A 72089-nucleotide genomic window follows, 5' to 3' on the forward strand; every position below is an offset into this window, starting at 1 on the left:
TCCCAAAAGACAAGAAACTCCCCACGTACCTGGGGTCTTGGTGCTCGGGCCAGTGGTTGGGCCTGAGACTCTGAGGAGGGAGAGTCGAGTTCAGGATACTGGACCACCAGAGACCTCCCGGCCCTACATAATATCAATCAGTGAGAGCTCTCCCAGAGATCTCCGTCTCAACACTAAGACCCAGATCCATGCAACGACCAGCAAGCTCCAGTGCTGGACACCCCATGCCAAACAACTAGCAAAAAAGGAACACAAACTTCACCCATTAACAGAGAGGCTGCCTAAAATCATAAGTTCACAGACACCCCAAAACACACCACCGGACACAGTCCGGCCCACCTGAAAGACAAGATCCAGCCATATCCACCAGAACACAGGTACCAGTCCCCTCCACCAGGAAGCCTACACAACCCACTGAACCAACCTTACCCACTGGGGGAAGACACCAAAAACAACAGGAACTATGAACATGCAGCCAGCAAAAAGGAGACCCCAAAAACAGTAAGTTAAGAAAATGAGAAGACAGAGAAATACACAGCAGATTAAGGAGCAATGTAAAAACCCACCAGACCAAACAAATGAAGAGGAAATAAGCAGTCTACCTGAAAAACAATTCAGAGTAATGAGAGTAAAGATAACCCAGAATCTTGGAAATGGAATGGAGGAAATACAAGAAACGTTTAATAAGGACCTAGAAGAACTAAAGAGCAAACAAACAGTGATGAACAACACAATAAATGACATTAAAATTCTCTAGAAGGAATCAATAGCAGAATAACTGAGGCAGAAGAACGGATAAGTGACCTGAAAGATAAAAGAGTGGAAATAAATACTGCAGAGAAGAATAAAGAAAAAAGAGTGAAAAGAATTGAGGACAGTCTCAGAGACCTCTGGGGCAATATTAAACACACCAACATTCGAATTATAGGGGTCCCAGAAGAAGAAGAGAAAAAGAAAGGGACTGAGAAACTATTTCAGAGATTATAGTTGAGAACTTCCTTAATATGGGAAAGGAAATAGTCAATCAAGTCCAGGAAGTGCAAAAGAGTCCCATACAGGATAAACCCAAGGAGAAACACACTAAGACACATATTGATCAAACTATCAAAAATTAAATACAAAGAAAAAATATTGAAAGCAGCAAGGAAAAAGCAACAAATAACATACAAGGGAATCCCCATAAGGTTAACAGCTGATCATTCATCAGAAGCTCTGCAAGACAGAAGACAGTGGCAGGACATATTTAAAGTGATGAAAGGGAAAAACTTACAACCAAGATTACTCTACCCAGCAAGGATCTCATTCAGATTCAACAGAGAAATTAAAACGTTTAAAAACAAGCAAAAGCTAAGAGAATTCAGCACCACCAAACCAGCTTTACAACAAATGCTAAAGGAACTTCTCTAAGCAGGAAACACAAAAGAAGGAAAAGACCTACAATAACAAACCCAAAACAATTAAGAAAATGGTAATAGGAACATACATATCAATAATTACCTTAAATGCTAATGGATTAAATGCCCCAGGCAAAAGACACAGACTGGCTGAATGGATACAAAAAAAGACCCCTGTATATGCTGTCTACAAGAGACCATTTCAGACCTAGGGACACATACAGACTGAAAGTGAGAGGATGGGAAAAGGTATACCATGCAAAGGGAAATCAAAAGAAAGTTGGAGTAGCAATTCTCATATTAGACAAAATAGACTTTAAAATAAAGACTATTACAAGAGACAAAGAAGGACACTACATAATGATCAAGGGATCAATCCAAGAAGAAGATATAACAATAGTAAATATATATGCACTCAACATAGGAGCACCTCAATACATAAGACAAATTCTAACAGCTATAAAAGGGGAAATCAACAGTAATACAATCATACTAGAGGACATTAACACCCCACTTTCACCAATGAACAGATCAACCAAAATGAAAATAAATAAGGAAACACAAGCTTCAAATGACACATTAAACAAGATGGACTTAATTGATATTTACAAGATATTCCATCAAAAAACAACAGAGTACACTTTCTTCTCAAGTGCTCATGGAACATTCTCCAGGATACATCATATCTTGGGTCACAAATCAAGCCTTGGTAAACTTAAGAAAATTGAAATCATATCAAGTATCTTTTCCAACCACAATGCTATGAGACTAGATATCAATTACAGGAAAAAAAACTGTAAGAAATACAAACACATGGAGGCTAAACAATACGCTACTAAATAACCAAGAGATTACTGAAGAAATCAAAGAGGAAATCAAAAATTACCTAGAAACAAATGACAATGAAAACACGATGACACAAAACCTATGGGATGCAGCAAAAGCAGTTCTAAGAGGGAAGTTTATAGCAATACAATCCTACCTCAAGAAAAAAGAAACATCACAAATAAACAACCTAACCTTACACCTAAAGCAATTAGAGAAAGAAGAACAAAGAAACCCCAAAGTTAGCAGAAGGAAAGAAATCATAAAAATCAAATCAGAAATAAATGAAAAAGAAATGAGGGAAATGATAGCAAAGATCAATAAAACTAAAAGCTGGTTCTTTTAGAATATGAACAAAATTGATAAACCATTAGCCAGACTCATCAAGAAAAAAAGGGAGAAGACTCATATCAATAGAATTAGAAATGAAAAAGGAGAAGTAACCACGGACACTGCAGAAATACAAAGGATCATGAGAGATTACTACAAGCAACTATATGCCAATAAAATGGACAACCTGGAAGAAATGGACAACTTCTTAAAAAGGCACAACCTTCTGACACTGAACCAGGAAGAAATAGAAAATATAAACAGACCAGTCACAAGCAGTGAAATTGAGACTGTGATTAAAAATCTTCCAACAAACAAAAGCCCAGGACCGGATGGTTTCACAGGCGAATTCTATCAAACATTTAGAGAAGAGCTAACACCTATCATTCTCAAACTCTTCCAAAATATAGCAGAGGGAGGAACACGCCCAAACTCATTCCACGAGACCATCATCACCCTGATACCAAAACCAATGATGTCACAAAGAAAGAAAACTACAGGCCAATATCACTGATGAACATAGATGCAAAAATCCTTAACAAAATACTAGCAAACAGAATCCAACAGCACATTAAAAGTATCGTACACCATGATCAAATGGAGTTTATCCCAGGAATGCAAGGATTCTTCAATATATGCAAATCAATCAATGTGATACACCATATTAAGAAACTGAAGGATAAAAACCATATGATCGTCTCATTAGATGCAGAAAAAGCTTTTGATAAAATTCAACACCCATTTATGGTAAAAACTCTCCAGAATGTAGGCATAGAGTGTACGTACCTCAACATAATAAAGGCTATGTATGACAAACCCACAGCCAACATCGTCCTCAATGGTGAAAACCTGAAACCATTTGCACTAAGATCAGGAACAAGACAAGGTTGCCCACTCCCTCTATTATTCAACATAGTTTTGGAAGTTTTAGCCACAGCAATCAGAGAAGAAAAAGAAGTGAAAGGAATCCAAATCAGAAAAGAAAAAGCAAAACTGTCACTATTTGCACATGACATGATAGTATACATAGAGAATAGTAAAGACTCTCCCAGAAAACTACTAGAGCTAATCAGTGAATTTGGTAAAGTAGCAGGATACAAAATTAATGCACAGAAATCTCTTGCATTCCTACACACTAACGACAAAAAATCTAAGAGAAATTAAGGAAACACTCCCATTTACCACTGCAACAAAATGAATAAAATACCTAGGAATAACCTACCTAAGGAGACAAAAGACCTGTATGCAGACAACTATAAGACACTGATGAAAGACATTAAAGATGACACAAACAGATGGAGAGATAAACCATGTTCTTGGATTGGAAGAATCAACATTGTGAAAATGACTCTACTACCCAAAGCCATCTACAGATTCAGTGCAATCCCTATCAAACTACAAATGGCATTTTTCACAGAACTAGAAGAAAAAATTTCACAATTTTTTTTTTTTTAAGAAAGGGAGACTTACTTGTTATCAAATGTGTAATAGGACATTTTTCCATCCTGCAAGCACTTGGGATGTGCATGTTACTTCGAGAGTAGGAGGAGTTTGTGCTCCCTGCCAGGAGCAAATCAGTCTTTCTGTTTTTTGTTTGTTTGTCTGTTTTTATTTATTTATGGCTGTGTTGGGTCTTCATTTCTGTGCGAAGGCTTTCTCTAGTTGTGGCAAGCGGGGGCCACTCTTCATCGCGGTGCGCAGGCCTCTCACTATCGTGGCCTCTTTTGTTGTGGAGCACAGGCTCCAGACGCGCAGGCTCAGTAGTTGTGGCTCACGGGCCTAGTTGCTCCGTGGCATGTGGGATCTTCCCAGCCCAGGGCTCGAACTCATGTCCCCTGCATTGGCAGGCAGATTCTCAACCACTGCACCACCAGGGAAGCCCAAAATTTCACAATTTGTATGGTAACACAAAAGACCCCGAATCGCCGAAGCAACCTTGAGAAAGAAAATCAGAGCTGGAGGAATCAGGCCCCTGACTTCAGACTATACTACAGAGCTACAGTAATCAAGACAGTATGGTACTGGCCCCAAAACAGAAATATAGATCAATGGAACAGGATAGAAAGCTCAGAGATAAGCCCACTCACCTATGGTCAGCTAATGTATGACAAAGGAGGCAAGGATATACAATGGAGAAAAGACAGCCTCTTCAATAAGTGGTGCTGGGAAAACTGGACAGCTACATGTAAAAGAATGAAATTAGAACACTTCCTAACACCATACACAAAAATAAACTCAAAATGGATTAAAGACCTAAATATAAGACCAGACACTATAAAACTCTTAGAGGAAAACATAGGCAGAACACTCTTTGACATAAATCACAGCAAGGTCCTTTTTGACTCACCTCCTAGAGAAATGGAAATAAAAACAAAAACAAACAAATGGGACCTAATGAAACTTAAAAGCTTTTGCAGAGCAAAGGAAACCATAAACAAGACCAAAAGACAACCCTCAGAATGGGAGAAAATATTTGCAAATGAAGCAACTGACAAAGGATTAATCTCCAAAATATACAAGCAGTTTATGCAGCTCAATATCAAAAACAAAAAACAAAAAAAAAACCTAATATAAAAATGGGCAGAAGACCTAAATAGACATTTCTCCAAAGAGGATATACAGATTGCCGAAAAAACACATGAAAGGATGCTCAACATCACTAATCATTAGAGTATTGCAAATCAAAACTGCAATGAGGTAACCCCTCACACCAGTCAGAATGGCCATCATCAAATATCTACAAACAGTAAATGTTGGAGAGGGTGTGGAGAAAAGGGTACCCTCTTGCACTGTTGGTGGGAATGTAAAGTGATACAGCCACTATGGAGAACAGTATGGAGGTTCCTTAAAAAACTAAAAATAGACCCAGCGAAATGATAGCATTTTGGAAAATGCTTTATGTGAAGAGACTTTTCGTGAGGGAGAGTCATTTATGGATCTGAAAGCATCAGCTGGACGATGATTGATGGTTGAAATGCTCCCCAGAGATGGAGGCGCTGGCAGATTGCATTGTTGTGCTCTCCACATAACCTGCTGGCACAGGTGTGTGAGCTCACTGGAGGCGAGCAATTGTGGCACCATCCCACCACAGTGCTGAAGCTGAAGAGCTCCAGCGAATGCAGCACTCCCCCAGTCCCTGGCTGGGGCTGGCAAGTATAAGCAGTCTTATCCCTCTCTCAGCCTAAAGCCAACTCACCACTCCCATTCTCCTTGACTGGGGTTGGAGAGCAAGAGCAGTCTCAGCAGTCTCCCACTCCAGACCTAAAGCTGATGCACGTGCACAGACAAGGCACTCTCCTGCTGCATTGCTGAAGCCCAGAGGCACACACAGTCAAGTCATTTTCCTGCTGCCTTCCTGAAACAAGAGAACAAGCCTCATTCCTACCCTCTCCAGCTGCCTACCTAAAGACAGTGGGGGTATGCAGCCCACACAGAGGGCATCCCTTGATTGTCTGTCACTGGTGGCCAGGGGGCTATCATTCCAGAGCTCCACAGGACTGTTACAAATGAAAGTCAGTTCTTGGCAGGCCAACCCCAGCCCAACCAGGGTATTGCACAAACAGCAGACTGAAATACAGCCCCTGTCTTCTAGTGAAAAAGGCCTATTTACCTATCCGGGAGCTGCACCTTCGGGGACAGGCTTCAGGTTTCCCACACATCTAGAGGCTAAAGGGGCAAGCAAGGAGACACCATCCTTGCACACCCCCTTGGCCTCACTTCAGCTCAACAAAACTCCCCAGAAATGGCTTTTACACTCATTCATAGCCCCAGTGTTTTGCAACTATCACCCAGGGGACACCTCCAGATCTCCTGGTCTGGAGGCCAACAGGGATACAATTGAGGCCCCACAGGGCTATATATATCTGTGTACTTTAAAAGCTGCTGCCTGAATATCTGGCATCCAATCAGCCTGAAACTAAGTGCTAAATGAGATTCCTCCTCTTGGAACACTGTTCTTGGCACATCCTCAACAACAGGGGCATATCAAGAATAAATCAGGCAGGCTTCAGAGTGACATCAGCATTATAGTGGCATGAGAGTCTCCCTTTGTTTCTCTCCTTCAATCTACAACCAGTAAAACATCTATAACTCAACAAAGGTGCCTCAGTCCAACACACCAGGGCACTGAAGAATTCCACTCATCTGTTCATCTAAAGGCAGGTGGACTGGAACACAAAGAGGAGACAGAACCAGGGGAACAGAGGAGGTGGTGCCAGCAATCCTGGACCCTCAGCCATGGTGGTTGAGCCCACAGCCCCAGAGAACCCTGTAGCATCAGGGGAGGTAGTGCACATGACTCTGGCTTCCTGGCTGTAGCAGAGCCTGTGGCCACAGGGGACCAGACAGCAGCAGGGTCTGCAATCTTGTCCCTCCAGCCACAGAGGTACTCATAACTCCGGCCAGCACCACCCCCACCACTGCCTGCCATAGTGGCACCTACGAACCTGACAACCCTGGTTGCAGAAGAGACACTGTGACCTGGCTCCTCCCCCGCTCCCTACTCTTGCAGCAGTAGAGCCGGGAGACCCCAGATGTGGTCCCACCATTCTGATGCCCCAAGCAGTGATGACAGCAACACCAGCAACAGAAAGGCACCAACCCCAGAGGCACAAGCAGTGACATCAAGGGCATAAGGCAACACCTCTAATAGAGGAGGTGGAGGGTGGAAAGTGCCCATTCTCAAATAACCAGAGGCTGCTCAAGTAAGAGAATCCAAAACTTGTGCTATAGTGCCACCTACTGGAAAACAAAAGAAAAATCTCTAATTACGAATCTGTTCAATTGTTAGAATGAAATTTAAAAAAAAAAAGAAAAGAAAAAAAAGCTTTCCCTAAAGAAGAAAGGTGTTTGCTACTTCAAATGCACTGGCAGACGAACAACCCATCAAGTACCATGAAAAACCATGGTAACGTGGTATCACAAAAAGAAAATGACAGTTCTCCAGAAACCAAACTGAAAGTCACAGAATATTGTAATCTAAATGATAGAGAATTCAAAATAGCTGTTATGAAGAAGCTCAATAAACTACAAGAAAATTCAGAAATGCAGTTCAAAGAACTCAGGAATAAAAATAATGAACTGAAGGAATACTTTATCAAAGAGATTGAAACTCTAAAAAAGAACCAAAGAGAAATTCTGGAGCTGAAGATCTCAACAAATGAGATGAAGAAGGCATTAGAAAGCACTGGAAATAGAGCAGACCAAATGGAAGAGAGAATTAGTGAGCTCAAAGATAGAAATCTAAACATGATACATGTAGAAGAGGAAAGAGGAATAAGATATCTTAAAAATGAGGAAATTCTATGAGAGCTATCTGACTCTTTTAGGAAGGACAACATTAGGGTAATTGGTATCATAGAAGGAGAAGAGAGGGAGAAGGGAGCAGAGAGCTTATTTAAAGAAATAATAGCTGAAATATTTACAATAGCCAGGACACGGAAGCAACCTAAATGTCCTTCAACAGAGGAATGGATAAGAAGGTGTGGTACATATATACAATGGAATATTACTCAGCCATAAAAAGGAACGAAATTGGGTCATTTGTAGAGACGTGGATGGACCTAGGGATTGTCATACAGAGTGAAGTTAGTCAGAAAGAGAAAAACAAATGTCATATATTAACGTATATATGTGGAATCTAGAAAAATGGTATAGATGATCTTGCAAAGCAGAAATAGAGACACAGATGTAGAGAACAAACGTATAGATACCAAGGGAGAAAGGGAGGTGGGATAAACTGGGAGATTGGCATTGACATATATTCACTATTGATACTATGTATAACATAGATAACTAATGAGAACCTACTGTATAGCACAGGGAACTCTACTCAATGCTCTGTGGTGACCTAAATGGGAAGGAATTCAGAAAAGAGGGGATATATGTATATGTATAGCTTATTCACTTTGCTGTAGAGTAGAAACTAACACAATATTGTAAAGCAACTATACTCCAATAAAAAATTTTAAAAAAGAAATAATAGCTGAGAACTTCCCAAGCCTGGGGAAGAAACTGAATATACAAGTCCATGAAGCTAAGAAAACACCTAGTTACATCAATGCAAAAAGGCCTTCTGCAAGACACATATTAAAACATTGTCAAATGTCAATGACATACAGAGTGAAGTAAGTCAGAAAGAGAAAAATAAATACAGTATGCTAACACATATATATGGAATCTAAAAAAAAAAAATGGTCTTGAAGAACCTAGGGGCAAGACGGGAATAAAGACTCAGACCGACTAGAGAATGGACTTGAGGATACAGGGAGGGGGAAGGGTAAGCTGGGAAAAAGTGAGAGAGTGGCATGGACATATATACACTGCCAAATGTAAAGTAGATAGTTAGTGGGAAGCAGCCACATAGCACAGGGAGATCAGCTCGGTGCTTTGTGACCACCTAGAGGGGTGGGATAGGGAGGGTGGGAGGGAGGGAGATACAAGAGGGAAGAGATATGGGGATATATGTATATGTATAACTGATTCACTTTGTTATAAAGCAGAAACTAACACACCATTGTAAAGCAATTATACTCCAATAAAGATGTTAAAAAAAAAGCCAATGACAAAGAAAGAATTTTAAAGGCAGCCAGGGAGAAAAATAATGGTAACCTACAAAGGAACCCCTACTAGGCTATTAACAGATTTCTCAGCAGAAATTCTATCCAGCAAAGTTATCATTCAGATATGAAAGACAAATAAAGGATTTTACAGACAAACAAAAGCTGAGGGAGTTCATCAAAACTAGACCTACTTCACAGTAAATCTTGAAAGGAGCTCTTTTACCTGAATCAAAAGGCAAAATTACACAAAACTTTGAGTAAGATTACAAATAGACAGAAATAGATAGAAAGAATCAGAAAATTGCAATTCTATATCAGAATACGTTCTTAAACAATTATAGCATAAAGGTTAAAGAGAAAAAAAGCAGTAAAAATAACTATAGCTACTTCAATTTGGTAAGAAACTCACAATCAAAGAGGAAAGGACCGAACTCGTATAGGAAATTAAGATAAGTCCTTTTCCTATCAACAGGAAAAGGACTATTTTATTTATGAGACATTTTATACAAACCTCATGGGAACCACATAACATAAATCTAAAGCAGAGACAAAAAACATAAAAAAAGAGTAAACTGAGAAAAACATCATAGAAAACCACCAAACTAAAATGGCAGAAAGAAACGCAAGTAAAAAGGAATAATGAAGATATAGAGCAAACAGAAAACAAAAGATAAAATGGCAGAACTAAGTCCTCATTTATCACCCTAAATGTAAATGGATTGAATTCACCAATTAAAAAACACAGAGTGGCTGGATGGATTAAAAAAACAGGACCTAACTATATGCTACCTCCAGGAAACTCATCTCAGCTCTAAAGACAAAACACTGGCTCAAAGTGAAGGATTAGAAAATGATACTCCAAGAAAATGGCAGCGAAAATAAAGTCGGTATAGCCATACTCATATCAGACGAAATAGATTTCAAACCAAAAAGGTAACAAGAGACAAAGATGGACATTATATAATGATAAAGGGGACAATTCATCGAGAAGACATTACAGTTATTAATACATATGCATCTAACATAGGAGCACAAACATACATAAAGCAATTAATAACAGACCTAAAGAGGGAAATCGAAAGCAACACAATAATAGTAGGAGATTTTAACACCCCAATTACATCAAAGGATAGATCATCTAGATAGAAAGTCAACAAGGAAACAGCAGCTTTCAATGTAACATTAAACTAGATGGACTTTGATAGGTTTATACAAAACATTCCATCCAAATGCAGCAGAATACACATTCTTCTCGAGTGCACATGGAATGTTCTCAAGGATAGACCATCTGTTGGGACACAAAACAAGTCTCGAATTTAAGAAGATTGACATTATATCAAGTATCTCTTCTGATCACAATAGTATGAAACTAGAAATTAACTACAAGAAGAAAGGTAGAAAAAAATCACAAATATGTGGAAACTAAACAACATGCTCCTGAACAACGATTGGGTCAATGGAGAAATCAAGAGAGAAATTTAAAAATACCTGAAGACAAATAAAAATGAAGTATAACATACCAAAATCTATGGGTTGCAGCAAAAGTGATACTAAGAGGGAAGTTTATAGAAATCCAGGTCTACCTCAAGAAATAAGAAAAATCTCAAGTAAACAACCTAGCCTTACACCTAACAGAACTAGTAAAAGAAGAAAAAATGAGGCCCAAAATCAGGAAAAGGAAAGAAATTATAATAAAGAACAGAGAAGAAGTAAGTGAAATAGAGAGCTAAAAGCAACAGAAAAGATCAATGAAAGTAAGAGCTGCTTCTTTGAAAGGATAAACAAAATTGTCAAACTTTTAGCTAGACTCAGAAAGAAAAGAGAGAAGTTGCTCATAGAAACAAAAGAGAAATAACAATGGATACCATGGAAACACAAAGGATTATAAGAGAATATTATGAACAGTTATATGCCAACAAATTGGACAACCTAGAAAAACTGGAAAATTTTAGAATCATACAACCTTGCAAGACTGAATTATGAAGAAATATAAAATCTGAATAGAACAATCACTAGCAAAGAGATTAGGATGGTTCAATATTCACAAATCAATCAATGTGATACACCACATTAACAAAATGAAAGATAAAAATCATATGATCACCTCAATAGACACAGAAAAAACATTTTACAAGATTCAATACTCATTTATGATAAAAAATACTCTCAACAAAATGAATATAGAAGGAACATGTCTCAACAAAATAAAGGCCATATATGCCAAACCCACAGCTAACATATAACATGGTGAAAAACTGAAAGCTATCCATCTAAGATCAGGAACAAAACAAGGATGACCACTCTTACCACTTTTATTCAACATAGGATTGGAAGTCTTAGCCAGAGCAATTAGGCAAGAAAAAGTAATAAAAGGAATCCAAATTGGAAAGAAAGAAGTAAAACTGTCACTATTTGCAGATGACATGATTTTATATAGGAAAAACTTTAAAGATTTCATCAAAAAACTATTAGAAAAATTTAAAAATACAGTAAAGCTTTAGGGTAAAAAATCAATATACAAAAATCTATTGCAGTTCTATACACTAAAAACAAACAAACAGAAAGAGAAATTAAGAAAACAATCCAAAAATAAATCTTCTAAAAAAAAAAAAAAGAAAACAATCCCATTTATAATCACAACAAAAAGAAAATAATACTTGGAAATAAATTTAACCAAGGAGGTGAAAGACTTGTACTCTGAAAACTCTATGACACTGATGAAAGAAATTGAAGAAGCACAAAGAAATGGAAAGATATTCTGTGCTCATTGATTGGAAGAATTAACATTGTTAAAATGTCCATATTACCTAAAGGAATCTACAGATTCAATGCAGTCAATCCCTATCAAAATCCCAATGATATTTTTCAGAGAAATAGAACAGAGGATCCTAAAATTTATATTGAACCACAAAAGACCCTGAATAGCTAAAGCAATTCTGAGAAAAAGAACAAAGCTGGAGGTATCACGCTCCCTGATTTCAAATTATATTACAAAGTTATAGTAATCAAAAAAGTATGGTATTGGCAGGAAAACAAATACACAGATCAGCAGAATAGAATAGAGAGCCCAGAAATAAAACCACACATATATGAACAATTAATTTATGACAAAGGAGCAATGAACATACAGTGGAGAAAGGATAGTCTTTTCAATAAGTGATGTTGGGACAACTGGACAGCCACATGCAAAATGGCTGAAACTAGAGGACTATCTCACACCATATACAAAAATCAACTCAAAATAGATAAATACTTGAATGTAAGACCTGAAACCATAAAACTCCTAGAAGAAAACAAAGGCAGTATTCTCTTTGACATTGGTCTTGGCAGTATCTTCCTGGACTGTCTCTTCAAGCAAGAGGAACAAGAGCAAAAATAAACAAGAGGGATTACATCAAACTAAAAAGCTTCTGTACAGCAAAGGAAACCATCCACAAAATGAAAAGACAACCTACCCTATGGGAGAAGATATTTGCAAATTATATGTCCAATATTGGTTAATATCCAAAGTACACAAAGAACTCATACAACTCAACATCAAAGAAATGAACAACTTGATTTAAAAATGGGCAGAGGACCTGAATAGACATTTTTTTCCAAAGAAGATGTACAGATGGCCAATAGACACATGAAAAGATGCTCAACTTCACTATTCATCAAGGAAATGCAATTCAAAACCATAATGAGATATCATTTCACACATGTTAGAATGTCTATTCTCAAAAAGACAATAAATAACAAATTTTGGAGAGGATGTGGAGAAAAGGGAACCATAGTGCACTGTTGGTGAAACTGTAAGTTGGTGCAGCCATTATGGAAAACAGTATGGAGATTCCTCAAAAAATTAAGAATAGAATTACAACATGATCCAGCAATTCCACTTCTGGGTATGTATGCAAAGAAAACGAAAACACTAACTCCAAAGGTATGTGCACCCCTATGTTCATTGCATCATTATTTACAATAGCCATAATAACTATGTGAGATGATGACTGTGTTAATTAACTTCATTGTGGGAATCCTTTTGCAATTTATACATATATCATCACATTGTACACTTTAAATACACTACAAATTTATTTGTCATTTATACCTCAGTAAAGCTGAAAAAATGTATACAAGGATGGGCCCTGTTGTTTTGAGTAGGAAGAAGATATTATTGACTCTCTGTGAACGGGTTTGTATCTCAGCTATTTTTTTCGATTAGCGACGTTGTGCTTGAATAGAAGGATAAGTTTGTTATCACATTCATCATCCCATTGATCAGTAAGATCAATCCCATCTCCCTCAGCCCTGTCTGCTCCCAAAGTTGCTTTCAGTCAAAGAGTATGATTTTTCCAGAGAGGATAACTATCAAAGGTATCAAAATAGCTGTGTTCCTGTGCTAGAACTTTCAAATAAGTCCACATGGTCCATATGGACAGGCTGGTATTTATCCATCTTTATCTCAATAGAAAGGCACTTAGGGAATGTGCAATCAATGAGAGGTCAAAATAAAACACAAGGGAGGACAAAAAATATGGTGTAAGGTGAATGAATTATCAGGGTGTCCTACAAAGGTCACCAAAGCCATCATGTATTGTATGAAAAACAGGAATGCTTTCAGTGATCTGGGGCGATATTGGAGGTCAACAGAGAGTATTTCCCTCTATTCTTAGCTGTGCTACACCCAGCCTCTCAGATGCTACTCAATGCCACTTTCCAGGATACGAGGTCCTTTGTTTGGAAAAATTCTGGAATTATAGACCTAACAGGAAAATGTTATTACAGCAGAACCAGAGGGAAAAAAGGCAACCACTGGCTTTTATGTTTTAATATAGACTTTTGAAACTCAGGGCAGGTACAAATAGTTTGAAATAAAAAGGTTTGAGGTTTTATAAGCCTAGAACTAAGGGCATAGGATTTTATGTCGTACACAATAATTTCAGAAGACTGCAATGATAAGTTAGAGCCATTTTGTCCTATTTTAGAGGAGTTAAGGAGTCCCTTGACTGGCAGAAGAGGTGATTCAGAGAGGGGAAGAAGGGAGTTAGAAACTGGTAGGTCTCTGAGAAGAAGCCCTCTGTCCTGAACCCTGGTCCAAGTCCCAAGGAATAGGGATAATAAGATGTCCACATAGGTTTGGGTGATTTAAGCCCCATGCCATTTTCCAAGGGAGAATTCCCTCAGGCATGACATGGGAGGCATAGAGCTGAACTAACTACCTAGCCCATCTTGGCACAGATGAGATAATGGAGTGGAAGAGTTATCCTGCACCTAACACGATACAGAAGCAGTAGAGTGGAAATGGCCTGTGATGTATTTTGTCAGAGAGCCTGTAGAGAGTCTCACAGCCTGGTCTGTACCCTACTGTGACACAGAAGCAGAAAGCAAATCCTGGCACATTCCAAAGGGCTGCAGAAGTTACCTGAGGGAAAGCCAGACCTAAAGAGATGTTGTCATAAGAAGCAAGGGAAAGAGCAGCATGACCGGTGAGGATTGACAACCAAGGATGAGAGAAAATAATATACGTCTCAGTGGATGGAGCATAGATAGGTGATAATAATCCAAGCCATATTTCCTCCCACTCTGCCTCGGCCTGCCAAGATTTAGAAATGATTTTGGGTAAAGGGGTGGAAAAATGATGCCTGTATTGATACGTAACTTGTTGATTTTACTCAGTCCAGGTTTGCAAGGCCAGAAATTCAGTAGTGATTCTGCCTTGAAGATAACTAGGATCTTGGGGAATAGCTGATATTCCCCAAATTCACAAAAATACCCCAAATCTGAGATATAAAACAGAATACCAATTTAAGAATTTACTTTTAAAATATAACTGTTTCATGGGCTGGAATACTTAGATTCAGTCAGTGCATTCTCTTCTCTATTGGAAAGTTTACATGGGATGGTAATCGGATTATAATCAGATGGTGATTAAATAAACCTGGGGAGTGAGCTGGATGGTTTTCATGGCTACTGTCATCCAGCTGGGAGAGTAATGCACCCATCGTCACAGGAGGGGTCAGCCTGTTGAGCAAACATTGATGTCAGTTCGCCAGGACTTTTTCTCCCGCATTGTGCCTCTATAATAATCTGTCCCAATAATGCTATTTCAAAATTGACCACTCCCCTTCTATCATCAGAATCTTTAGGCTAGTCAATACCATTGATTAGGCTGCAATGTACTACTCACTTCTACCTTTTGGCCTGAAAGACACTCCTTCTTTTGTGATTTTTGCATATAACTGAGCTCATCCAGTGTGTGTTGCCTTTATTAGTGTAATTTACAATTGTGAAGGGGACTCACTGATACTTCTAAGACCACTTGCATTGTAGTATGTATGGTAGTTTATACCTAAGAATATATACATTTAAAATATCTAACATATATTTCAACATATGTATAGACCTTAACATACTACATAGCTTTTGATTCAGGAGTCTTTCTCTAACAATTTATATAAAGGTAATAACAGGATGGATAGAAAGATTTACTTAAGAAGATGTTCAGCACAGAGTTGTCTTTGTTAATGAAAATATACTAAATGTACAACAATGAGAAGGTTAAATGATTTATGGTACTTTCATATCATGGAGTACTATATACCTTAAAAGTAATAATGTAATCCTATATTTATTGACATGAGAAAATGTTCAAAATTTTGCATTAAGTGAATAATTCAAGTTTAAATCAGAATATGAAGTTGGATCTTACTTTTATTAAAAGGTTTACATGTGAGTTGAAAAAACCCAGAAGGCTATGCATCAAAATGTAAATAGTGGTTATCTCTGGGTTTAGGATCATGTGTCTTTCTTATTTTTTGTCTTTCTGCTTTCTTGAAATTTATAGCTTTCAATAGTGAAAATTCAGTTCTTATGATACAATCAAAAATTTTAGAATACTCAGATGCATTAAAATTTATATTAATAAACAAAAACACTTCTAAATTATTTTCACACAATAGAGTCTTCAATTGCATGGTGCCACAAACCTTCAACTTTAATATTTCTTCCATTAATATCTCTAAACCTTCTCCTGAACATGCTTTCTCCATCAGTTACATGAGCTAAGCCAGCTGAAATCAAAATGGGGAAGTGGATTTAGTTTAACCTCTAGCAACATTTTTCCTATGCCCTTTTCCTTCCCTTCAAGATTCCGAGGTCTTCTATTGTGTTGCATTTCTTCTGTAAAAGAGAAGTATGATGATCATGATAATGTTGATGAATGCAACAATAATTACAATAACAATCAAAGCAAAATTAAAATTAGTGCTGACAATGTATTAAGCACTTTAGCTACATAGTTGTTTTTGGACCCATACAATTCTTTCAGGTAGGTCTTATCATTGTTATTTTATAGTTGAAAAAACTGAGTTTCAAAACTTTACCCGAGGTACTACACAGATGGTAAGTAGCAGAAACATGATTCAAATCTAGTTTTGTGAGAAGCGAAATTCCATGATGATAAATTTTTTTCTATATTGCCTGTATTGAACTATCATGATTCAATAAAAAGCAGACATCCTAAGGCCTTTGCAAGGAGATCACCCCTCCCCCAGATCACCTCACTACTTAGAGCTGCCTACATCTTTCTTTACTTCAATCACCATAGGAGAGCTAGGTTCCTAGGTCATCTCTCAACCATTTGCCTCTTGCCTCCATCCTGCTCTCTACATCTCCTAGTTTGTACCAGTCTTATACCACTTCCCAAACTGAATCCATTCACCGTATCATCCGGCAACCCACAAGCTATCATTTAAATTTTTAAAGTAAAAATATTTTTGCCCTCAAAATTTTACTTCTTGCTTTTTATTGTGGTAAAATATACGTAACATAAAAGATACCATTTTAATCATTTTATTGGTATAATTCAGTGGCACTAAGTGCATTCATACTGTTGTATAACCATCACCATTATCCGTCTCCATAACTTTTTCATCTTCCCAACTAAAATTCTGTACCATTAAACAGTAAGTCCCCTTTCACCCTTCCCTAGCCCCTGGTAACCTGTAATCTACGTTGTGTCTGTGTGAATTTGATTATTCTAAATACCCCATATGACTGGACACATACAATATTTGACCGTGTTTAGCTTATTTCACCTATAATGTTTTCAAGATTTATCCTTATTATAACAGCTATAGGAATTTCCTTCCATTTTATATATATACCACACGTTGTTTATCCATTCATCTGTGACATACATTTTGGCTATTGTGACTAATGCTGCTATGAACTATGGTATACAAATGTCTTCTCTTTTTTGTTTTCAAATCTTTTGACTATATACCTAGAAGTGGAATTGCTGAATCGTATGCTAGTCCTAAATTTAACTTTTTTAAGGAAACCCTGTACTGTTTTCAACAATGGCTGAACCATTTTTACATTCCCCTAGCAATGCACAGTGTTCCAGCTTTTACACATCCTTAAAAACACTTATTATCTTCTGGCTTTTGTTTTTGTAGTAGTCATCCTAATGCATGTGAAGTGGTATCTCAATACGGTTTTGATTTGTATTTCTCTAATAATTAGTGATATTGAACATCTTTTCATGTGCTTATTGGCTATTTGTATATCTTCTTTAGAAAAATGTCTATTAAAGTATTCTATCCATTTTTATTTATTTATGTATTTATTTTTAACTTTTTATTTTATATTGGATTATAGCCGATTAACAATGTTGTGATAGTTTCATGTGCACAGCAAAGCGACTCAGCCATACAAATACATGTATCCATTTTTAAATAGGTTATTTGATTTTTTGTTGTTGAGTTGTAGGCATTATTTATATATTTTGGACATTAATCCCTTATCAGATATAAGATTTGCAAATATTTTCTCCACTTCTGTGGGTTGCCCTCTCACTTTCTTGATAGTGTCCTTTGATGCACAAAAGTTTTAATTTTGATGAAGTCAATTTAATTTTTCTTTTGTTATCTGTGCTTTTTATATATTCAAGAAACAATTGCCAAATCCAATGTCATGAAGATTTTCCCCTATGTTTTCTTCTGAGTTTTATAGCAATAACGTTTAGGTGTTCCATCAATTTTGAGTTAATTTTTATATATGCTATAAGGTAAGTGTCCAAACTCATTCTTTTGCATTCAGATATCAGTTTTCCCAGAACAATTTGTTGAAAACATTATTCTTTCCTTTATTGAATGATATTGGCACCCTTGTTGAAAAGTATTTAAATATATACACAAAGGTTTAGTTTTTGATCTTTATTCTATTCCTTTTATCTATTTGTCTGTCGTTATGCCGGTACCATACTATTTTGATTAATGTAATTTTGTAATAAGTCCTGAAATCAGGAAGTGTGAGTCTTCCAACTTTGTTCTTCTTTTCCAAGATTGTTTTGGCTTCAAAGTCAAGAGTCCCTTGAAATTTCATATGAATTTTAGGATGTATTTTCCTATTTCTGAAAAAAAAACTGTTGGGATTTTGGTAGGGATTGCATTGAATCTCTGGATTGTTTTGGGTAGCATTGTCATCCCAACAATACTAAGTCTTCCGATCCATGAATACAAGATGTCTTTTCACTTATTTGTCTCTTCTTTATTTTCTTTTGGCAACATTTCATAGTTTTCAGTACACAAGTCTTTCACCTTTTATTAATCAGAGTTTTCCAGAGAAACAGAACCAACTGGATGTAGATGGATAGATAGACAGATGGATGGATAGATAGATAGATAGATTTAATATAAGAAATTGGCTCATGCAGTTATGGAGGATAGAGAGTCCAAAATCTGTAACATGGGTTGGCAAGGTGGAAATCCAGGAGAACCAGTAGTGTAGTTCCAGTCCCAAGGCCAGCAGGTGAAAGAGAGCCACGGATGCAGAAGTCTGAAGGCAGTCTAAGGGAAAATTCTCTCATACTTAAGGAGGCTGTTTTTGTTTTTGTTTTTGTTTTTTTTAATTCAGACATTCAACTGATTGAATGGGGCCCACCCACGTTATGGATGGCAATCTGCTTACTCAAAGTTTACCGATTTTAATGTTAATCTCATCCAAAAAAACAATCTCCAAGTTGACACATAAAATTAACCATCATACATTCCCTTGTTAAATATTATTCCTAAGTATTACATTCTTTTATTGGTATTGTAAATGGAATTATTTTCTAATTTCATTTTTGGATTATTCATTGTTAGCTCATAGAAATGCAACTGATTTTTGTTTGCTGATTTTGTATCCTGAAACTTTGCTGAATTCATTTCCTAGCTCTAACAGTTTTGTGTGTGTGTGTGTGTAATCTCTAGAGTTTGCTACTAATAACATATCATCTGTGAATGGAGATCATTTTACTTCTACCTTTCCAATTAATATGCTCTTTTCTTAATCTTGCCTAATTGCTCTGGCTAGATCTTCCAATACTACGTTGAATACAAGTGGCAGAAGCATGCATCCTTGTCTTGTTTATGATCATGTGGGAAAAGCTTTAAGTCTTTTGCCACAAGTATAATGTTAGTTGTGAGTCTTTTATATATGACCTTTATTATATTGAGGAAGTTATATTATTCCAGTCCTAATTTGTTGAACGTTTTTATCATGAAAGGATGTAGAATTTCATCAAGTCCTTTTTTGCATCAATTGAGATAATCACGTGTTTTTTTTTTCCCTTCATTCTGTTAATGTGTTGTATTACATTGATTTTCATATGATGAGTCATGCTAGCATTACGGGAATAAATCTCACTTGATAATCATGTATAATCATATATATATATATGTTGTATAACTTGATTTGCTAGTATTTTTGAGGATTTTTACATTGATATTCATAAGGGATATTGTTCTATAGCTTTCTTTTCTTGTAGTGTCTTGGTCTGGCTTTCGTAACAGGATAATACTGGTCTCATAGAATGAGTTGGGAAGTGTTCCCACTTCTTCAATATTTTGAAAGAGTTTGAGAACGATTGGTGTTAATTCTTTACATTTTTGGTAGAGTTCACTTCTGAAGCCATCTGGTCCAGGGCTTTCCTTAGTTAGGTGGTTTGCTGATTTTAATATCCTTACTATTTATAAGAAGTCTATTCAGATTTTTTGCTTATCATGATTCAGTTTTGGTAAGTTGTGTGTTTCTAGAATTTTGTCCATTTCATAAATCTTATTCAATTCATTAGTGTACAGTTGTTTTAGTATTCTCTTATAATCCTTTTTATTTCTGTAAAATTGATAGTTATATCCCCATTTTCATTTCTGATTTTAGTAATTTATTTCTCTCATTTTTTTCTTAATCAATCTAGCTAAAGGTTTGCCAATTTTGTTGATGTTTTTGAAGAAAAGTGTTCTACATATCTCGATTAGGTCCAATTGGTTTATGGTGTTCAAATCCTATACTTCCTTATTGATTTTTTGTTGTTGAATTTCTTTGATTTTTATATTCATATCTTTCATAAAATTTTGGAAGTTTTCAGCCATTATTTCCTCAAGTGATCTCTTTTCCTATTTCTCTCTCTTCTCCTTTTGAAACCATAATGCGTATGTTTGTCTGTTTAATGTTATCCCATTAGTCCCTTAGGCTCAGTTCACTTTCTTCATTATTTTCTGTTCTTCAGACTCTCAATTTTCAAATATGTTATCTTTGACTTTACTGATTCTTTCTTTTGCCTCCTCAAGTGTGGTGCTGAACCCCTTTAAGTAAAATTTTCAACTCCATTATTGCAGTTTTAGTTCCAGAATTTCTGTTTGGTTCCTTTTTATAATTACTATCTCTTTGATATCCTAATTTTGTTCATGTATCATTTTCCTGATTAACTTTATTTTTCTCTATGTTTTCCTTTAGCTCTTTGAGCACATTTAAAACAGATTTCTAATGTCTGTATACTGCTTCTTCAGAGATGGTTTCTGATATTTTATTTTCTTTTTTTGAATGGACCATGTTTTCCTGTTTCTTTGTATGCCTTGTGATTTTTGTTGTTGTTGAAAATTGGACATTTGGAAAAAGTCACATCTCTCATTCTTTACAGCCAGGTTCTCTGCCAAGGCAATCCTTCACTAATTAGCTGGGTGTGTTATAAACCTTGCAATCAGCTTGACGTTAAAGCTTAAGTTCTTCTCAGTTCTTTTCTAAGTGTGCATCTGACCTGGGCTTGTGTGTGGCTTTTTTACTTCCCACATGTACATGGCTGCTTTTCAGTGTCTTAATCTCCCAAAGAGTCTCACCCAAGCTTCTCCTCAGGGCTTTACTTGTTCCATTGTAGGTCTCTACCCATATTCAATTACCTCAGTTGTCTGTGGGTCTGTAGTCCCCCTGTATCTATCCCAACAGTGCCTGCTGCTTCTCCAGCTTGAGATCCAAGTAAGATGAAATAGAGACCAATCCTTCATGCAGCCACAGGACTGGTTAGAAGTTTGTGTATAAGGTCTGAAATGCTCCCTTCAGACAAGAAATGAAATTTGGAACTGAGATGTCTCCTCCTCCAGACCAAGACTGTGCCATGCTGGGGGGTGGGGAGGGACTGTGCAAAAATTCTACAAATTTTCCTACCATTTTGAGTGTGGCTTTTTCTTCAGTGGGTGTTCACTTGGTTGCTATTGCTCTTTGACTGTTTTCCAAGGCTTATATAAGTTTATTTTAGTTAGTCTCTTATTTTTTTTTAATGTTTCCATGAGAGAAAAATGGCTTAGAGCTTCCAAGTCTGCCATTTTGCTGATGTTGCTCCTCCCAATATATTTTTAATTTCCTTTTTAAAAAATTCCTTTCCCTTTCTTTTTCTAACTGAAACCTAGATGTCCAATGAGGATACTACATTCCCTGCAGTTCTTTCAAGTGGTGAAAGTTTTCAGTTTCACATCCTATATAACCTAGAGACTGGAATTGAAATAGACATCTTCTTCGCTCCATGTTGCTACTTCAGAACAATTTCTCCTCTCTATTCCTTCATATCCCAAGATCCTATGAAACGTATGCCAACTGCCATGCCATTTGCTACACTTTCTTGTTATTGTTAACTACTAAAATGTTGTTCACTTTGCCTCATTCATTTCAATCTTTAGCATCTGATCGTCTTACCCTCTCTCTATCATGAATACTGTTAGCAATACTTATGATTACAACATCTATTTAGATAACCGATACAAAACACTTGCTTTTCAATACCACTGTATTCTCAGCTTTGAAGATTTCTTCCTCTATTCCACTTCATCCTTTCATTACCATGGTTATACTCCACTCATCACCAATCATTGCATTGCCTCCAAAATCTTGAATTCAAGCATCCTACTTTAACCCATTTATTCCTCTCTTTCTATCTTAATTACTCAAGTACATTTAGATCACTAATTCTTCAACCTCATCAAGTCCTCTTGTCTATGTACCTTACCATTCTTTCATTACCCATCACTCCCCATGTCTATTCATCCCTACTCACCCAGCTTACTTACATTCACTGCCATCTCTATAGTCTCTCCTTTGTAAACATTCTTAACTCCCATGTAGCACCTGGGTAAAATAGGAAATATCTCATTCAGACTACCCATAAATCATATACTGAGATTGCTCATACTGTATCAGAGCAACTGGTTTTATCTCAGACAATTAACGTTATTAATTAGGGCTTTTTATGTTGTCTTTTGTTGCCTTGAAGCTTGGTTTATAAAGATCATATATGAACTCATCTAAGATACAGGACTTTAAAAAAGGGAGGAAGCCTTAAATTTCCTTTTTGGAGGAAGAGGAAAAGAAAGGGGCAGGAATGTCAAGGCAACATAGCAAATGATTTAGAAGCCTTTCTCCCCTAACAAAGCCTATTGGTGTAATGAGAGCGCAAAGGGACTTTAAAAAAAAAAGAAAGAAAGAAAGAAAGAAGAAAAACCTTGCTCAGTTTTGTGAATGCATTTCTGTTATCTGCAAAAGTGAGGAAGTTTGGCTTCTGTTTCCTTTACTTTGATTCCTTCAGTTATTATTGCCTCATTATACAGTCATTTGTACAATGTTTTGGCAGACATTTACTGTTGCATAAATTAAAGTCATGGAATTTCGTTTTGCCTACAGGTCTTTATGAAAATACTAGCAACATTTTTATTTGAATGTCAAAGTTTGTCAACCATTAAACTGATTGATTTTTCATTATACAATTCAATAGAAGAGGCAATCTTCAGTCTGTATGCAACATTACTCTGAGAAAAAGACTCATTGTTGAAAAATCCTTCCTGCTTATACTTTAAAAATGATATTCCTTTCACAGGACAGCCTCATGTTTTAAAGCTATCTTTATACATGAATTGCTCCATTAATATGCTTGGTACAGGAATAGCATGGTAATTCACCTTACTGCAAAGAAAGAGCTTTTCTATTTTGTAGTAGCAACACTAGCCTTTTAATTGAATTTTACTTTAATTTCTCTCAGAAAGAGCCTATTGCTCATGCAATGTAGATTGTGACCCTCAAGAAAATGATCAAATTAACTGTCTTGGAAAGATAAGAACATTTTTTGCAGGACAAACAGGTCTCAGCTGCTGTGTTGTATTTCCTACACAAATCCTTTAAAATGCATCATGAACTTCTTTTGTAGGCACACCTGTCGTGGAAATAGTCTAGGCTAAATTGTAGGTTTATTTACCCTTTGGCTATGCCTCTAAAAATGTCAGCAAAGATGCCAATCCGTGCCAACTACTGTTGGAGCAGCTGTTGGTTGGTTAGGAATGGGAAAGCAACCTTTATATTGGCTTATTTATTTGGAAAAAACAATGAAAGATGTAAATTTCCACAGTCACATCCTTGCTTCATTAAGGCAGATGTGTGTTTGTTGTTTGTATGTCATATAATTCCAAAACAATACTAGAATGAAAACTGTACATTGTTTAAAAACCTCATCACAAATGTCAAAATGATAGAACTGTCCAGCAGTAGGAAGCTAAATGAGGTGGTAAAAATCTCCTTTCTCTAAATATTCGAGGTACATAACTTCTAAGAAGACAAAGAATCAGTCGATGAAGAACAAAAAAATACCTCTATTGAAAAGGGAACACTGAAGGAAAAGTTAAGAGTTTAGCTTGTAGAATCAATATCATAAAGTGAGAAATCAGGAAGGGATGAAAGTGAGAATTGATGCTCATACCTTGCTAGGTTAGTAGCCTTGAACGTCTAAAAATGGTGGTGAAGAGAGTTCAGAGAAACATTGAATTACTTGTAGATCTTGAAAAATCTATCAAGCTAATAGACATGGTACACTTTCAGATATTGTGGGTTGAAGTTCAATGGCAAACTCTAGAGTTAAGATCATGTCACATGCACTGAAGGGAATTTTCTGAAATGACTGTGATAAAAAGTGGAAAGTCTGGGCTTAAGATGCTCTTGCATGCTTTCAAAGAACACTGGGCTTGCTTACAAATGACAAAGACACAGTTTGGATCATTAAAATAAGATCAACAGTCACACAATTAAGAATATGAAAAGAAGGACTGTGATAAAAATTACTATAATTTCAGTTATCTGTCATGTAGAATAAGCCAAATTGCAAAACGGTAAGTGGTATTTATTTTGAGTTATGGCCACCTCTCTGCTTCTTCAGGTTTACTCTGTGACAAATTGCTCCCAAGATCTATAATTAGACACTAGTAAGTATTAATAATGATTTATTTAAGGGACTTCCCTGGAGGCCCAGTGGTTAAGACTTTGCTTTCCAGTGCAGGGGGTGCAGGGTTTGATCCCTGGTTGGAGAGCTAAGATCCCACAGGCCTCACAGCCAAAAAACCAAAAAAACATAAAACAGAAGCAATATTGTAACAAATTCAATAAAAGATTTTATAAATGGTCCAAACCAAAAAAAATCTTAAAAAAAAAATAATTATTTATTTAAAAAGAAAATATAATTTTAAAGTGTATTAAATGTATTTTAGGATAAAGATAAATACATATTTACCATATAGTAATTTTAAACTTAGTAAAGCAAGTAATGCACCTGTGAAAAATCAGTGGGAGGAGGAGACAAGACAGTGGAGTAGAAGGACTTGAGCTCACCTCCTTTCATGAAAACATCAAAATCACAACTAACTGCTGAACAACCATCAACAAAAGAAGTTTGGAACCTACCAAAAAAGATATTCTACATCAAAAGACAAAGAAAAAGCCACAACAAGGCAGTAGGAGGGACACTTTCGTGATAAAATCAAATCCTATACCCACTGGGTGGGCGATCCCCAAACTGGAAAATAAATATATCACAGAGGTTTTCCCACAGAAGTGAGAATACTGAACCCCACATCAGGCTCCCCAGCCTGATGGTCTGGCATTGGGAGGAGCATCAGAACTTTTGGCTTTGAAGGCCAGTGGGACTTGAGTGCAGGAGCTCCACAAGACTGGTGGAAACAGAGACTCCACTCTTGGAGGGTGCACACCAGGTTTCATGTGTACTGGGACCCAGGGCAAAGCAGAGGCTTCATAGGAGCCTGGGTCAGACCTACCTGCAGATCTTAGAGGGTCTCCTGGGGAAGCAGGGATCAGATATGGCTCACTCTGGGGGCAAAGACACGGGTGGCAGAGACCCCAGGGAATATTCATTGGTGCGAGCGCTCCCAGAGGTCACCATTTTGGCACCAAGACTTGGCCCCACCCAACAGCCTGCAGGCTCCACTGCTGTGATGCCTCCGAAATGAAAAAGGAGAAGTAACAACTGACACTGCAGAAATACAAAGGATCATGAGACATTACTACAAGCAACTATATGCCAATAAAGTGGACGACCTAGAAGAAATGGACAAATTCTTAGAAAGGTACAATGTTCCAAGAATGAACCAGGAAGAAACAGAAAATATGAACAGACCAATCACAAGTACTGAAATTGAAACTGATTTAAAAACTTCCAACAAACAAAAGTTCAGCACCAGATGACCTCACAGGTGAATTCTATCAAACATTTAGAGAAGAGCTAACACCTATCCTTCTGAAACTGTTCCAAAAAACTGCAGAGGAAGGAACACTCCCAAAGTCATTCTATGAGGCCACCATCACCCTGATACCAAAACCAGATGAAGATATCACAAAAAAAGAAAATCACAGGCCAATACCACTGATGAACATAGATGCAAGAATCCTCAACAAAATACTAGCAAACTGAATCCAACAATACATTAAAAGGATCATACACCATGATCAAGTGGGATTTATCCCAGGGATGCAAGGATTCTTCAATATACACAAACCAATCAATGTGATACACCACATTAACAAACTGAAGAATAAAAATCATATGATTATCTCATTAGATGCAGAAAAAGCTTTTGATAAAATTCAACACCCATTTATGATAAAAACTCTCCAGAAAGTGGGCATAGAGGGAACATACCTCAACATAATAAAGACCATATATGACAAACCCACAGCTAACATCATACTCAATGCTGAAAAGCTGAAAACATTTAATCTAAGATCAGGGACAAGACAAGGGTGCCCACTCTCATCACTTTTATTCAACATCGTTTTGGAAGTCCTATCCATGGCAATCAGAGAAGAAAAAGAAATAAAGAGAATCTAAATTGGAAAAGAAGAAGCAAAACCGTCACTGCTTGCAGATGACATGATATTATACATAGAAAATCCTAAAGATGCTACTGTAAAACTACTAGAGCTCATCAATGAATTCAGTAAAGTTGCAGGATACAAAATTAATACACAGAAATCTCCTGCATTTCTATACATTAACAATGAGAGATCAGAAAGAGAAATTAAGGAAACAATCCCATCTACCATCGCATCAAAAAGAATAAAAGACCTAGGAAAAAACCTACCTGAGGAGGCAAAAGACCTGTACTCTGAAAACTATAAGATGCTGATGAAAGAAATTGAAGATGACACAAACAGATAGAATGATATACCATGTTCTTGGATTGGAAGAATCAATATTGTCAAAATGAATATACTACCCAAGGCAATCTACAGATTCAGTGCAACCCCTATCAAATTACCAATGGCATTTTTCACAGAACTAGAACAAAAAATTTTAGACTTTGTATGGAAACACAAAAGACCCCGAGTAGCCAAAGCAATCCTGAGAAAGCAAAATGGTGCTGGAGGAAGCAGGCTCCCTGTCTTCAGACTATACTACAAAGCTACAGTAATCAAAACAGTATGTTACTGGCACAAAAACAGAAATATAGATTAATGGAACAGGATACAATGTCCAGAAATAAATTCACAAACCTATGGTCAATTAATCTATGACAAAGGAGGCAAGAGTATACAATGGAGGAAAGACAGTCTCTTCAATAAATGGTGATGGGAGAACAGGACAGCTACATGTAAAAGAATGAAATTAGAACATTCTCTAACACCATACACAAAAATAAATGCAAAATGGATTAAAGACTTAAATGTAAGACCAGATACTGTAAAACTCTTAGAGGAAAACATAGGCAGAACACTCTGATATATATCACAGCAATATCTTTTTGGATTCACCTCCTAGAGTAATGAAAATAAAAACAAAAATAAATAAATGGGACCTAATTAAACTTAAAAGCTTTTGCACAGCAAAGGAAACCATAAACAAAATGAAAAGACAACCCACAGAATGGGAGAAAATATTTGCCAATGAAGCGACCAACAAGGGATTAATCTCCAAAATATAAAAACAGCTCACACAGCTCAATAAAAAAAAAAAAAAAACCCAATCAAAAAATGAGCAGAAGATCTAAATAGACATTTCTCCAAAGAAGACATGTGGATGGCCAACAGGCACATGAAAAGATGACCAACGTTGCTAATTATTAGAGAAATGTAAATCAAAACTACAATGAGGTGTTACCTCACAAAGGTCGGAATGGCCATCATCAAAAAGTCTACAAACAATATATGCTGGAGAGGGTGTTGAGAAAAGGGAACCTTCCTACATTGTTGGTGGGAATGGAAATTGATGCAGCCACTATGGAGAACAATATGGAGGTTCTTTAAAAAACTAAAAATACAACTACCATATGATCCAGCAATCCCATTCCTGGGCATATATCTGGAGAAAACCATAATTTGAAAGGATACATGCACCCCAGTATTCATTGCAGCACTATTTACAAAAGCCAAGACATGGAAGCAACCTAAATGTCAAACGACAGAGGAATTGATAAAGAAGATGTGGTACATGTATGCAATGGAATATTACTCAGCCATAAAAAAGAATGAAATAATGCCATTTTCAGCAATATGGATGGACCTAGAGATTAGCATACTAAGTGAAGTAAGTCAGACAGAGAAAGAGAAACAGTGTATGATATCCCTTATATGTGGAATCTAAAAACATGATAAAGATGAACTTATTTATAAAACAGAAACAGACTCACAGACTTAGAGAAGGAACTTATGGTTACCAGAGGGGAAGGGTGGGGGGGAGGGATAGACTGGATGTTTGGAATTGACATGTATGCACTACTATATTTAAAATAGATAACCAACGAGGACCTACTGTATAGCACAGGGAACGCTGCTCAATATTCAGTAATAACCTAAATGGGAAAAGAATTTGAAAAAGAATAGATACATGTATATGTATAACTGAATCACTTTGCTGTCCACCTGAAACTAACACAACATTGTTAATCAACTATGCTCCAATATAAAATAAAATTTTTAAAAAGACAAATATATTTATCACTTATATGTGGAATCTAAAAAAATGATACCAATGAACTTATTTACAAAGCAGAAAGACACTCACAGACTTCAAAAACAAACTTATGGTTACCAAAGGGTAAATGTGCGGGGGAGGGATAAATTAGGGGTTTGGGATTAACATATAAACACTGCTATATATAAAGTGGATAATCAACAAGGACCTACTGTATAGCACAGGGAACTCTACTCAATATGCTGTAATAACCTACATGGGAAAAGAGTCTGAAAAAGGATGGATATATGTATATATAAAACTGAATCACTTTGCTATACACCTGAAACTAACACAACATTGTAAATCAACTATACTCCAATATAAAATAAAAAGTTTATTCAGAAAAAAAGAATCAGTGGGACAAACAGGTCCCTTCTCCATTAAAGAAAAGACTATGAGAGCAACATAACAAATTACACAAAAGAGAGTATGACATCCAGGCAATGATGTATCAAACATGGACATAAATTGCTATAAGTATGGATGACTGAATTTCCAAGTTCCTTTTTTGGGTAATATTCAGATTTATGGCATTCTGAATCATTTCCTATTAAGATAAGAAGAAACTTGTATTTTTCAGGAATATTAAGTACTTATCCAAAAATATAAAAGATATTCAAAATAATGTTTGTAAAAATAACATACAAAATGAATACTAGAATATTATTTACATTATCTACAAAGCTCAAACTAATTTGAAAAATTCATAGAAAAGTAGACATTTCAGACTTTTCCTAATAGAAAACTGTTCACAACAAAAATGGAATTGATTTGTTTGTACCCCAAATCTACCTCCTACCCTTCCAGCCTCACCAATAAGCAGCTTGTTACATTGAAATTTCCATTACATTTTATGATTAAATATCATTACATTGTAAGATTATCACTAAATTTGCAGGAGAACGCAGAAAGAAATGTATAACATAAAATTTCTTCTTTAAAATATATCTGATAAAATCCAACAAAACTGCTTTGGGAAAAATCTACATACAGACATGTTGCACTCAGGTAAGAAGCAGTTTTGACATAGATGAGAAATAAAATATATTACAATTTTAGCTGAAATAAGATACTGATTTTGAGACCTAGTCAATTGACCTAAGATCTATGTTTTCATGAACTCTGATTACTAAAGATAATTATATTCTGATATGCAAGGAGTTGTTTTATAGAGGTGGCAACCTGGAAGCCCATGAGCTACCTCCAGCCCAGAGATGGGTTGTGTTTGGCCCAGACAGTGCTTTGTTTTTTTAAACTGAATTAGTTGCCAACAGTTAATCAGGAGATTTTGTATTAAAATTTAGACTTCTAACTACTCTTGCAAATTCAGAGGATTTATCAACTGTTGCCCTGCCTCCTTGCATGGGAAAAACTATATTGCCACAAGTGGCAGTCATTGAATAGATGATACTTAATTTAGAAAGAGTCTGTGCTCTCCAACTGTCCATAGTGAACACCAGACCCTCTTTATTCATTTAGGTCATCAGCCTGGCCCCTATAAGTTTTGTGACCTCTGTTTAAGAGAACCAGTTCTGGCTTGTTTGTAGCTTTACTGTATCTCACTGCCATAAAGATTACAGTTGGCTTTGAGTTAAATGCATTTTGATGTTTGAGTAACTCATTTTATTTTGCCAATACAATAAGTGGTGGCACATTATAACTCTGTGGGAGTGGCAATGGCAAGCTGGACACAAATTATGCACCCTAGCCATTTCCACACATTATCATGCGATAATAAATTGTCACTTTCTTTTGTGTAACACAACACTGCTATGAAATAGGCACTTGCCCCTATTTTCCAATTGAAGAAACTGAGGCCACAGGTCAATTACATAACTTGCTAGTACATGGTGGATCTAGGATTCTAAGTCAGATCTGTCTGACTCCATGGTCCCCTGTGCTTAATCAATACATTATTATAAAGTAGTCTAGTGGGTTGTAGGGCACTATACAGTAGAGTCAATTTCACTTTTATCCTATTCTTTGGCAACATGAGACTCCTAAAGTAGGAGGGGACTGTTATGTGGAATATAGACACATGACTATTATGTCCTGCAAAATACAAATACATCAAGAAAAGTTTTGGAATTTAGTTAAAGGAATATTAGCAGAACCTGACTAGGCTCAAAATAAACAGGAAGCTGCTAACAATAAACTTTCCTTGGAAGCGGCCAATGTCTTTCTTGATAATTTTTTGTCACAGTAAAATTATTTTAATTATGATCTCAATATTCATAAAAAGTATAAATATTTTTAAGATTTTTTGTCAGACCAGAAAAGGATCATTCCCACTTTCCTTTTCTCACACATGCAAGACTCCATAACTCCTTTAAAGTCTTCATAGAAACAAAGGCTTTTTATCTCAATTCAGATTAACAATATTAATATAATTGTACTGGGAAGTTAGATGGAAGGTAGATATGGGGATGGTACAAGTGAGCTTATAGCCTCATCTAGAATAAGAGAAAGTCAACAAAACGAAACACAATGTAGAGGTAAAAGCATATAATTTAAACCATGGAGGTAAATTCTAAAGAACTTAAAAGTATTGTGGCATCTGGGGAGCAAGAGTAGAAGTGGGAGGGGCCTATCTGGAAGCTCTTAATTTTCATTATAGCCTTTCCTATACTATTTGGTGATATAACTTTGTGCTTGTGTTACTTATTAAAAATACTAAAATGTTCTCAGCTGCAGAGGCAGAAATGACACTTCATCTTAGTTACTTCGAGAGAGATGAATAACCTTCAAAAATCAGCGTAAAAAATTTCAGCCTTGATATGCTGTTTAGTGACATTGTTTATTACATGTGTTTTAAAATAATTCTATATATTTCTGATAAACTTGTGGTAAACATGCTAGCAAAAGGGTGCTTCTGGCAAGGCCTGACATATTTTGAGCATTCTCAGCAGTGATGAGAGAAAGAAGCAGTATATGCTTGCAAAAGCAATATTCTACAAAGATAATTTCCCAGGAACTAGGGGGATAAGCACTTATAGGATAGTTATAATAGTATTTGATAAGTGCTAAGAAATAAAAAGAGTAGTAATATAGTCACTTCAAATTACTCATGGGAACAGACAAAATATTACATGAATAAATAGAAATTTGGTAAATATATAAATAGATAAATAAGAAAACCAATAGAGAAATAAGCGTAATGCAATTGAGCAATTCCTAAAGATTATGCTTTAAAATACAGGTTGTACACCTAATAACATATTTTCCCTTTCTTTTATTCATTTTAAAAGGAGAAAGGCCTTAAATTTCAAAGCTAAAACTGGGAAAGTCTAAGAAGAATACATAGGGGAAAATATTCATGGCATTGGATTTGACAATGAGTTTCTTGACTATGACACCAAAAGCATGGGCAGAAAGAAAAAAATAAATTTGACTTCGTCAATATTGAACCGCAAAATAGAAGAAAATGTTTGCAAATCATACACCTGATAAGGGATTAATACCCAGAACATAAAAACAAAAATCTTACACCTCAACAACAAACAAACAATTGAACTTAAAAATGGACAAAAGGCTTGAATAGACATATCTCCAAAGAAGATACACAAATGGCCAATAAGCACATGAAGAAATGCAAATCAAAACCACAGAGAGATAACACTTCAAACCCGCAAAGGACAGACGGTTTACGTCCCACCCCCACCCCCACCCCCCGAATTTCAAATTCATATGTTGAAATGTTAACTGCCAATGTGATGGTATTTGGAGGTGGGTCCTTTGGGAGGTGATTAGGTCATGAAGTGGAACACTCATAAATGGGATTAGTGTCCTTATAAAAGAGGCCTGCCTCTCTTTTAAAAGAGTTCTCTCACATTTCCACCAAGTGAGGTTACAGTGAAAAGACAGCCATCTATGAACGAGGAAGTGGGCTCTCACCAGACACTGAATGTGTAGGCGTCTTGATCTAGGACTTTCAACCCTTAGAACTATGAGAAATAAATTTCTGTTGTTATAAGCCACACAATTTATAGTACTTTATTTTTTCCAGCTTTATTGAGACATACTTGACATATAACATTAAGTTTAAGGTGTACAATGGGATGATGTAATACAAGCATATTTTGTGAAATGATTACCACAGTAGGGTTAGTTAACACTTTCATCACTTCATATAATTACCATTTTATTTTTTGTGGTGAGAACATTTAAGGTCTACTCTCTTAGCAACTTTCCAGTATATGATACAATCTCCTTAACTATAGTCACCATGCTGTACATCTGCGAAATTAATTATCTTATAACTGCAAGTTTGTACCCTTTGAATAACATCTCCCCATTTAATTTTTTGAGGAACTTCCACACTGTTTTCCATAGTGACTGCACCAATTTACATTACCCCCAAAAGTGCACAAGAATTCCTTTTTCTTCATATCCTGGCTAACACTTGTTATCTCTTTTTGATGATAGCCATTCTGACAGGTGTGAGGTGATATCTCATTGTGTTTTTTAAAATTATTTTTTATTGGAGTATAGTTGATTTAAAATGTTCTGTTAGTTTCTGCTGTACAGAAAAGTGAATCAGTTATACATATACATACATTCACTCTTTTTTAGATTCTATGCCCATATAGGTCATTACAGTGTATTGAGTAGGGTTCTCTGTGCTATACAGTAGATTCTTATTAGTTATCTATTTTATATATAGTAGTGTGTATATGTCAATCTCAATCTCCCAATTTATCCCTCACACCCCCCTTTCGTCCTTGATAACCATAAGTTTGTTTTCTACATCTGTGATTCTATTTATGTTTTGTAAATATGTTCATTTGTACCATTTTTTTAGATTCCACATATAAGCAATATCACATGATATTTGTCTCATTGTGTTTTTCTTGTTTTTAATAGATCTTTATTGGAGTATAATTGCTTCACAATACTGTGTTAATTTCTGTTGTACAACAAAGTGAATCAGCCATATGCATACATATATCCCCATATCCCCCCGCTCTGGAGCTTCCCTCCCACCCTCCCTATACCACCCCTCTAGGTGGTCACAAAGCACCGGGCTGAGCTCCTTGTGCTATGCTGCTGCTTCCCACTAGCTATCTATTTTACATTTGGTAGTGTATATATGTTGATGCTACTCTCACTCCACCACAGCTTCCCCCTCCCCCACCATGTCCTCAAGTCCATTCTCTATGTCTGCATTGTTATTCCTGCCCTGCCACTAGGTTCATTAGTGCCATAACAAATACCATATGCTAACACATATATATGGAATCTAAAGAAAAAAGAATGGAGAAAAGGCAGTCTCTTCAATAAATGGTGCTGGGAAAACTGGATAGCTACATGTAAAAGAATGAAATTAGAATATTCCTTAACACCATACACAAAAATAAACTCAAAATGGATTAAAGACCTAAATGTAAGACCGGACACTATAAAACTCTTAGAGGAAAACATAGGAAGAACACTCTTTGACATGAATCACAGCAAGATCTTTTTTGACCCACCTCCTAGAGTAATGGAAATAAAAACAAAAATAAACAAATGGGACCTAATGAAACGTAAAAGCTTTTGCACAGCGAAGGAAACTATAATCAAGACGAAAAGACAACCCTCAGAATGGGAGAAAACATTTGCAAATGAATCAACGGACAAAGGGTTAATCTCCAAAATATACAAACAGCTCATGCAGCTCAATATTAAAAAAAAAACAAACAACCCAATCCAAAAATGGGCAGAAGACCTAAATAGACATTTCTCCAAAGAAGACATACAGTTGGCCAAGAGGCACATGAAAAGCTGCTCAGCATCACTAATTATTAGAGAAATGCAAATCAAAACTACAATGAGGTATCACCTCACACTGGTTAGAATGGGCATCATCAGAAAATCTACAAACAACAAATGCTGGAGAGGGTGTGGAGAAAAGGGAACCCTCTTGCACTGTTAGTGGGAATGTAAATTGATAGAGCCACTATGGAGAGCAGTATGGAAGTTCCTTAAAAAACTAAAAATAGAATTACCATATGACCCAGCAATCCCACTATTGGGCATATACCCAGAGAAAACCATAATTCAAAAAGACGCATGCACCCCAATGTTCACTGCAGCACTATTTACAATAGCCAGATCATGGAAGCAACCTAAATGCCCATTGACAGATGAATGGATAAAGAAGATGTGGTACATATATACAATGGGATATTACTCAGCCATAAAAAGGAACGAAATTGGGTCATTTGTAGAGACGTGGATGGACCTAGAAACTGTCATACATTATGAAGTAAGTCAGAAAGAGAAAAACAAATATCTTATATTAACGCATATATGTGGAATCTAGAAAAATGATACAGATTAACTGGTTTGCGGGGCAAAAATAGAGACACAGATGTAGAGAACAAACATATGGACACCAAGGGGGGAAAGTAGAGGGGATGTTGGTGGGATGAATTGGGAGATTGGGATTGACATATATATACTAATATGTATAAAATAGATAACTAATAAGAACTTGCTGTATAAAAATAAATAAATAAATAAAAAATTTAAAACGTGGTACTCATTGTGGTTTTGATTTTCATTTCCCTGATTAGTGATGTTGAGAACCTTTTCATGTACTTCTTGGCCATTTAGATGTCTTGTTTGGAAAAATGACCATTCAGGTCCTTCGCTCATTTTTAAATCAGATTGTACCTTTGCTATTGAGTTGTATGAGTTCCCTTTATATTTTGGATATTAAGCCCTTATCAGACAGTTGGTTTGAAAATATTTTCTCCCATTCAACAGTTTGCCTTTTCATTTTGTTAATTGTTTCTTTTGCTGGGAAGAGCTTTTTAGTTTGATGTAGTCCCACCTGTTTATTTTTGCGTTTGTTGCTGGTGCTTTTGGTCAATAGCCAGAAAATCATTGTCAAGACCAATGTCAAAGAGTCTGTTTTCTTCTAGAAATTTTATGGTTTCAGGTCTCATGTTTACATCTTTATTCCATTTTGAGTTAACTTTTATGAGTGGTATAAAATAGAATTTCAGTTTCATTCTTTCACATGTGATTATCTAGTTTTCTTTTTGAAGAGACTTTTTCTTTTGAAGAGACTATCTTTTCCCCATTGAGTATTCTTGCCTTTTTTGCCAATATTAGATGATTGTATATGCGAGGATTTATTTCTGGGCACCCCATTATGTTCCATTAGTCTATGTGTCTGTTTTTATGCCAGCATCATACTGTTTTGATTGCTATAGCTTTCTAATATGGTTTGCAATCAGGAGGTGTGATGCCTCCAGCTTTGTTCTTCTTCTTCAAGTTTGCTTTGATTATCTGGGGTCATTTGTGATTCCATACATATTTTAGGATTTTTTCTATTTCTGTGAAAAATACCTTTGGAATTTTGATAGGTATTACATTGATGGCTCTGGGTAGTATAGATATTTTAACAACATTAACTGTTCTGACACATGAACATGGGATAATTTTCTATTTATTTTTGTCTTCTTCAATTTCTCTCATCAAAATATTATACTTTTCGCTGAACATATCTTTCACTTTCTTGGTTAAATTTATTCCTAAGTATTTTATTGGTTTTGATGCTATTATAAATGGGATTGTTCTTTTTATTTCTTTTTCAGACATTTTGTTGTTAGTGTATAGAAATGCGACTGATTTCTGTATGTTAATTTTGAGTTCAGCAGTTTGAATTTGTTGATTAGTTCTAACAGTTTTCTTAGTGGGAGCTTTATATATATTTATCTTCAGACAGAGCAATTTTACTTCTTACTTTCCAACTTTGACATCTTTTTTTTCTTTTTCATGCCTAATTTCTCTGACTAGGACTTCCAGTACTATGTTGGATAGGAGTGGTTAAAGTTGGCACCCTTATCTTATTCCCAATTTTAGAAGAAAAACTTTCAACATATCACTGTGGAGTATGTTAACTATGGACTTGTTATATATAGCCTTTATAATTTTAAGGTACTTTCTCTCTATACCCACTTTGTTGAGAGTTTTTATCATGAAAGAATGTTGTATTTTGCCAATTTCTCTTTCTGCATCTACTGAGATGATCATATGATTTTAATCTTTCATTATATTAATGTGGTGTATCACATTTATTGATTTGCATATGTTGCATCCTTGCATACCAAGGATAAATCTCAGTAACCATTGTGTATAATTACTTTAATGTGATTTGATTGGTTTGCTAATATTTGGTTGAGAATTTTTGCATCTTTATTCATCAAGCATGTAGTGTCCTTATCTGACTTTGGTATCATGGTAATGCTGGCCTTAAAAATGAATTTGGGAGTGTTCTCTCATCTTTGAATTTTGGAAGAGTTTAAGAGGAATTTGCACTAATTATTATTTAAATGTTTGGTAGAATTTACCAGTGAAACCATCTGGTCTAGGGCTTTACTTTGTTGGGTGGTTTTTGATTATTGATTCAATTTCCTTGCTCATTATTGGTCTGTTCAGATTTGCTATTTCTTTATGATTCAGCTTGGTAGATTATATATTTCTAGAATTTATCCATTTTTTCTAAGTTATCCAATTTATTGGCATATAATTGTTCATAGTAGTCTCTTATAAACCTTTTTATTTCTGTGCTATCTGTTGTAATGTCTCCCCGTTCATTTCTGATTTTATTTATTTGAGTGTTCTTTTTTTCCCTTAGTCTAGCTAAAAGGTTTTACAATGTTATTTATCTTTAGAAAAAAAAAACCCAGCTCTTAGTTTCACTGATCTTCTCTACAGTTTTTCTAGCCTCTATTTCATTTATTTATGCTTTGATATTTGTTGTTTCCTTTGTTCTGCTAACTTTGGGTTTTATTTGTCCTTTTTCTAGTTCCTTGAGTGGTAGAGTTAGGTTGTTTATTTGAGAGCTTCCTTTTTCCTCAATGTAGGTATTTCTTGCTATAAACTTCCCTCTGAGAACTGTTTTTGTTGTATCCCATAAGTTTTGGTATGTTGTGTTGCCATTTTCATTTGTTTCAAGATGTTTTTCAATTTCCCTTTTGATTTCTCCTTTGGCCCATTAGTTGTTCAAGATTGTGTTGTTTAATTTTCATATATTTGTGAATTTTCCAGTTTTTCTCCTATTATCAATTTCTAGTTTCATACCATTGTGGTCAGAAAGGTTTTTGGTATGATTTCAATCTTCCTAAATTTGTTAAGACTTGTTTTGTTACCTAATATATGATATATCTTGGAGAATGTTCCATGTGTACTTGAGAAGAATGTGTGTTCGGATGCTGGTGCATGGAAAGTTCTGTGTATGTCTGTTAAGTCCATTTGGTCTAAGTATAGCTCAACTCCGGTTTTTCCTAATTGATTTTCTGTCTTGATGATCTATCCATTGTTGAAAGTGAGGTATTGAAGTACCCTACTATTACTGCATTGTTGTCTATTTCTCCCTTTATATTTCTTAGTATTTCCTTAATATGTTTAGGTGCTGTTTTTGTGGGTGTATATATATTTACAATTGTTCTATCCTCTTGATGAATTGATTCTTTAATCATTATATAATGACCTTCTTTGTCACTTGTTACAGTTTTTGAGGTAAATCTATTGTGTCTTATGTAAGTATTGTTACCCTTTCTTTCTTTTGGTTTCCACTGCATGATATATATATATTTCTATCACTTCACTTTGAGCCTATGTGTATCCTTAAAGCTGAAGTGAGCCTCTTATAGGCAGCATATAGTTAGGTCTGGTTTTTCTATCCACTCAGCCACTCTATGCATTTTAATTGGAAGATTGAATCCATTTACATTTGCAGTAGTTATTGATAGGTGGGAAGTTACTAATGCCATTTTGTTAATTGTTTTCTGACTGTTTTGTTGTTCCCTTATTCTCTTCTTCCTCTCTTGCTGTCTTTTTTTTTTTTAATAAATTTATTTATTTATTTATTTATTTTTGGCTGCTTTGGTTCTTCATTGCTGTGCATGGCTTTCTCTAGTTGCGGCGAGCGGGGGCTATTCTTCGTTGGGGTGCTTGGGCTCCTCATTGCAGTGGCTTCTCTTGTTGCAGGGCTTGGGCTTTCGGAGCACGGGCTTCACTAGTTGTGGCCTATGGGCTCTAGAGTGCAGGCTCAGTAGTTGTGGCACACGGACTTAGTTGCTCCACAGCATGTGGGATCTTCCTGGACCAGGGCTCGAACCTGTGTCCCCTGCATTGGCAGGAGGATTCTTAACCACTACGCCACCAGGGAAGCCCTCTTGATGTCTTCTTTTGTGAATGTGTTTTTCATAATGGTAATCTTTGATTCCCTTCTCTTTATCTTTTGTGTATCTACTGTAGGTTTTTGCTTTGTGGTTACCATGAGGCTCACATAAAGCATCTTTTAGATATAACAGTCTAATTTTTCCTGATAACAACTTAATTTTGGGAATTCTGGTGGCCCCATGGTTAGGACTCCATGCTTCCACTGTAGGGGACCTGGGTTCGGTCTCTGGTTGGGGAACTAAGATCCTGTAAGTTGCGTGGCGCGGCCAAGAAAAAAAATTTCAGTTGCATACAAAAAATCTATCCTTCTCCTCCCCCCTTTTATGTTTCTGATGTTACAGTCTATACTTTTTGTATATTGTATCCATTAACTAATTATTGTAGCTATAGTTATTTTTAAATACTTCATGTCTTTGGAGTCAGTTACTGGAAATTTATTGTGTTTCTTTGGTGGTGTCATATTTTCTTGATTTTTCATGTTCTTTGAAGTCTTACCTTGCTATCTTCTCATTTGAAGTAGCAATCACCTCCTCCAGTCTTTAGTGACTGACTTCAAGAGAGAAATACCTTTCATCAGCTCTGCTAGGGATTCTCGGGCTTTCTCAGACCTTCTCTGGATAGGCCTTCTCCACACTCTTTGCTCCCCCTTGTGGCAGAATTATTAAGCTGTGTGCCTTCTCTTGATCCTGCAAAGCCAGGCCTAGCACTTACAGCCTCTCTTTTACCCTCCCAAGGTTGGTGTTAAATGCTCAAGTTTGTGATCTCTCTCTGTCCCCCAGATTTGGGTCTGCTCTCTGCATGTGTAGTATTTGCCATCTATAACAACTCACTCTTATTTCCATCAAGAGTGCACACAGGGGTCTGGCCATGGGTTGCAGGGTGTGAGGGAGTGAGGCTCACAGGGTCTTGGGATTGCCTGTAGACCAGGTGGGGGGATTTGCGGTGATGTATCCCCAGTGGCTCTTGGGAGGCTCCCAGTGGAGTCTGTGATGTGGTTAGTAGGATCTGTATCCCTTTGATATGTTTCATTCAGAGCCCTGGCTTCTGTTCTCCCAGCTTTTCACTGCCCCCAAGTCATGCAGCTCATGACTCAGTACTCTGGAAGGGCAAGAGAGAGATGGGCCTCTTTGGCAACAGCCCACACAGCTGGAGTAGCCAGGTGCTCATTCCCATGCTCCTACTTACCCCTGTGGGAGAAATTACGAGCCAAGAAGGGCTGTCTTTCAGTGAGCTGTGCCACTTTGGGGAAGAGGTGATGCAAGTAAAGTCAAAATATTCCTTTTACCCTCTCCAATGTGTCAAAGTATCAAATCTTGGATTTTTTTTTACTCCTGTGGTGTGCTAGAACTTCTCCACTGGACTCTTAGATTTTCACAAAGACTCTCTCATCTGTGGGTTATTGTCTAAATCAGTGTTCTCCAGAGGCTCCTAGACCATGGCTAAGAGGAGCTGGAGCTGGTTCGTGGACCACTTTAGGTCCACAACTGGCACCAAGTTCTGCATACCTATTACCTAATTCACGGGTAAGCAAGAATCCTTTCAGGCTCCTTGTGTATGGTACTAGATCCCACAGCTCCCTCAAAGGCACTTTTGTTCATGGGTGGATGCCAAATGTTGTTGTTGAGGGGGGATACTTGCAAGGGACATCTTGTCCAGCCATCTTGCCTATGTCACACCTATGGTATTTGGTTATAGCAGCCTGATTGGACTAAGACAATACCCATTTGGATAGGTATTATTTAAGAAAAAAGGAAAATAACCAGTGTTGATGAAGATGTGGGGAAATTAGAGCGCTTGTGCATTGCTGTTGAAAACGTAAAATTGTACAGCCACTGTGATAAACAGTTTTGTGTCTTCCAAAAAAGGTAAACATAGAATTACTATATGGCCCATCAATTCCACTTCTAGGTATAAATCCAAAGAGTTGAAAGCAGAGACTCAGACACATGTACACCCATGTTCCTAGCAGCATTGTTCACAATAGACAAAAGGCTGAAACAACAAAATGTCCATCAACAGAAGAATGGATAAATAAAATGTGGTATATATATATATATATATATATATATATATATATATATATATAATGAAATATTATTCAGCGTTGAAATGGAAGGATGTTCTCACATATGGTACAACATGGATGAACATTTAAAACATTATGCTAAGTGAAACAAGCCAGACACAAAAAGACAATTATTTTATGATTCCACTTATAGGAGTTACATAGAATGGGCAAATTCATAGAGACATAAAGTAGAAGAGAGGTTATCAGAGGATGGGGGAAAGGAAGTGAGGACTTATTGTTTAATGGGTACAGAGTTTCAATAAGAGGTGATGAAAAAGTTCTGGAAATGGATAGTAGTGATGGTTGTATAATATTGTGAATGTACTTAGTGCCACTGAATTATACACTAAAAATGGTTAAAATGGTATATATTGTATATATTTTTACCACGGTAAAAAAAGAAAAATTATAAAAAGGGAAAATAAATTATTTTTTAAATTATGTTTCTTCTTTTCTCTTTAGCAATCATTGATCTTTGGCCTTGATGCTATGTGGTACAAAAGCTAAAATATTTAAAATGCTGATTCTGGGAATTCCCTGGTGGTCCAGTGGTTAGGACTTTGTGCTTCCACTGCAGGGGCACGGGTTCAATCCCTGATTGGGGAACTAAGATCCCGCATTCTGCACAGTATGGTCAAAAAATAACAATAATAATAAAATGCTGATTCATAAGTGAATCTATTTCATTGTACCTTGGAATCTGTGGATATAGTTCCACTGCTGAGCTGAAAATGGAAAATGGAAGTATACTGTAAAAAAGCAAACAGATAACAATTCTGAAACTGCTGTAGATGTATACTGTGATTGAACAAATAAGTAAATGAATGATGAATAGTGAGAGTTAGGTTTCTCACTGTTGAAAAGGGGGTTTAAAAGCAAGCAAGGGTAGAAGCCTAGAGTGATCCATGTGTTACTGGATTAGAATTGGAAATCTTAGTATGAGCTCATGCTTTGCTTAATAGATACATATGGATGCATATAGACATATTTATAGATATGTATACATAACTGGGCTAGTATATACACATATATTTTCTTGCTCTGATAGCTGAGAGTGCCTAGAAGAAATGACACCCCAGTGAACACATTTAGTGTTCAGAAATTGATAACTAATATCATTCTTTGATAAAAAGAATCAGAGCTCTTTGAAAAAATGACTGATTCTTAGGCTGGAGTAGGGAATATATAAGATGAGCCTGGAGCATTTTTGTAATGCCATAAAATAAGGAAATGGTCAATACACACACACACACACACACACACACACACACACTGTCACAATGATGAGAGGTATATCAAAGGGACAATGGGGCCAACTTAAAGAGTTCCCAACCGCCAAAGCTGGAAAAATATGAACAATAAAAGAAAGTAGTATTGGATTATAAACCCAAACTACAAAATAAATATCTATGACTCCTCACTGATATAAATAAATGATTGAATAAGTAAATAAGTGAAGAATAGACAAATCTCTTTTGTATAAAAATTCTAAATGACCTGCGTACTGCCTTTGAGGAGATGAAGCATAACTCTTCATTCCTTAAGGAGGTTGTGACTTGCTTCCAAAAAGTAGAGTATTAAAAAAGGGAGCGGTGAGAAAGTAACTTTACAGTGGAGAAATCTGGCAAACACTACCTTGGCCAGATTATCAAGGTTAACATCATCACTAATAAGTGATAGATAAGCTTATACCTCTGATATGATGTGGTGAGAATGGCACTTCACCTCTGTGATCATCCGCCCCAAAACCATAAACCCAGTCTAACCATGAGGAAAACATCAGACAAACACACCATGTTGTAAGGAGTCCCATACTAAAGCAGAGACCACATGTGCTTATTCAGTCCCAGTTAAGGTATTGGCTGACAGTCAGCATTAACCATCAGACATGAGAGTAAACAAGCCTTGCAATGATTCCAGTCTCCAGACTTCTAGTATTTCAGCTGAAGTTCTAGGAACTGTGGAGCAGAAACAAACCATCTCCTCTGTATGCTGTATGCACTGATACGTAGAATCCATGAGCATAATAAGCTGCACAAACTAAGTTTGGGGATAATTTGCTATGTAGTCATAGAAACCGAAACAATCATAAAATGGCATTTTTTTCTAACAGCCTTATTTAGATATAATATTGGGTTGGCCAAGAAGTTCATTGGGTTTTTCAGTAAACCCGAACGAACTTTTTGGCCAACCCAATATACAGCATTAAAATTTGTCCCAATATTTTCTTTAAATTTTTAATAATTTTTACCTACAACACATTTAGATCTATGATCCATTTAAAGTTAATTTTTTGTATGATGTGAGGTAAAGGTAGAAGTTTAAAAAAATTTTTTTGGATGTGGATATCCAGAATCATTTGCTGAAAAAATTATCTTTTCCTCATTTAATTGCCTTTCAACCTTTGAAAAAAATCAATTGACCATGAAGTTAAGGGTTTATTTCTGGACTCTATTTTGTTCCATTAATCTCTATATTTATCTTTAGGCCAGTGCCACACTTCTTCATTACAGTAGGTTTATAGTAAGTTGAAGTTGGATAGCTTAAGCCCTCCAACTCTTTTTCTTTCCTAAATTGCTTGGCTATTCTGGGTCTTAGTACATTGTGTTCCCATATAAATTTTTGGATCAGGCCATCAGTTTCTTTAAAAAAAAAAAAGTCTGCTGGGATTTTTGTAGGAATTGTGTTGAATATATAGATCAATGTGAGGAATTTAAGTCTTTAAGTTTTCTTTGCAGTATTTTGTAGTTTTCAGTGTATATAAGTCATATACTTCTTTTGTTAGTTATTTCTATTTTATTCTTTTTGATGTTATAAGGAATAAAAATGTATTTTTAATTTCATTTTCAGAATGTTCATTGTTTATGTATAGAAACACAATTGAATTTCGTATCTTGTATCCTATGATCATTCTGTATATGCTTATTAATTCTAATGTTTTTGTAGACTACATATAAGATCATGCCATCTATAAATAGAGTTTTCATTTCTTTTCAAATTTAGATGTCTGTTACTTAATTTTCTGTCCTTATTGCTCTGGCTAGAACATCCAGTAAATATTGAATAGAAGTGGTGAGAACATACATCCTTGCCTTGTTCCTGATCTTAAGGGGGAAGCATTCAGTCTTTCATCATTAAGTATAATGCTAACCATAGGGTAAATTACTGTAGTTCCTCTGTATATGAGGAGTCATTTATCTCTTGCTCCTTTCAAGATTTTCAGTTTTTGGCTCTCAAAAGTTTGACTATGATGTGGCTACATGTGGATCCCTTTGCGTTTATCCTACTTGGGACTGAGCTTCATTGACCCTCCAATTAATGTTTTTCACCAAACTTTGATAGTTTTTGAGTATTATGTCTTCGAATATTTTTTCTTTTTAAAAATTAATTTATTAATTTATTATTTATTTTTGGTTGCATTGGGTCTTTGTTGCTGCGCACGGACTTTCTCTAGTTGAGGCGAGCGGGGGCCACTCTTCATTGCGGTGCGCGGGCTTCTCATTGTGGTGGCCTCTCTTGTTGCGCAGTACGGACTCCAGGCGTGCGGGCTTCAGTAGTTGTGGCTCACGGGCTCCAGAGTGCAGGCTCAGCAGTTGTGGTGCACTGGCCTAGTTGCTCTGCAGCATGTGGGATCCTCCCAGACCAGGGCTCGAACCTGTGTCCCCTGCACTGGCAGGCGGACTCTCAACCACTGCGCCACCAGGGAAGTCCTCAAATATTTTTTCTGCTCTTCTCTCTCTCCTCTTCTTAGATTCCTATTACGTGTAAGTTGGTATGTTTGAAGTTGTCCCACAGGTCACTAAGGTTCTGTTCATTTTTCTTCAATCTTTTTTTCTCTCTGTTTTTTAGACTGGATGACTCTTTTCTCTGCCATTTCAAATATAATGTTGAATATAGTAAATTTTTCATATCAATTATTCTAATTTCAACTGTACTTTATATTTGGTTCTTTCTAAAGTTTCTTTTTTATTTTTATTTTTTTAAATTTATTTATGTATTCATTTATTTAATTTTTGGCTGCATTGGATCTTCGCTGCTGCACGTGGGTTTTCTCCAGCTGCTGAGAGCAGGGGCTACTCCTCATTGTGGTGCACAGGCCTCTCACTGTGGCAGCCTCTCCACAACTAGGCACGCAGGCCTCAGCAGTCACGGCACACGGGCTTCGGCAGTTGTGGCTCACGGGCTCTACAGTGCAGGCTCAGCAGTTGTGGTGCATGGGTGCAGCCACTCCATGGCATGTGGGATCCTCCCAGACCAGGCCTCGAACCCACATCCCCTGAGTCGGCAGGTGGATTCTTAATCACTGCACCACCAGGGAAGCCCTAAAGTTTTTTTAAAAAATTGAGATTGATCTTAAAAAAAAAACAAGAAACAAAAAACAAACCTTTTTAACAATTGGTCATTCACTAAGTTACAAGTTACATTTTATTTTATTTATTTAATTATTTACTTATTTACTTTTTATTTATTTATTGGGCATGCCATGTGGCTTGTGGGATCTTAGTTCCCTGACCAGGGATCAAACCCATGCCCCTTGCAGTGGAAGCACGGAGTCCTAACCACTGGACCATCAGGGAATTCCCTAAGACTTGCTCTTTTTTGTATCTTTGTCATTATATTTTCCCTTAATTCATAAACAGTGCTGCCTTTAATTCTTTGAACATATTTATCAACTGCTTTGAAGTCCTTGCCTGCTAAATCCAACACCTGTGCCCACTCAGGCAGTTCCTACTGACTACTTTTTTCCTGAGTTTGGGTCACTCTTTCCTGTTTCATGTCTTGTCATTTTAGTTTTGAAAACTGGACATTTTATATAATATATTGTAGGAGCTCTGGATTCTTGCTTTTCCCCTGAGGGTGTTACTCATTTTGTTTGTTTCATTTATTTGTAGCCTTCCTGGGCTTAATCTGTGGAATCTGTCTCCCCCTACTTTCTGGTCTCTATGGCTCTGCTTTTTTTTTTTTTTTTTTAAATTCTGTTTTTCCTTTTGAGTTTGGCTTCCTAGGAGTCACATCTCTGTTTTCATATTTTAATGGTCAGTTAACAATTGGTTAGAAGTTGTACTCAAACAACTTGAGTCAGTAAGGCATCCACCCACTGCTGATGGATTTGCGTGTGGTTTTAAGTGTGTGTACAAATTCAGGCCATTTCCAATTACTCCCCAGCTATTAATTTTCACCAGGTCCTCTCAGGTCTCCCTCTGCATTCATTCAGCCTCCTGGAAAGCCATGGATAGTTCCTCTATGCCTCTCTCATAACCAGAATTTCCCTGTTAAATCTCAGCTTGTTGGCTAGTCTGCCACTGACTTCAACCAGGGCTTCCCCGAGAGGTTAGCATTGTTCCTGGCTTTCCTTGCTCATTTTCTACCGAATTTGCTACTTTTACTGACAATGCCATTGGACACAGGTTGTTTCTTTTTTTCTTTCTTTCAAGTCCATGTTTTATTTTTTATAATTGATTAATACCTTTTGATTCAATAATTCTACTTAAAGATTGTATCTTGAGTTTACAAAAATGATCTTATACAGGAGTAGTTGTCACAACATATGCCAGTAAAAATAAATAATTGCTATCCCATTATCAACAGGGAATTATTTTAATCAATTACAGAGAACTATGACTTTGCTAAAAATGAGGGTGTAGATTTGTTGTCATGGAAAGTTGTCTGTGATATGTGAACTGCAAAAATTTATATATATAAACAGAAAAAAATTATAAAACACTATGTTTAACACCCATTTTTGTTTTAAAATTTAAATGAAGTGGACATGTGTTTGACTAGTCATACACATATGCACAGAAAAATTTCTCGAAGTGTACAACAAAACACTTAACATTATTTTTCTCCTGATAGATGGTATTGGCATATTTAAAATGTTTTTATCATTGTATATTATTTGTTTATTTTTAATTGTTGTGAATATATAACATAAAATTTACCATCTTATCCATTTTTAAGTGTTCACTTCAGTAGTGTTATGTATCTTCACATTGTTGTGCAACCAAATACAGAACTCTTTTCATCTTACAAAACTGAAACTACACCCATTAAACAACGGCTACCTATTCCTCCTTCATCCCCATCCCCTGGCAACTACCATTCTATTTTCTGTTTCTATGAATGTGACTACTCTGCATACTTGGTATACGTGGAATTGAACATAGGTTTTTCATCGTCTATTCTAAACCAAGTTAGCCCCTTCTACCAGTGAAGCCGTTGATTTTTCACTGCCAGCTCCACTGTGGTAGAACAAGCTCACCTACTGATATGGAGGTAGGATGGGAGCAGTCCCAGAAAAGAATACCATAGACTCTCATTGTTCGTACCTGAAATTCAGTTTTTCATGAATAAATGTTTCTTGATTGTTTTACTTGCTTCTGTTCAAGTGCCAGAGCTCCGAAATGGTGATTGGTTTTTTTAACAATATTGTTGAACCTTACAGTTGTTTTGTGGCAGAGGATTTTTGTTGTTTTCATCACTACATCATAGCCAGAAGCCCTCATGTTTCTTTTTAAAAATAACATGTGGTTTTGAATTTTCATTAGTTCTTATGGCTTCTACCTAATTAGTCTGGACTAGTATGAACTAGTCTGAACTAGTAAGATACAGTTATTTAGTGCATCAAATACTTGTTGAGCACCAACAATGGGCTTGACTAGGTTTACAGCCTTAATTACAAGCCCAAACACAATAACTTCTCCCAGTATTACAATTCAATGTGTCTTAATAAAATAGAGCCATGGTTCTGGACCTTTAGTGTGCATAAGAATCACCCAGGGGACCTGCTAAAAATATAGATTCCTGGCCAACAAGAATTTATTTGTAGATTCTGATTCAGCAGGTTTAGGGTAGAACCCAGGAAACTATATTTTTAACAAGATTCCCAAATAATTCTGGTGAAATTGGTCCAAGGACTGTACTGGATAAATACTAATTAAAAACGAAGGCTCTTATCTGAAGAAAAATGAGCATGTATTCTGCCTATACTTTTACATCCAGGTAACTGAGATTGAAGTATTTTACTTTGGTTTTTGTTACACTCATATCATATCATATGTGCCCTTATCACATCATCAGTTTGAGCGTATTGCTGGTAGTGTATTGTGTTATCTACAGTTTTGTCTGCTCAACATGACTTTCTCCTACCCCATTCCTCCTTTTTCTTTTTTGTTGGGATGACTCCTCTGACTGACCACAGGAGTGGTTGGCCAAAATGTTCCCTTTGCCAAAATGTTTAATTCAGGAATGGGCAAGTGATCTTAGCCAGTCACTGAGGGAAATTTCTAGAATTTTTGCTGGAACTTGAGTAAGAAATTCTATCTCTGCAATTAAGAGATATAAAGATGGTGGAAACCTATACTTGTTACTACCATGGGAGAAGATTTTCCAAAAGATAGCACACACACAGAGGAAATCAAAGAGGGAAAGTGAGAACCACCCTTTGAGTGTCCGGAAGCAAATATGCCTGAAGCTCTGGACTTTCGGTTTGTACAAAACAGTAGATTTCTCTCTTGTTTAGTTTGAGGGACTTCCCTGGTGGTGCTCCCAAGGCAGGGGGCCCTGGTCAGGGAACTAGATCCTGCATGCCACAACTAAAAGAGCCTGCATGGTGCAACAAAGACCTGGCACAGCCAAATAAATAAATGAATATTTTTTTTAAAAAAAAAGAAAGCTACTTATAAAAAATATATAAAACTAGTTTGAGTTGAGTTATCCTTCACTTGAAACTGAAATTGTCAAAACAAACCTTGCCATTGAGTAGCATTTCTCCACTTATGCCATCAGTCCCCATCTTCTGGTCACACACAGACACACATACATAGCCGTTCCCCCTTTGTCAGCAGTTCTGGGAATAGCTTCCATATTAAAAAGACATACCGATATTTTGTTTCTCAGATCTTAACACAGACTTATCAAGATATAATTTTAATTAAAAATAAGCACTACCAAGTAATGTCCATAGATGATATATGAAAGATTTTAACTCCCCAGTTTAGCTCAAACTCTACTCTTTTTTTTTTAACATCTTTATTGGAGTATAATTGCTTTACAATGGTGTGTTGTTTCTGCTGTATAACAAAGTGAATCAGCTATATATATATATATATATATACACATATATACCCATATCTCCTCCCTCTTGCGTCTCCCTCCCACCCTCCCTATCCCACCCCTCTAGGTGGTCACAAAGCACCGAAATGATCTACCTGTGCTATGTGGCTGCTTCCCACTAGCTATTTACAATTGGTAGTGTATATATGTCCATGCCACTCTCTCATTTCGTCCCAGCTTACCCTTCCCACTCCCTGTGTCCTCAAGTCCATTCTCTACATCTGCATCTTTATTCCTGTCCTACCCCTAGGTTCTTCAGAACCATTTTTTTTTCTTTTTAGATTCCATATATATGTGTTAGCATACAGTATTTGCTTTTCTCTTTATGACTTACTTCACTCTGTATGACAGACTTTAGGTCCATCCACCTCACTACAAATAACTCAATTTCATTTATTTTTATGGCTGAGTAATATTCCATTGTATATATATGCCACATCTTCTTTATCCGTTCATCTGTCGATGGACACTTAGGTTGCTTCCATGTCCTGGCTATTGTAAATAGAGCTGCAATGAACATTTTGGTACATGACTCTTTTTGAATTATGGTTTTATCAGGGTATATGCCCAGTAGTGGGATTGCTGGGTCGTATGGTAGTTCTATTTTTAGTTTTTTAAGGAACCTCCATACTGTTCTCCATAGTGGCTGTATCAATTTACATTCCCACCAACAGTGTAGGAGGGGTCTCTTTTCTCCACACCCTCTCCAGCATTTACTGTTTGTAGATTTTTTGATGATGGCCATTCTGACTGGTGTGAGGTGATACCTCACTGTAGTTTTGATTTGCATTTATCAAATAATTAGTGATTTTGAGCATCTTTTCATGTGGTTTTTGACCATCCATATCGCTTCTTTGGAGAAATGTCTATTTAGGCTTTCTGCCCATTTTTGGATTGGGTTGTTTGTTTTTTTGATAGTGAGCTGCATGAGCTGCATGTATATTTTGGACATTAATCCTTTGTCAGTTGCTTCATTTGCAAATATTTTCTCCCATTCTGAAGTCTGTCTTTTGGTCTTGTTTATGGTTTCCTTTGCTGTGCAAAAGCTTTTAAGTTTCATTAGGTCCCATTTGCTTATTTTTGTTTTTATTTCCATTTCTCCAGGAGGTGGGTCAAAAAGGATCTTGCTGTGATTTATGTCAGACAGTGTTCCGCCTATGTTTTCCTCTAAGAGTTTGATAGTGTCTGGCCTTACATTTAGGTTTTTAATCCATTTTGAGTTTATTTTTGTGTATGGTGTTAGGAAGTGTTCTAATTTCATTCTTTTCCATGTAGCTGTCCAGTTTTCCCAGCACCACTTATTGAAGAGGCTATCTTTTCTCCATTGTATATTCTTGCCTCCTTTATCAAAAATAAGGTGACCATATGTGTGTGGGTTTATCTCTGGGCTTTCTATCCTGTTCCATTGATCTATATTTCTGTTTTTGTGCCAGTACCATACTGTCTTGATGACTGTAGCTTTGTAGTATAGTCTGAAGTCCAGGAGCCTGATTCCTCCAGCTCCATTTTTCTTTCTCAAGATTGCTTTGGCTATTCGGGGTCTTTGGTGTTTCCATACAAATTGTGAAATATTTTCTTCTACAGTGCTATTGGTAATTTCATAGGGATTGCATTGAATGTGTAGATTGCTTTGGGTAGTATAGTCATTTTGAAAATATTGATTCTTCCAGTCCATGAACATGGTATATATTTCCATCTGTTTGTGCCATCTTTGAGTTCTTTCATCAGTATCTTACAATTTTCTGAATAGAGGTCTTTTGCCTCCGTAGGTAGGTTTATTCCTAGGTATTTTAGTCTTTTGATGTGATGGTAAATGGGATTCTTTCCTTGATTTCTCTTTCTGTTCTTTCATTGTTAGTGTATAGGAATGCAAGAGATATCTGTGCATTAATTTTGTATCCTGCAACTTTACCAAATTCATTGATTAGCTCTAGTAGTTTGCTGATGGCATCTTTAGGATTCTCTATGTATAGTATCATGTCATCAGCAGCTATACATTTATATATCCACGTGCCTTTCTCCATTTCCCTTGGTTCTCCCTCCCTTCTTATAGATCCAGTGGTCTGTAAATAAGGACATTTATGTTTGTGAGCTTAAATCTTTTGCATGTTCCTAATAATAGAAAAATATATGAGACTCAATAGCATTCATTCTCATAATAATGTCAGTTCATTTCAAATATAAATGAATACTTTTTTTAAAACCTAAAATATGTATTTCATAGTCATAACTATTGTAGTGTAAGAATAACATAACTTTATTCATCACTTGGTCATAAACAGGAAAGCTCAAACCTTTATCAATCAAGAATATAATGACATTAGCATTTGGACCTAATTAAAGAATAAAGCAGTTTTCCCTCTGCTAGCAAATCATGTATAGAAATAAAACATATTTCAATAAAATGTCATTTTGTATTACACTTTAATTACTTCTGTTTTTATTAAACCCCAAACAAAACAAAGTTTCTGTGGGTCAATGAATGTAGCTTAAAAAATAAGGAAAGCATTAGTGATGGAAGTGGTACTTGTTCTGGGAAACATCTGCTGTTCTATCACTTATCATTACAGTTATATTTGATTTTCCACACAGAAAATTGTTTGCACCTGTCCTCAGTATTTTTTTCCAACACATATTTACAGCATATCATTAACACTCACTGCTTCCTCTGCTAAACAACACTTCACACTCTTGAATCAGTGCTGCTATTCATGTCAGAAGAAGGTGATTTGGCCATTTATCACTGTTCTGGCAGCATTTAGGTACCTGGGCTCAGGTATTCTCTTCAGAAGGCATTAGAAATGATTGTTTGCACTGAGTTTTGTCAACCATGCTGTATAATTAAATCAGGCAGAAGAAATAGTTTGAGTTGCATAGTGAGATTATACACTTTCAAGGATACACAGGTACCACTGGTTGCATTCTATTACCGTATTATATCAGATTAAAGTTTAGAGCCTTTGGAAAATATGATCTTCATATGCTTGACACCACCAATTAAGCTTAATTAGTGTCACTTAGCTCACATTTAATTCTTTTGCTCACTTCCCCGTATCTTTTTAAGAATTGAACAGTGCCATATCTCTTGCATTAGGTAACAAGGGATGTGATCTGTCTCTCAATTCCTAGATATAATCCAGCCTCCTTAGCAAGCAACCTGGGCCTGATTGATCCAGTTTTACTGTTAGGGCCCAGTTTTCATGGGCAAGGTGGCCCACTGAAGATGAGACTCATTTAATTTTGTTGAAATATTAGACTGGGCATTCATTTATTTGATGGTGTAGTATACTCTGCACTACACTATGCTAGTGAAAACTGTACCCATAAACCTCTTTCTCAGCAGCCTACATTATTAGACTGGAAGATTCTAAATATGAAATATGTTACTTTCTCTTAATGGAGGTCAAATAAGAAAACTCTTCCACAGTGAGGTTATAGATAGCTATCATGGCATTTCTAATCTAAAGTTGATGGGTAAAAAAATCTACAGAAACTGAGCTACTAAAATTGTCCAGTATGTTGCATTTAAATAAATGAAAGAGATTTGCATCAAAATCAAGCATTTGACTACGGCTCTCTCTTTTTAGTTTAATCCACTGAACTACCACCAAATGAAAGGAACAATACCAGGGTGGTAGAGGAAAGGGGGCAGGGAGTGTGGGTACTCTGCATTTAGATTTATCTGTTGATTTTATAAAATTCAAATTATCTCCCCCAATCCAAAGTACCAGATCCACACATGTTTTAATTGTCCTGGCTTTGGAACCAGATTGCCTGAGTTCAAACTGTGGCTTTGTCACTTAGTTGTATTGATATTGGGCAAGTTATTTAATCTGTCTATGTCTCAGTTTCCTCATCTATAAAAATGAGGTTAATAATAGTGTCTACTTCATTGATTTGAATTAATGTATATGAAGCATCTAAAAAAATGTCTGTTACAGTGTATGTGCTATGTAAGTGTTAAGTAATAGCTAATTATTAGTCTTATTATTATAAAATCTAACTAATAAAAGTTAAACTTGGCTTTAAAAACACACATTTTTCATTCTAAACAGACGATTTCTTTGCTTGTTGTGTTTTTCCTATTGACCTCATTTATTTAATTGTTAGACATTTTCTCTGACCTTTGTCTTGCTATCACATTGAGATTGTCCAGAAATCAAAACCTCCATTTCAGCAGGCATATCATAGCTGTCTCTCAGCATGTTCAAATAGGATGAGAGCAGCATTTGTGACATACTGCCCTCAGCTCACTGACCCAATTCAACTTGGGTCCATGCTGAAAGCTTCAATTGGAATTTGGAAGTACTTTCGCTGATGATCAATTTTAAGAGCTATCTTCTCCTGAAAGCCTACCAATCTAAACTATATGGCAGCTTCAGGAAGCAGAATAAGTAGACATTTCCTTGCTGGCAAAATGAGTGGGAGTTTGAATCCTGTATTTTTACAAATTACAAGTGTATACACAGTAATTTTTTTTTTTTGCCACCATACCGATGTTGAGATAGTTCCTTATCTAAAAAGGAGATCTTTTTAGCTCTAAAATTCAATGATTTCCTGATTAAAATTTGTTATGTTAGGTGTTTCTATAACCAACCCCTATATAGCCTAAACTTTATTTGTACTCCTATTATTTTTTTTTTTAATTTTTATTTATTTATGGCTGTGTTGGGTCTTCGTTTCTGTGTGAGGGCTTTCTCTAGTTGCGGCGAGCAGGGGCCGCTCTTCATCGCGGTGCGTGGGCCTCTCACCATCGCGGCCTCTCTTGTTGTGGAGCACAGGCTCCAGACGCGCAGGCTCAGTAATTGTGGCTCACGGGCCCAGTTGCTCCGCGGCATGTGGGATCTTCCCAGACCAGGGCTCGAACCCGTGTTCCCTGCCTTGGCAGGCGGATTCTCAACCACTGCGCCACCAGGGAAGCCCCCCTATTATTTTAATTTAGCAAAATTTTCTTTATTTTGTTATAAGCACTTAATTTTGAACTTAAAATTCCCAATGTACAATTTTTTTTAATTAATACCAAGTGTGTTCTGTACTTTAGAAAAAACAATGGAGAATTTTGACCTGCTTTAGGCAAAGAAAGAAGACAAAACCGAGAAACTCTCAAGGCTTTTTCTAGTAGCAGCAGTCTATTGCTCCTAAAGTAGCATCTTTTACTCTGTCATTTATTGAGATACTAATTTGGGTTTGTTCTCTCAGTTTGTAGACATTTTCTCTTCCTCATTCCAAGAAAGGACATCTACTCTGATTTTGAGTAGCTTGTTTCAGAGAGTGGAAATTTTTTTTAACATCTTTATTGGAGTATAATTGCTTTACAATGTTGTGTTAGTTTCTGCTGTATAGCAAAGTGAATCAGCTATACATATACATATATCCCCACATCCCCTCCCTCTTGTGCCTCCCTCCCACCCTCCCTATCCCACCCCTCTAGGTGGGCACAAAACACTGAGGTGATTTCCCTGTGCTATGCAGCTGCTTCCCACTAGCTATTTTACATTTGGTAATGTATATATGTCAATGGAGAGTGGTAATTTTTAAATTATTTTGTGTTGCCACAGAAGAATTGTTGTAGGGCGCAAGATTTGGAGAAAACCTAGAACTGAAGTTTTGCTGAGAAGAATAGATATATTATTCTAAAACACACAAAACTAAAGACATAAGAAAATATAATTCAGAAACACTGAGATGACAGAGTCTCTGTTCTCAAAGAGTTCATCAGTCTATTAGGCAGACAGTTCTGTCTGCAATGACAATGCTAAGCAATGTCATAGAAGTATAGCGAATATCCTTTAACCTGGACTGAGGATGACAGGGAAGACTTTGAGGAGAGGTAATATCTAAGAAACAGCTTAATGTAGGAGATATCCAGGCAAAGAAAGACATTCAAGAAAGTAGGAGTGGCATGTGCAAATGCACAGGCAAGAGAGAGCATGGCACCTTCAATGAACTGCAAATAATTTTGAATGATTAGAGCACAGACTGCAGAAGGGTAGGGGTAGAGATTAGAAAGACATTAAAATATTTCAAGCAGAAGAATGATGTGATTATATTTGCATTTTGGAAAGGTTGTCCAGGTAGCACTGTGTTAAAAGGATTGTAGGGAACCAAAAGTGGAGGCAAGCAGACCAGTTCACTTAGAATAGTGCAGGGGGTCCAGGTGAGAGGTGATGATGTTTTGAACAAGAGCAGTGACAGTGGGATCTAAAAGAAGAGACATATTAAAGAGAAATTTAAGAAATAGAATCACAAGAATTTGGTGACAAACACAAAAGACCCCAAATAGCCAAAGCAATCTTGAGAAAAAAAAACAAAACAAAACTGGAACTATCACCCTCACAGACTTCAGACTACACTACAAAGCTACAGCAACCAAAACAGTATGGTACTGGCACAGAAACAGATAAACAGACACCTAGATCAATGGAATCAAATAAAGATTACATAAATAAACCCACTCTTATATGGTAAATTAATCTTCAACAAAGGAGGTAAGAATATACAATGGGGAAAAGACAGCCTCTTCAATAAATGACATTGGGAAAACTGGATAGCTACATACAAAACAATCAAACTGGACTACTTTCTTACACCATATAAAAAATAAACTCAAAATGGATTAAGACAAATATGAGACCTGAAACCATAAAACTTCTAGAAGAAAACATAGGCAGTACACTCTTTGACATCAGTCTTAGAAATATTTTTTTTTGGATATGCCTCCTCAGGCAATGGAAACAAAAGCAAAAATAAACAAATGGGATTACATCAAATGAAAAGGTTTTTGCACAGTGAAGGAAACTGTCAACAAAATAAAAATGCAGATTACTGAATGGGAGAAAATATTTGAAAATGATATATCCAATAAAGCGTTAATATCCAAAATACACAAGGAACTCATACAACTCAACATCAAAAAAACAAATAACCCAATTAAAAAATGGGCAGAGTATCTGAATAGACATTTTTTCAAAGAAGACATACAGATGGCCGACAGACACATGAAAAGATGCTCATCACTATTCAACAGGAACATGCAAATTGAAACCACAATGAGATATCACCTCACGCCTGTCAGAATGGCTATTATCAAAAAGACTATAAAAAACAGTTGTTGGTGAGGATGTGAGGAAAACGGAACCCTTGTGCACTGTTGGTGGGAATGTAAATTGGTGCAGCCACTATGGAAAACAGTATGGAGGTTCCTCAAAAACTAAAAATAGAACTACCATATCATCCAGCAATTGCATCCCTGGGTATATAACTGGAAAAAACTGAAACACTAATTTAAAAAGATACATGTACCCCAATATTCATAGCAGCACTATTTACAATAGCCAAGACATGGAAGCAATCCAAATGCCCATCAGCAAATGTTTGGATTAAGAAGGTGTGGTATATATACACATGGACTATTACTCAGCCATAAAAAAAGAATGAAATAATGCCATTCGCAGCAACATGGATGGACCTAGAGAATATTATGCTTATTTAAATAAGTCAGATGGAGAAAGACAAATACTGTATGATATCACTTATATGTGGAATCTAAAAAATAATCCAAATGAATGTATATGCAAATCAGAAACACACTCACAGATATAGAAAACAAACTTGTGGTTAACAAAGAGGAAAGGGAAGAGGAGAGGGACAAATTTGGGTATTGGATTAACAGATACAAACTACTATATATAAAATAGATAGGCAACAAGGATATACTGTATAGCACAGAGAATTAGAGTCATTATCTTGAAATAAGCTAGAATGGAGTATGTGCAGAAAATACTGAATCACTATGCTGTACACCTGAAACTGACATAATATTGTAAATCAAATATACTTTAAGAAAAAAGGGAAAAAAGACCATAAATAACAATTGTTGGCGAGGATGTGGAGAAAAGGGAACCCTCATGCACTTTTGGTGGGAATATAAATTGGTGCAGCCACTATAGAAAAAAGTATGGTGGTTCCTCAAAAAATTAAATATAGAACTACCATATGATCCAGCAATTCCACTTCTGGGTATTTATCTGAAGAGAATGCAAACACTAATTTGAAGATATATGCAACCCTATGTTCACTGCAGTATTATTTACAATAGCCAGGATAGGGAATCAACTTAAGTGTCCATGGATATGTGAATAGATAAAGAAGGTGTGGTTTATAAATATATATAATGGAATATTATTGAGCTATAAAAAAGAATAAAATCTTGCCATTTGCAACAACATGGATAGACCTACAGGGTATTATGCTAAGTGAAATAATTCAGACAAAGAAAGACAAATACCATATGATTTCACTTATATATGGAATCTAATAAACAAAACAAATAAACAAAACGAAAATAGTCATAGATACAGTGAACAAACAGATGGTTGCCAGAGGGAAGTGAGGGTGAGAGGAGGAGAGAAATAAGTGAGGGAGATTAAGAGGAACAAACCTCCAGTTACAAAATAAATGAGTCAGAGTATGAAATGTACAGTATGGAGAATATGATCAATAATAATGTAATATCTTTGATAACTAGAGGTATTGTGGTGATCATTTTGGAATATATAGAAATAATGAATCACTATGTTGTGCACCAGGAACTAACATAGTGTTATAGGTCAATTATACTTCTAAAACAAACAAACAAACAAACTCATAGAAAAAGAGATCAGATTTGTGGTTACCAGAGGAAGAGGGGTGGGGGAGGGGGAATTGGATGCAGGTAGTGAAAAGGTAAAAACTTCCAGTTATAAGATAAATAAGTACTAAGGATGTAATGCACAACATCATAAATATAATTAACAGTGCTGTATATTATATATGAAAGTTGTTAAGAGAGTAAATCCCAAGAGTTCTCATCACAAGGAAAACTATTTTTTTCTTTCATTTTGTATCTATATGAGATGATGGATGTTCACTAAATTTACTGTGGTTATCATTTCATTATGTATATAGGTCAAATCATTATGCTGCATACAAACTTATACAGAAAGCAAACAAAAACACTGTAAGACATCTTGGAATAAATAAAAGATAGGCAAGATCTTTGAATTAGTCAGGGTAATGCTAGGCTATGCCGTGGTGACACATAATCCCTGAAATCTCCATGTTGTAACACAACACAGAGCTATTTCTTATAACTTATTTAGTTCTTATAACTTAATTACAGTTTTTCTGAGTCAGGTGGCCCTCTGGCACAGCTTTCTTTCAAGAGATGACTCAGCATTCCTGGAAGCTTCCAACTTGTGACAAGGCCATCTGTAACATGTGGTCTATTAGTGATGGAAAAGGGGGAAAAGGAATGGAGGAGGACAACTAGCTCTTAATTGCCCTATCATCCTAACCTATCTTCAAGGGAGGTTGGGAAATGTAGAGCTGAACATGGATATTTGGTGATCATTATCAGTCTCTGCCAACAAGTATAAGATTATTGAAAAGCATAAGGAAAAACTAAATAAATGGAGTGATATACCATGTTCATGGATGGGAAGGTGGGATAGGATTGGATGAAATTCCAATCAAAATCATAACAAAGATTTATGTGTGTTTATGTATGGAACTTCACGAGTTGATTACAAAATGTTTATGAAAAACCAAAGGGCCTAGAATAGCTAAGACAATTTTGAAGAAAAAAATGAGGGGGAGGGGCTGACTCTAATAGGTATCAAAACATGTTACAAAAAATTATAGGAATTAAAACAGTGTAGTATTATCATAGGAATAAACAAAAATATCAATGAAACTGAATAGAATCCAGAATAGGAATCTAATATTTGATAATGATAGTAGTTCAAATTAGTATGAAAGGGATGAACTAGTCAATAAACAGTGTTAGGGCAATTGGATATTCATATATAAAAAGTTATAATAGATTTTTATGTCACATAATTACCTTGACTAAATTTTAGGTAGGTGGATTAAAGAGCTAAAGGTTAAACAATACCGTAACAGTATTTGAACAACATATAGGGCTTATTTTCATAATATCAATTTGGGGAAGACTTTCCTAAACAAGATGCAAAGACCAGAAGCCATAAAGGAAAATACTGAGTGATTTGACTACATCGAAATTTAAATTTTCTATGTAACAAATCACCCCATAAACAATATTAAAACCCAGAATTGGGGGAAAATATTTACAACATATATAACAAAAAATTAGTATGCAGAATATAAAAAGAACTGCTAACAAATCATAATAGTGGCAAGGGCATGGATTGGTAAATCACAGAGGGGGTCATTCAAAATCACCAATAAACATGCTCAGATGCATAAGTAATCAGGGAAATGCAAAGTATAGCAATATGATGCCATGTTTTGGCCCATCAGATTGGCAGACAGTAAAAGAATAATAACTTCCAGTACGAATGAGAGTGTAAATTGATAAAGTCTTTTTGGAGTACCATTTGGCAGTTTCTATCAAAATTTTAAATGTACAGATTCTTTAACCCAGGAATTCAATCTTTAAGAATCTACTCGTCAGAAATATACATGTGAACAGAGATATGTGTATGAAATATTCATTGAATCATTGCTTGCAATAGCAATAAAACTGGAAACACCTAAATGTTCATTAATAATGACTGGTTAAATGAATTTCATACCATGGAACATTATGCAACAATTAAAAGGGGGAAGCAAATTTTTATGTATTGGTATTTTATGATGTCTAAGATATATTGTTTTGTAAAAAGCCAGTTACAGAACTATAACATGAGCCAATTTATGTTTTAAAAATTTTTTTGAATGATCGCGTACCCTATACTCAGTGTGTCTGTGTGTGTATGTGTGCATGCACAGAAAAATATCTGAAAGAACACAGCAAACAACAGTTTCACATCTGGTGAGGAGCGATATTAGAAGTGCTGATGAATGAATATGTCAAAAATGTAGAAAATTCAAAGAAGTATAAAGGGAAAAGATTATTCATATAATCACACAATTCAAAAATAACTAATGTCACCATTTTGTGTGCACTCTTCTAGAGTTCACACAAACACACATATGCATGTAGACTTCCGTCTCTTTTTTACACAAAATGAGATCATGCTAGATATGTTGTTTCTGTAGCTTGCTTTTTTTAAATTAAAAAAAAATTTTAAAGTATAGTTGATTTACAATGTTATGTTAGTTTCAGGTGTACAGCTGTAACTTGCTTTTTTTTGTTTAACCATATATTGTGGACTTTTCCCCATGACATTAATTACCTATTTATTTACTTATAAAACATTTATAGAGCTTACTACATTTCAGACACTTTCCCAGATCCCTTGTTCATATATAGTCCATATTATTTTATGTTCTATTAAGACTTTATTTTCATTGCTGCAGAAGCATTAACTTTTGTGTATGTAACATCAACATTGCTCATACAGAGCAATATCAAAACAGGTATTTTGATATTTGAAGAAGCAGAAGGGAAAGAGTGCCCGTCACTGTGATTGAACTGAGATATTTTTCAAAGAACTTTCTATGCAGAGGTTGAGGATTTTATAGAAAATACCTGCAAAATGTTCTTTTGGTCTGGACTGCATCATGAACAGAAAAACAAGTCAATGACTCTTGTTACAAAACTTTATTTAAATATATACCACGTTCTTGATATGCATCCAAGTAGATTTTCTTACCACAAATAGGATTGTTAGTCGAACATTTATTGTCTGTTCAAGTTATGGCACAAGTAGTGCTTTCTATGCCAGTTCCCTTTGATCAGACCTCCTATGCAGACAGCCGCTGCATCTGTTTGGATCTTCCTTGTCAAGTTCTAAGTCCCAATTGCCGCAGAGATTTACAATATTTCCATGAAGTTTCCATTTCAGCCTGTGATACACCAATCACTATTAGAATATGGGCAAAAAGCCTGTAAATAAAGCTAGTGGTGGAATCCATAACAAATCTTTTCCAACAACAAAAGCTTGAATTTCACATGCCTCCTGAATTTCCTGTGTCTCATGACTAAATTTGAGGTATTCAGAAACAGTTTACTTGATAAATTATAACTTGGAGAGTATATTGTACTGTTTCTCTTGGGATTAAAACTGAATATTTACATTTAATTGTCTCTTTTAATGGAATTATAGATGTCACTTGTCATCTTGTAGGTTAAAGTATCTAAAACCACTAATAGCCAGTAATGAGAGTGACTGTGGTCTGATTAATGGGGTACAACTAGAAAATATACGTTCAAGTTTACTAAAAATTCTCTAGCATATCTGCTGTTGCAGTCATGGTGAAGAGAACAGTGACCTGACAATTAGGAAACCCTGGTCGTAATCCTGGCTCTGTCCTTAATCATGTAACAGCAATATTGCCTCTTATTGAGGGCTTTTTTATGTGTCAGGCACTTTGTTGAGGGCTTCACATGGATTTTCTCATATTCATTCTTACAAAAGTCCAATGCAATAGGTACTATCATCACTCCCATTGAACAAACAAGAAAATGGATAACTAGAGAGGAAGGAATAGTTTTCCAAGTGTTACAGTTAATAAGTGGAGGAACCAGGATTCAAAATCCAGGTCTCTCTGTACTCTAATGGATTCATGGTAACTATAATGAAAATAAACATTAGAAACATGAAAAATCCAAGTCTCTCTGATTCCAAACTCAATTCTTAAATAGTAAATTGTCCTGTTTTTCTAGCTTTTAAGGATTTTGGACAAGTTTCTTCCTCTCTCTTGGCCTCAGTTACAGAATGAGGAGATTGGACTAGAAGTAAATGATCTCTTATGATTTCCTCCAGCTCATTCATTTTAGCCATTGTTTCTTCTTTCTACTATATGGTCAAGCCTCATTCCCAAGTCTTTGGCCTTGTATATTGGAGATGTTCAGAAATCTTTTTTCTGAATAAATGTTTTGCAACTATTTCTTGTGGAGTTTTCTTTCCATATTCATATTTAATAAAAGAGTATAATTTCCCTTAGGGGTATAATACTGAAATAGAGCTGAAATGGGGGTGTGAGTGGACTGGATGGCTCGCCATCGTGATCTGCTATATCCTGCTGTCACTGGAAAAAAATTCACAACTTAAAAGTTGAGAATTATGTTTTATTCAGCAGACAAAACTGAGGACTTAAGTCCAGGACACAGCAACTCAGATAGCTCTTAGAGACTGCTCTGAAGAGGTAAGGTAAGGGAGGAGCCAGGATATATAGGAGTTTTTGCAATAAAGGCCAGGTAGTCGGAACATCAGAAGATTACTCTAATTAGATGGAAAGATATACCATGTTCTTGGATTGGAAGAATCAATATTGTGAAAATGACTATACTACCCAAGGCAATCTACAGATTCAATGCAATCCCTATCAAATTACCAATGGCATTTTTCACAGAGCTAGAACAAAAAGTTCTAAAATTTGTATGGAAACACAAAAGACCCTGAATAGCTAAAGCAATCCTGAGAAAGAAAAACGGAGCTGGAGGAATCAGACTCCCTGACTTCAGACTATACTACAAAGCTACAGTAATCAAGACAGTATGGTACTGGCACAAAAACAGAAATATAGATCAATGGAACAGGATAGAAAGCCCAGAGATAAACCCACGCACATATGGTCACATTATTTTTGATAAAGGAGGCAAGAATATACAATGGAGAAAAGACAGCCTCTTCAGTAAGTGGTGCTGGGAAAACTGGACAGCTACATGTAAAAGAATGAAATTAGAACACTCCCTAACACCATACACAAAAATAAACTCAAAATGGATTAAAGACCTAAATGTAAGACCAGACACTATAAAACTCTTAGAGGAAAACATAGGCAGAACACTCTGTTATAAATTGCAGCAGTATCTTTTTGGATCCACCTCCTAGAGTAATGAAAATAGAAACAAAAATAAATAAATGGGACCTAATTAAATTAAAAGCTTTTGCACAGCAAAGGAAACCATAACCAAAACGAAAAGACAACCCACAGAATGGGAGAAAATATTTGCAAACGAAGCAACAGACAAGGGATTAATCTCCAAAATATACAAACAGCTCATGCAGCTGAATAACAACAACAAAAAAAACAAACAACCCAATCAAAAAATAGGCAGGAGGTTTAAATAGACATTTCTCCACAGAAGACATACAGACGGCCAAAAAGCACATGAAAAGATGGCAACGTCACTAATTATCAGAGAAATGCAAATCAAAACTACAATGAGGTATCACCTCACACTGGTCAGAATGGCCATCATCAAAAAAGTCTACAAACAATAAATAATGCTGGAGAGGGTGTGGAGAAAAGAGACCCCTCCTACACTGTTGGTGGGAATGGAAATTGGTACAATCACTGTGGAGGTTCCTTAAAAAACTAAAAATAGAATTACCATATGATCCAGCAATCCCACTCTTGGGCATATATCCAGAGAAAACCATAATCTGAAAGGATACATGCACCCCAGTGTTCACTGCAGCACGATTTACAATAGCCAAGATATGGAAGCAACCTAAATGCCCAACAACAGAGGAATGGATAAGGAAGATATGGTACATATATACAATGGAGTATTATGCAGCCATAAAAAGAATGAAATAATGCCATTTGCAGCAACATGGATGGACCTAGAGATTATCATACTAAGTGAAGTAGGTTAGACAGAGAAAGACAAATATCATATGATATCACTCATATGTGGAATCTAATTTTAAAAAGTGATACAAATGAACTTATTTACAAAACAGAAACAGACTTACATATATTGAAAACAAACTTATGGTTACCAAAGGGGAAACCTGGGGGAGAGGGATAAATCAGGAACTTGGGATGAACATACACACACTACTGTATATAAGATAGATAACAACAAGGACATACTGTATAGCACAGGGAACTCTACTCAATATTCTGTGATAACCTATATGAGAAAAGAATCTAAAAAAGAATAAATATATGTATATGTATAACTGAATCACTTTCCTGTACACCTGAAACTAACACAACATTGTAAATCAACTATACTCCAATAAAATTAAAAATTAAAAAAGATTACTGTTAATGAAAGAAAACCAGATATCTCAAGTTAAGGAATTTAGCGCTTTTCTGTACATGGGAAGAGATACAAAAATCACAGCTCACTGAAATCATCCCTTTGATATGAACCTCAGCTATCTGGGGCCAGTATCCTGTGCTTTCTCATCCCAAGTCTCTTCAGGTTGCACTGTCAGGGGTGGATGCAGCAGTTGACTGCTTGATGCCGGGCATCCTGTTTCTATCCTGAATTCCCTCAGGGCTCACTCTTGGTGTGGTTGTAATGTGATGGCTTTATGGCTGCAACATCCTTTGTTTACTGATATGGCAGGAAACATTTTTTTTTCACTGATACAGCTAAGGTGTTCCTGCTGCTATACCTGCATACTATTGATGACCCAGAGAGTGAAGGAGACAAAGGAAGGGATGTGGTGGGGCCAGCAGAATCCACCCCAATACCCTCTCAGGAGAGGCTACTTAGGATCCTATGGCCTGAGCCATAGCTTTAAGATCCCACTCCCAGCTCCACTTAGCTCCCTCAATTCTAAGTATATATTGAACACATGATATTTCACATTTCCAGGGGATAGTATTCCTTTTTCCATTTGTGAGGTAGGCTTATACAGGCAGACTTCCCAGGTTTTACTGAAGAAGATCAACATTTGCTTATTTATAATGCCTGGACCACACTGTAAATGCCATGGTTTTACAACTTACTCTTAGACATCTTGGGGAAAAAACTATCCACCATAAAATCTTTTGTTCAAGAAGATTGTGGTCAAGTAGTATTAATGAAAAATATCAATCAAGTGTAAGGGTTTTTTTTTTAACATTTTTATTGGAGTATAATTGCTTTACAATGGTGTGTTAGTTTCTGCTTTATAACAAAGTGAATCAGTTATACATATACATATATCCCCATATCTCTTCCCTCTTGCATCTCCCTCCCTCCCACCCTCCCTATCCCACCCTTCTAGCTGGTCACAAAGCACCGAGCTGATCTCCCTGTCCTAAGGGGTATTTTTGAATGGCAATTTCACATGGACTTATTGCGGGCAATCTGATAGATGGGTTCTACTATTAGGAAGGAACTGTAGTCCCCAAATAATCTTCACTTTAAGTCAACACACTTTATGCCACACATGTATTCCTGCAAAGTTGTCCTCAAACCACACTTCTGTCAATCCATATCTTCTCCTTTACTTCCACAATCATTTTAGAATTGCTTTATTTTCAATTCAATCTTCATTTGGCAGTGGCTCTACCCTACCTCTCTCTGCCTAGAAGTTAATAGCTTATGCAGCGCTGATATATACCATCAGGGAACTCCTAGGAACTCCTACTTAAAAGCAGCCTGAATTCTTTGGTAAAGCAAAGAACTACTTTGTAATGGGCACAGTCACCCTCCAAAATGTTGTGCTTTATAAATCTAGATCTCCTTATAGAGTGTCCTCTTAAAACAGGATGTGTCTGAATATGGACTAGCATCTCAAATCTAGCAGTCAAAAATTATTTTCAGGGGCTTCCCTGGTGGCGCAGTGGTTGAGAATCTGCCTGCCGATGCAGAGGACACGGGTTCGAGCCCTGGTCTGGGAGGGTCCCACATGCCACGGAGCAACTAGGCCCGTGAGCCACAATTGCTGAGCCTGCGCGTCTGGAGCCTGTTCTCTGCAACAAGAGAGGCCGAGATAGTGAGAGGCCCGCGCACCGCGATGAAGAGTGGCCCCCACTTGCTGCAACTAGAGAAAGCCCTCGCACAGAAACGAAGACCCAACACAGCCATAAATGAATAAATTTAAAAAATATATATTTTCAGAAGATCTGAAAGACAAAATGATGTTCAAGATTCAGCTTATCTGTCCTTAAAATTATCAAATCCAGATTTAGAAAAGGAATGGCATTTTCCTGTAGGCAATTTTTTCCAGTCATAATAAAGATCAATAGAGAGCAGTTTTAAGTTCTGCACAAATCTTTTTGTTGCTATTGCTCAACCAAAGGAAACCACTTTCTGGTACATTGCCCATTTCTGACTTGAAAATTGTAAGCTCCTTAGGGTATAGAACTTAGCTTATATCTAATGCTTTGTAAACTTACCTATCTGTAAAACTTAAATGTTTACATATTATGCAAGTAGCTTCCATACCAAACAAAGGTGAATTTCTTCAAAACTTTAGACCATATTTGACCTTAAGAGTCTTATTCCAGGGTATTATTTTGAAAATATATTTCTAAGACAAATCCAAATCAAAAAGGACAATTTCACATCACGTGTACCAAAGGCACTAAGTTTAGGTACCCTACCTATAGTTGACTTCCATTGTAACAACAGTTGCTTTTTACAGCACATACTTGTTAGATGGGTATTGCCTCTCCTACGGTTTTTCTCAGAATAAATTGATAGTGGTTAGAAATCACCAAGATAATTCTCTGCCACAGTTCTTCTCAAGTGTAGATAATATTTGCTTTTTTCCTTGATTTACTCCCCCTTCTGTGTGGAACTTTGGACCTGAAAATTTTATGACATTTCCTAATCAGTAAAAGTCCAAATTTGCACAGTACACAAATGCATTCACAAACCTACATACATATTTACACAGATAGAGGTGGTTTGGAATGTTCTAATAATGAAATTTCCCAGACATGTTTATTTAAAATAAAAATTTAAAATTTTGTGTTTGCAAGTATCAGAATTCAACATGCATTTCTTTTTTTTTATTTAAATAAATTTATGTATTTTATTTATTTATTTTTGGCTGTGTTGGGTCTTCGTTGTTGAGCGGGGGCTTTCTCTAGTTGCCGTGAGCGGAGGCTACTCTTCATTGCCGTGCACGGGCTTCTCATTGCAGTGGCTTCTCTTATTGCAGAGCATGGGCTCTAGGTGTGCGGGCTTCAGTAGTTGTGGCACGCAGGCTCAGTATTTGTGGCTTACGGGCTCTAGAGCGCAGGCTCAGTAGTTGTGGCACACGGATTTAGTTGCTCCGCCGCATGTGGGATCTTCCCACACCACAGATCGAACCCATGTCCCCTGCATTGGCAGGTGGATTCTTAACCACTGCGCCACCAGGGAAGCCCTAACATGCATTTCTGGAACATCTAAAGAAATCTGATTATGAGACAGGAATGTCTCAAACAAACCAAGGGCAGGAATGATACTGGGCCTCAGGAAGGACTTGATTGTGGAATTGGAAAGCTCTCAGAAACCAACTTTAGGTTCTGTGTCTCATCACTGCTTCTTTCTTTGCAAACTGTCTTTGCTTTCCTAGCCACATGGTAGAAAATATGGCTGTCCATAGCAAAAGAGATTTTGTGTTATGGGTCAACCACTCAGAAAGTCAAACTCTTTATGAGTCCCAATTCCGAAGAGGGTCAGGAGCATGTCCCCACCCTAGATAGAAACCACCGTGGCCAGAGGAGCAGGGTTATGCAGGAGATACATGGCCATGAGACAGGTGTTGTTAGGTGTTAGAGATGCAAGGATGAATAGCAGGGCACCTGCCCTCAAGTTTCTCACTATCTAGGAGACAGAAACAAAATCAGAAAACTTAGATTTCTGTGAGATAAGGGCTTTCTGAACAGTTTTTGGTGGGGGCGGTACAGAGGGAAAAGTAACTTTGCCACTTGGAGTTGCCAAAGTGTTAGCAGTTGAAGTAACATTAGAGCTGGGTTTAAAAGGCAGAAAAGAAGGGTCAGGGGAAAAGGGGTGTGGTGATAGCAGAGAGAGGCCAGGAAATTCCAGAAAAAGAAATGGCATATGCAAAGGGCCAAAGAGTTTGAAGATACTGAGAAGTTCGTCGTGTCTGAAGAATAGAGTGTGAGGTGGGGAGGGAGGTAGAATGATAGATGAAGCCAAAGAGGAACATGTTGGTTTTTGGAGTGTCTCGTTTCATATGCTATGCTGAAGAGTTCAGACTGTATTTAATATGGAAAGGATTTTAAGGAGAGAAATGACAAGGTCGGGGCCTTTATTTGTATTTATTTTTTAGGTGAAACTCTACCACCAGTAGGGCAGGCAGATACAGCTCATTACGATGAAAGAATATAATCTTACTAGTAGTAGATCACAAACATGTTTCAGTGCATACTGAATTAGGAAGAACAATCCAAACCTTTCTAACTGTGCGAACTTGGACAAGTTATTTTATCTCTGTGCTTTAGTTTCCTCATCAAGTTCCTCATCTGAAAAATGGAGAATGATAATAGTACCCACAGGTTGTCTTCAGGTTAAAAGTGTTAATAGCACACTGCCTAGTACATAGTAGGCACTACACGTGTTACCTGTCATTTCCTTTTCTACTCTCTCTCTCTGCCTTGACCTCAGGGTCCCAAGCTACACCTTTCCACATTTGGTGCAGGCTGGGAATAAATGCCCACTCAAGGGCTTCACTGTTGCTAACTTTGGCGTGTTATTATGCTAAGTGGGTCCCTTCTCATGATATGTAAGCATGAGAAGGAATCCATGTACTGGTTTCTGCCTCAATAGGTAATTAGAATAGAATGAGGAACCTAGCGTCAGGAAAACTAATTATAGTAATTAATCTGAAAGAGAATGAGAACAGAGGATTGTGGGAATAGGGAGGAGGCTGTGATCAGTAAGATATTCTGAGATAAAATCAATAAGATATTGTGCTCAACTGAATGAGGGAGCTGAGGAAGTGAGGACTGTAATTCTACTGTGTCAACTACTTTGGTTTTAAAAATCTGCCCACATTTCAATTGATTTATTTGTTCCATCAGTAGCTCTATTTAGATAAAAACAACTGGCATGATCTCCACTCACTAGTAGACTTTTTATTTATTTAAAAAAATTTTTTAAGGACATGTGGCCTTTTGTTTTATTTTTTTTATTTATTTTTATTTTTGGCTGCATTGGGTCCTCGTTGCTGCGTGCGGGCTTTTTCTAGTTGTGGTGAGCAGGGTCTACTCTTCATTGCGGTGCGTGGGCTTCATTGCAGTGGCTTCTCTTGTTGTGGAGCACAGGCTCCAGGTGCATGGGCTTCAGTAGTTGCAGCACGTGGGCTCAGTAGTTGCAGTGTGCAAGCTCTAGGGCACACGGGCTTCAGTAGTTGTGGTGTGCAGGCTTGGTATTTGTGGCTCGCAGGCTCTAGAGTACAGGCTCAGTAGTTGTGGTCCAAGAGTAGCCTTTTTAAAAAATTGAAGTATAGTTGATTTACAATAATATATCAGTTTCAGGTGTACTACATAGTGAGTCAATATTTTTAGTGATTATACTCTATTTAAAGTCATTACAAAATAATGGCTATATTTCCCTGTGCCACACAATATATCCTTGTTGCTTATCTATTTTAGATTGATACATAGTAGTTTGTATCTCCTATATCCCTATCTTGCCCCTCCCCCCATCCCTTTCCCCACTGGTGACCACTAGTTTGTTTTCTGTATCTGTGAGCCTGTTTCTCTTTCATTATATTGTTCACTTCTTTCTCTGGCTTATTTCACTAAGCATAATACCCTCTAGGTCCATCCATGTTGTTGCAAGTGGCAGAACTTCATTCTTTTTTTATGGCTGAGTAATATTTCATTGTGTATATATATACCACATCTTCTTTGTCCTTTCTTCTGTTGATGGACACTTAGGTTGCTTCCATGTCTTGGCTATTGTAAATAATGCTGCTATGAATACTGGGATGCATGCATCTTTTTGAATTAGTGTTTTCATTTTCTTTGGATATATACCCAGCAGTGGAATTGCTGGATCATATGGTAGTTCTATTTTTAGTTTCTTGAGGAACCTCCATACTGTTTTCCATAGTGGCTGCACCAATTTACAATCCTACTAACAATGTACTGGAGTTTGCTTTTCTCCACATGCTCACCAACATTTGTTATTTGTAGACCTTTTGATGATAGCCATACTGACTGGTGTGAGGTGACATCTCGTTGTTTTGATGTGCATTTCTCTGATGATTAGCAATGGTGAGCATTTTTTTCATATGCTTGTTGGCCATTTGTATATCCTCTTTGGAAAAATATCTATTCAGGTCTTCTGCCCATTTTTAAATTGGGTTTCTTTTTGATATTGAGTTGTATGACCTGTTTATGTATTTTGGATATTAACCTCTTGTTGGTCATATTACTTGCAAATATTTTCTCCCATTCCGTGGGTTATCTTTTCACTTTGTCAATGGTTTCCTTTGATGTGCAGAAGCTTTCTTGTTTGATGTCTCATTTGTTTGTTTGCTTTTGTTTTTCTTGCCTGAGGAGACAGATCCAAAGAAATATTGCTAAGACTGATGTCAAAGAGTGTATTACCTATGTTGTCTTCTAAGAGTTTTATATTTTCAGGTCTCACATTTAAGTCCTTAATCCATTTTTAGTTTACTTTTGTATATGGTGTGAGAAAGCAGTCCAGTTTTCCCAGCATCACTTATCAGAGGCTCTCTTTTCCCCATTGTATATTCTTGCCTCCTTTGTTATAGATTAATTAACCATATAAATGTGGATTTACTTCTGGGCTCTCTGTTCTGTCCCATCGATCTATGTGTCTGTTTTTGTGCCAGTACAATGCTGTTTTGATTACAGTAGCTTTGTAATATAGTTTGAAATCAGGGAGGGTGATAACCTACAGCATTGTTCTTCTTTCTCAAGATTGTTTTGACTATTTGGGGGTCTTTTGTGTTTCCATACAAGTTTTTGTATTATTTGTTCTGGTTCTGTGAAAAATGCTATTATTGGTGGTTTGAAAGGGATTGCACCTAGAGGGTGCAATGCTAAGTGAAATAAGGCAGGCAGGAAATACAAATACTGTTTTAATTCACTTATATGTGGAATCTAAAAAACAAAACAAATGAACAAACAGAAATAGACTTATAGATAGAGGAAAAATAGGTGGTTGCCAGAGAGGAGGAGGAGTGTGGGGAGGATGAGTGAAATCAGTGAGGGAGATTAAGAGGTACAAATTTCCAGTTACAAAATAAATGAGTCACGGGGATGAGATGTACAGCATGGGGAATATAGTCAATATTTTAATAACTTTGTATCATGACAGATGGTAACTAGACTTATCGTGGTGATCATTTTGTAATGTATAGAAATATTGAATCATATGTTGTGTACCTGGAGCTAACATAGTGTTGAATGTCAATTATACTTTAATTAGAAAATAATAAAAATAAGTGAAAATAAGAGAAAAATGCTATGTTGATAACATGAAGAGTAATAGTATCTAATATATAGTAGAATGTGAATAGAAAACTAAGAGCTATTATTTCACCTTTTCAAGCTCTACAAATCCTCTGCTGAATTAGTATAGTCTTGCGATTTTTTCCCACATGAAAAATTTGAATAGAACAATTCACTAATGCTTCTCGAGTAGAAAGTTGTCCATCTCTAAAGAATATTTCTTTTAGGGGTCAACTGTCTCATTGACGGGAAGAGGATTTACACATGCAAGTCCTATTAACATTAATAGGTGTTACCAGCATAAATCTCCCTGTAGTGATAGGTGAAAAGACCCTCCAGTCTACTAGGATTCAAGTTCTAATGATTACCTGTCAAATGGTCCTAAAAGTCATCATCACCAGAAAGAGCAGACGTGGCAACTTGTATGGGAAGGGCATCTCATTGCAGCCCCACAGCTAAACTATGTTAATAGAAAGAAAAGTGGCCTTCAAAGTGTGACCTGGGATGTTGTGTTAAACCTCTTGCATTTTTAAAAAGCCATCATTAAAGAAGAGAACTCAAACATACCAAAACACTTGTTTAAGAAAAAAAAAGTGTAAATACTCTTATGAACTCCAAGGTGCTTGAAGGATAATACAGCTACTTGTTTAAAAATTCAATTAACCTTATCTTTCTTAAACTTGATTCATTAATAATCTCACAGATAAATTGCCAGTTTTGAAATAATGATGTTATCTTTTGAATATGTCCTGTCTGGGAAGGTTTAAAAACGACTTGGAATTGACAGAAAATGTCACTCTTCTTTAATTATTTGATTCAAGAACAAATCATAGTTCAGTGAATGATTTCTGCATGAAAAGAACATCAGCAGTCTCTTATCTGCTGCAAGTAAGCTGTTGGGGACTCAACGACCACAAAGAAAAACACTTCATGTTCTCATTCACCAAGTA

This window comes from Balaenoptera borealis (assembly GCF_965194805.1).
Source record: "Balaenoptera borealis genome assembly, chromosome: X".
NCBI classification, from domain to species: Eukaryota; Metazoa; Chordata; class Mammalia; order Artiodactyla; family Balaenopteridae; genus Balaenoptera; species Balaenoptera borealis.